This window comes from Drosophila nasuta, chromosome 2L (genome assembly GCF_023558535.2).
Source record: "Drosophila nasuta strain 15112-1781.00 chromosome 2L, ASM2355853v1, whole genome shotgun sequence".
Classification (NCBI taxonomy): domain Eukaryota; kingdom Metazoa; phylum Arthropoda; class Insecta; order Diptera; family Drosophilidae; genus Drosophila; species Drosophila nasuta.
In genome coordinates this window covers 21,935,745-22,007,833 of record NC_083455.1, presented here as the reverse complement: position 1 = coordinate 22,007,833, position 72,089 = coordinate 21,935,745, and the positions used below count along the sequence as shown (strand labels likewise).

At 36.6% G+C, this 72,089-nt stretch overlaps 1 protein-coding gene across 1 annotated transcript; it reads right to left on the bottom strand.

Moving 5' to 3' along the window:
• Positions 1 to 19,720: 19,720 nt before the first annotated feature.
• Positions 19,721 to 47,911, bottom strand: LOC132793320 (transcription factor hamlet). Its single transcript, XM_060803134.1, is given in 10 exon segments — positions 19,721 to 20,654; positions 20,711 to 20,940; positions 20,942 to 21,286; positions 21,353 to 22,426; positions 26,927 to 27,083; positions 29,864 to 29,987; positions 37,781 to 38,033; positions 38,105 to 38,239; positions 43,290 to 43,846; positions 47,665 to 47,911. Coding segments are annotated over 10 exon segments (3,612 nt in total). The 5' UTR covers positions 47,693 to 47,911; the 3' UTR covers positions 19,721 to 19,945.
• Positions 47,912 to 72,089: the final 24,178 nt, after the last annotated feature.

The window sequence follows — 72,089 nt, the reverse complement described above, 5'->3', positions numbered from 1 at the left end:
ATTTTAAGTAACATACTTTACTTTACTATTTTAATTTTTAATTAAATGTAGAGCTGAAAAGTACACTAAACTTAAACCATTTTATTAAGAATTAAGATGAAATATTAACTCAACAGTTAAGCTAAAAATAAACAAATCTAAGACTTTTTTATAATGCTTTGATTTGAAATTCTAATTTTAGCTATAAATAAATAAATGTATGAAAGTAAAGTCAAGTTCATTAACGATTTAATCAATTTTGTAATAAGTAAAACAATTAATACCACTTCATATAATCATTAGCTTGTTCTGAGCAGCTTTAGTTGCCAGACAATTTAAACCATCTAGCCATAAAACCCTCAGAGACAGACAGAAAAATGGAGAGAGAGGGAGATAAAAAGCTTCATACACTTGTTGGCACATATTAAAAGGCAATAACAACAATGGGCAATGTTAAAAAAAAAAACAACAAAAAATAGAAACCAAAGCAAAGCATTAAAAATACCGTCGGCGATTTCGAAGCAACTGGAGATCTTTACCGATGTTGTCGTTGTCGTTGTTGGGCCTCTTTTTTTTTGTGGGCGCTTTTTATGGGCGTACAAGATCTGCACTGTTTTTATGATGCGGCGCTGCGGAGATCGTCGAAGATCGCCGACGGTGGCTTTAGATGCGATTTTAACGACTACCGAATTCTGTCCAGACAGACGTTAAAGAGGAGGACGAGGGGGCAGAAGGGGGCAGACTTTTGGAGTGGGAGCAAGTCATAGAAGTCGCTTTGTGCCACGCCATGAATCATCCACAGTCGCAGCTGGTTTTTGGCCATGATTATTTGTGGCTCTTAACTTTGGCTCAGCATGAAGCTGTTAAAAATTTGTGCGAAAATTAAGTTGGCCTAATGACAGTCTCGTCGTCTGGCAATTGCATAATGCAACAACAGTGACAATTGGCCAACACACGTGTTTGTTGCCACTCGATAAGAATCGAGTCAAAGTCAATTTGCGTTACGTATACGACACGTGTGCACCACACCATTGTACTCGTATCTTTCTAAGCCGCTGTAAGGCAATGTGTAACGGACATATATCAAGAGCCAAAGCCCACGGATTACTCATTCATATCCGCAAATTGTGTAACAAACAGAGCCACAGAGCCTCAACCCAACGTTTTTCTGTCTCCATCTCCATCTCCTGTGCTGCAATCGCTGTCCGCTCTGGATGTGGACACCGAATGCAGCACGCAGGCAAACGCCATTAAAAAGTGAATCCAGTACCCAGCTGTCCCACAGCTAAAGTAAACCAATTTCTGCAAAATATTAGAGCAACAAATTAATGACAGTACAAAGCGGAGCAAGAAAAACACGCGGCTAAAGGATGTGTAGACGCATCCTGAATACTCTTTTAAATACGAAAGTGTTTTGTGAGTGTAAAATAAATAACCGAATGTATTTCAAAATCATCTATCATCATCATATCTTTAAAGCGCACTTAATGTTCATTCGTAAAATTTGTTTGAAATGTATGTAAAGCTCTAAACTTTATTATGCTATGATTTTTTATGTTCTTACTATAATTTGTTTACTACATTACTACTATTTAATCCTTTTAAATCTCATATTCTGCCGTAATTTTCAAAAAATCGCAACTTTTTTTTAAATTCATGTCAAAAATATTTATTTTTCCAAATATTATGACTTCTTATTTATCATTTTAAATATAATATTCTACTGTAATTTCCAAAAAAAATTAAGTTTTTTTTTAAATTTATTCAAACATGAATATAAATTAGCAAAAATATCATGATTTCTTATTTAACATTTTCTACTGTAAGTCATAGAATATGATATTTTAAATTTTAAATCATGATATTTCCAATTCCATTAAATGATTTATGAAATTTTCTGCCTTTATGGCATCCAACGAGTTCTAATATATTTCCATTTATATTCTTTTCATATCTATTATTTAAAAATTAGTTTATATTCTAGACTAAATTCACTAGCACTAGATGTTTTCAACTATAGCTAATAGTCCTTTATATATGTATATACATATATGTATGTTTTCTATTATAAAATGTACTTATTGTGACAAAATAAATAGTAAATAGAAAAATAGAATAGAATTTATAAATTTTAATTTATAATGCCTATAAAACCACATGATTGCGTAATCAGGTATATTAACAGCTTTATGCGAAGAGAAGAGAAGAGAAAAGACAAGTCACCAACAGATTAGCTTAGCTAGAACAGCCAGCTGGTGAGAGTATGAGCAACTACGCCTGGCGACTTTCAATTAAAAAAGAAGCAAAAAACAAGAATGACAATCTGATGTCGTCGTCGTCGTCGTCTTGCTTTGACTGTTGTTGTTGTTGTTGTTGGGGTCCAATGAAAAGCAAAAGCGGCTGGCCTGCAATGCAGTCCACGTAGCTCTGGTTGTCGACGTTGTTGTTGTTGTTGCTGTTATTGTTGTTGTTGCTGTCGCTAAAGCCAAAGCCAAGCCCGAGTCTCAGTTGAAGTTTGCAGTCAGAGTCGAAGTTGGAGTTGGAGTCCGAGCTTGAGTTTGCGTTTGAGGTCCAGCGCAATACAATTTACTAGCTTAGATGCTTGGCATGAATAAATAAAATAGCAAAGCACATTAACGCCCCGCTGCAGCTGCCAACTGTGGCAACTTGGCCGCCTTCGCTGCGGCAGAGCCAGAGCTAGAGACCCAAAGACCATCCGAAAAATCGCTTCGCGAAACTTGAATCACCCCAAAGAGTAGAAAAAAAAACAACAGACAAGTAAGTAAAATAAACCGGACCGATAGATAGCAGCGCAGCTCAGCCGATCAAAATAGCAAAGGCAGCGCCAACTGCGACGGCGACGTCGACAGCGCCGCACAATTACAAAAGGAGCAAAGCGCTGTCCAGCTGTCCAGTTGTCCAGGCGAGGCAGCGGGCGCGAAATGGCTTCAAGCAAATTGACGCCGCAGCCACCACAGCAATAGCAACAACAACAGCAACAGCAACAAAATGCCAAAGCAGCTGGAGGAAAACACAGAAAACCAACGCGAATGGACCACAGTTTGTCTCTCTCTCTTTTACTCTTTTATTATGATTATTTTGCTGTCTGTTTTTCTTCTTTTTTTTGCAATCCAGTCAAGGGTGTGGTGGCGTCGCTGCCGACGTCGCTGCTTGCAATGGTCGGTGGTCGGTGGTCGGCTGGTCTCGTGCAAACAACGACGACGACAACAACAACAAAACGAGTCACGCTCAATGCTAAAAACAAAAGACTTGGGCAACAAGCCTCTCTCTCTCTCTCTTCCCCTCTTGGCAGCGGCCTTTGATACAATTTTTTTTTTGCCTTGTTTTGCTTTGTGTTTTGCTTTTTGTTTTTGCGCTGTCTTTGCGCCTGACTAAGCGACTGTCTGTCAGCTGCAAGCGAGTGTATGTGTGTGTGTGTGTCTTTGTGTGTTTGTGTGTGACGTGGGCACCCGCCCAGGCAAAACTGACTTTGGCTGCATTGGCTACTGCCCATAACGGCGTTGTTAGTAAAGCAGCGTCGACGGCGACTGCGCTGCCGATTACCGTTAGCGCCAGTCAGTGTTACGCTCTCTCTCTCTCTCTCTTGCTCTCTCTGTGTATTGTATTCGCTGTGGACTCCATTTGACTTGGATCTCTGCTCCTGCTGCCGCTCTCTTTCTCTCTCTCCCTCTCTCCCACTCGATGTGTTCTGTGTTCTGCACGTTGTTGTTGCTGTGTCGCTATTAAAAGCAAAAGTTTGCAATTAACAAGCGAGCGAAAATTGTTTTGTGGCTTGAATATCACATGTTGCTTGCACTCGGCTTTTGGTTTGGGGCTGGCCTTTTTGTATTTATGCAACACGACACATAACATGAAATATTAGCAATAAATTTGTAAATGATTTCCATTTGTTGTTGTTGTTGTTGTTGCTGTTGCTGTTTTTCGCGCTCTGCACAAACGGAAAAGAAAAACGATATGTGGGCTGGCACTTGTTACAATTTAATCAAAATGGAAAATGAATTTAAAAAAAAAAGCCTGAAAAAATAGAAATCCGACACAGAAAATGTTGCAAACATTCGTTGTAGGCAGATTACGATTTGTTGAGATTGGCTTTTCAGATTAGATGATATATTTATGTACATGCCATATCCATATACATATGCGGGTCTCTTTTTTAAAGGTACTCGCTCTCCATAGAGTATTTCGACATTGAAGTTGATTCAGTTTCTTGGGTAAATTAAGACATTGACAATGTTTCAAAAAGTGAAAGACAACAAATCATTAATGACTTTTACTTTTTTTGACAAACGTTCGCCAAAAGAAAGAAATATCAATTATGTAATTTTTATACATTTTGAAATAGATAATTATTGCACTCGAAAGTTTATGACTCACAAGTAGGCAATTTATTTTGAAAGTCATTAGGTGTCAATATATTAAAATAACTATGACAATTTAAAACGTTTTAGTGCTTAAATATTGTGTCAAATTTATAACTAATTTTTAATCTTAAATAGAAAGATTTAATTAAATTTATTAGTTATGAAATTTTACTAACATTTATTTTGCAACTTATTTAATTAAAACTAATTTTTAAATATTGTATTAAATGGATACATCAAATCAATTGTTGATTTATGAAATTTCAAATTTTATGAATTATAAATTTTGAAATTTAAAAAAAAATTTTTTAAGGATTTTAAGGATTAGTCAAAATTTATTTTAAATTTCTCAAATATTTTAAATTTTACTGTAATATTTTAAAATTTAAATTTTTTAAATTTAAAAATTTTGTTTCAACGATTTAAAAGATTAGACAAAATTTGTTTTTAATTGATCAATATTTTTTAAATTTTACTTTAATATTTTAAAAATATTGTCATTGACAATTTATTTCTATTTTTTTTTTGTTCTATTAAATTTTTCTGATTTTTCTATATTAGCCTTTAGCCTTTCCTATATTTTTTTTTATTCAATTAGCTACTTAGTTTTTTATTACTTTAATTTAAATGACTGAAAGATTATTAAATAATGTAATAAATGTTTGTTCAATTTGCATTTATGGAAAAAATAAAATTTTTTGATATTTCTCTAACAAATTTTTTGATTTCTGTTTTTTTTTATTTATTTTGAAACAACTTGAAGTTTGTTATTAAATTTGTCAATTTGTTGTATCATTTTATGACATTACTGTAATTAAAATTTAATTTGATTATATTTTGACTTCATCTTAAGTTGAAAATACATTTTTTCTTTCAAGAATCAAAACAAGTTATCTGTGAGATGAATGTATTTCATGTATTTGATTTATCAGTCAATACTGCGCCTATGTTTGTTTATGGCATTTGACGAAAAGGCTTTTTATGCTTTTATAGCCCTGTTGCAGTCTAATTAAAAGTTGTTCTGTTTTGTTCTGTATTTTTGTTGCTTATGAATTGCCATCGGCAGGCAAATTGAATAAGATTCTAATTCTGAAGGCGTCTCTGTGGCAATTGCGATCCGTGCCACACAGCTGTGCGACTTGTTTGGGCGTGTTCCTTGGTGGTCTCGACTCTCGACTCTCGATTCTCGTAACTGCAACTTCAGCTGCAACACGGCAGCCGACAACAGCCACAACAAGGGGCAACTTGCAGCAATTGTTGAACTTGGGTGTTGCCTGTGGACAGGCTTTGTTTTTATGTGTCTGTCTTTTGCTGGGTTCTATCAAGTTTGCTTAGTCATCTAGTTAGTCGAACTTGTTAGCTGGATTAGTAATAGTTGCTTAATCGGTAATATGGAAGCTGTTCGAACTGTTATCGTCAAGTCAACTTGTTGACCAAACGCATCACATTCAAAGTTCTGGCCAAGGAAAAAAAGCAAAGCAAACACGACGTCGCATAAATAAATTAGAAAGTCAAAGTCGACCTCTAAACTTTATCTAAGTATATTGCGCGCCTCAGTGGTAGATTATTGCATATTTTATGAACAACAACAACATCAAACAGCAACAGCAACAACAACAGCAACAACAACTGGCAGTGCACAATGAGAGCTTTGAGTGCGGCCAAGCGACCACGCCTGTAATTTAAATTAAATTTGTTTTGCTATATTAGGTGCCGCCGCAATATGTTGCCAATACTCACACATACATATCAACAGTTACAGATACAGATATATATATTTATAGAAATATCCGTAACTAGGCGTTGTATTTGCCATTTGTTGCCGACTGACCGCTTCAATGATGAGTTGTTGTTTTTTCTCGCAATGAAAAAATATAAAAATAATACAAAATTACTATATCAATATACATTCTCATATATAGAGTTTTTCCGGCTTTCGGTATTTTTTTTTTGTTAGTTTCTATATACACTATATTTTTTTGCAATTTATTTATGACCCTCTCAATTTATGTAGAAATGCTATTTAATGGGTATTTCGACATGAAATCCGACAACGTACAAATGATTTATATCATTTTGCGTGCAGAGCGAAATGTGTCAGACTCGGACTCTGAATTTGAATCTGATTCGAATGGGGGAGTTGAAAATCCGTTGACATAGCCGGAAAGTGGCAAAAACAAAGTGAGCATTTGCAATTAACCAGGTTTTGTTAACTGGGCTTTTAGTGTGTGGGCGACCCCAGTCACTAAACGGATGCAGGAACTTGGTCAACTCCATTTGCATATTCGAATGTGTCTGCTGTTTGCTGTTTTGTTGTTTTGCTTGGCCCTATGACACTGATGAATTCCATACTCAAATCAGTTCACTTTCCAACAAGTTTTTCTTTAGAAATATATTTGCAATTTGTATTTTTAGCTCAAGTTGTTATAGGTGAGAAATAGTTGTAATAAATCCGTATTTATTTCCAGCACGGATTTTATGGCAAATGGGAAATTTTGAATGGGTCGAATCATCTTTATGGACTTTAATGTAACTAAAGAATATTACTGAAATATATATATTACTTTACAAAGTATAGAAAACAAACAAAGATTAAAATAATTTATATAAAAATTGCAATATTTTCAGTCCATATTTTATTAGTTTTTACGGAAGTGAGCAAAAATTCTGTAATTGGAAAGTTTTATTGGACCAATTATCTTATACTTTTAGAATTCAGTATAATATAATAATTTAGTATAACTTATAATAGATAATATCTTTATCAGAACATTATAATATAATAATTCAGTATAATGTATAAAAAATAATATCTTTATCAGAACATTTTTATGGACTACTTAAGTTAAACATTTGCATTTCATATTATATATAAAACTAGTTGTAATATATTCAACAAGATTTTTCTTAGGAAAAATGTTGTTGATTTAGAAAATTACTAAAAGAAAATTGCAATAAAATACTAAAATAAAATATTTGATACATTAAATGTTATATTCAATTCAATTTTATTTTACAGTGCCGAGCAGAAGTGGATACATGTTTCATACTTTTGACCTTAAGGTATTGTAAAATTCGTAAAAATAATCGGTAATCGATTTAATTTCTTTTTTCCACTAATCTTTAATTATTTCTACTATAAAACGAACAAATTTTCAACAAACAAGTTGTTTATATTTTAAATAATTTTTTAATTAAAAAAAGGACAAAAATACCTGTTTTTCACTTATGGACTATTTTATGTTCATGTATATTCTATATAGGTTATTCTATTATACTATTCATCTAAAGATGATTAAAGATTTTTGAGTAAAGATTAATCTTATAGCTCTTAATTAGCACTTCAATATGAGCTAAGAATGATTTTAAATAAACTTTTCTGTTTTAAAATAAGTGCAGAAATGAATAAATTTATACGCAAGCCAAAAAATGAGTAAATTTTATCAAAAGAAGTTCAAAAAATCAATCTAAAATCTAAATATAGTGCTGATCTAGAGCTATTAGAATAAGCTTTATTTATTGTTAAAATTGCTTCAGTTTACGTTTTTTTTTCACTGTAAATAATGTCGCAAACAATATAAGAAATACCTATACAAAAATATATATTATGTTATAGTTATATAATGCCAACTAGTCTAGTCTATAAAAACCACATGTTCAATCGACAATCGAATACAATTCTTTAATATTTATCTTTGGCCATAAGAGAACAAATGTAAACGAAATTCCTTGGCATTAATAAAAGTTTAATAAATAATGAAACAAGATTTGCAAAGTGAACTGCGAGATCAACCATAATTGCCCTTTTATCGACTTTTGAGTTTATTCGCAATCATTTGCGATTGCAATTGCAGCAATCGTTGAAGAGAGTTGCTAAAAGAGCTTCAAGAGCAACATCGAGAGATGTAGAAAGCAATTTCGAGTATCGTTTACAGCTATGTTCATTAGGTAAGTTAGTTAGTTCTCGGCATCGGTCCATAAAAGTAGTGGACAGACATATAACATGGAGTGCATATGATAAGTGCAGCAACCCAATTGCAATCGAAGAAGAAGCCTCCACAATCCGAACACTGGGCAATCATCGAAGACAGCGTTGGATAAGTACTCCAACTTCGAGTCGTAGTCGAAGTCGAAGTTGGGGCGCAACTTTAACTAACTAAATAAAGAAAGAACGAGGCCTTCGAGAGCACCACATTTTGGGTACTACATAAACAGGCAAAAGATACAAATGCATTGCTTGAGATACAAAGATACAAAGATACGCAGATACACAGATACACTTGGGCAGTCGGTTGGAAAGGAAAGCACAAATTGCCAATGCGATGCGATTTCAGGAATTTAGCATAGTTTGTGGCTTTCATTTGCATTCAATTTGGATTTGGCATTCGCCTATTTTTATTTTGCTTTTCTTTTTGTTGTTGTTGTTGCTGTTTTTCTGCCTGCATTTTATTGTCATTTTACGTTGTTGTTATATGTCTGGCAACAACAACAACAATAGCAACGACGACGACGACGACAACAATAATCGACAACAATAATAGTAACAACAACACACGAATGCCACGCGCCTACTTATGTTGCCATGTGGCATGTGAAGTGGAGCTCGCTACGATCCCGTTCCCATTCCCCTCCTCCCCACTCTCTGCGCTGCCTTCCCCCATCTTCCTTGCAAACCACACAGCGAAAGAAACGAGCCAAAGCTGGGTCTTAGATAGATCCACAACCACATCCCAGGCTGATGCATTTTGGGTGCTGCGGCGTTGCCAGTTAAATTGCAAAACACCTTTGCAGCGACAGCCAGAGAGCAGCCAAAGCAGCCAAGCAGCCAAGCGGAGATGCTGATGGAGTCGCAGATGGAGGCTAAGGTACACAGACAATCAGAGGGAGTTGCACCTTGGAGTTTCAGGGGGAGAGGCAACTAGAGCTCTCTTTGTGTGTATTTTTGATCCGTTTTCGTTTTGTTGTTCCCCAGATCTTGCACTACATAAGGCCACATGTTGATGATGATGATGATGATGACGATGATGATTATGATGATGATGATGATGCTGACGAATGGGGCGATTGAAACGTTTGCAGCTTGAGACAGCTTCTAATCAAATTGTCGAGTTAAGAATCAAAATACATGCCATAAGAAATTAATAAATAAATCACTACTTAACAAGAATCATCTAAGGCCTTCGCTGCCATTGCTTTAAAAATAGTGTTAGTATTAATTTTAATTATAACTAACCTTTTAACTAATAATAATAATAACAAGAGTCACTCTTCAATAGTAGTCAATAATCTATAAAAATTAGCTAGCTTATGTATTTACTCGATAGATGAACAGCTTAGCTGGAAATGATAAAATTCTATAGCTTCTTAATTTGCATTAAAAATTTAGTTAACGACTAACTAATTATCAAATTAGCTCCTACCAAATTTCAGTCTTAATTTCTAATATGCTGACGACTAAATGAATAAATATTTAATCACTAAATATGCACACAAATAAAATGAATGCCACATTATGAGATTTGAAAAATCATATTTTAAAATGTTTTGTTTAATTTGAATGCAACAGTTCTCTGAATAATTATTTATTATTATTACACAGACAGAAAAAAATCTCTATTCAAAAAAATAGATTGCAAATATTGATTTAAGAACATACTAATAAAAAAAATCTGAAATTAGGTTGAAAAAATCTTAAAGTAATATATAATAGAATATATGCGCAAGTTTACATCTTTACATTTTGAAAATCTTATTTTAAGTTTCAAATTTTGTTTCAAGAATGTTCTATCTGAAACAAAATTCTTAGGTTGAACAAAATCTAAAATATAGAAAACAATTTCAGATTAAAAGATCTTATTTTAAGATCGAATCGATTTTAAATTTAAATTTGCCAACTTGATATCAAATCTTGAAACAAGATGCTAAGGTTGAAAAATTTCTTAAATCAAGATTTTGTTTTCAGATTATAAAATCTCATTCACAATCGAAAAGTTATCAAATTCAAAGTTCCCTATTTGATATCAAAACTTGAAACAAGATTTTTCGGTTGAAATATCTTAAATCAAGATTTTGTTTTCAATAAAAAATCTGATTCAAGATCACATTCAAAGTTCCCAATTTGATATCATATTAACCAGCCTTAAGACTACATAAATTTTATATTAAATCCTTACTGCAACAACCAGTTTATTTTATTTATGTGAAGTCAAATAAATATGGAATGTAATCCAATTATTTTTTGCGCAGTCATTAATTCTAAATTACAAATAATAACAAATAAATAACTTTTACATATTCTATAGCAAATATTTCTTAACATGGAAAAGATTGAATAAATATAATATTATTTAATTATTTTATTTTATTAAATCTAGTATAGAGTAAATATAAACCAAAATATCATACTAAATTGAAAACAATTCCTTGGCTAGCTCCGCTTTCATTTCATATTTTATTTATTCAATTGCAAAAGTGAAAATGATCTCAAATATAGTAATAGTGACTCTATATTGAAACTGCAGCTGTTGCAAGCTTCAAGCGACCCTCCTGGGGCTGGTTGCCACATGCATATTCCTAGATATGCAACTGCCTTATGTCCCTCATCGGTGTCGTCGTCTTAGTTTGTTGTCGTCTTGGAGACCGCCTCCTCCTTTGGCTTTGGCTTTGGCGCGCAATCGCTGAGATCTCAACTGATAGAGCAATGATGTGTGTGGAGTTGAAGACGAAGACCGAGACAGAGATGGAGATGAAGCTGCACCGACTGGCAAACGGCACAAGCGGCACAACCTTAACTTGGCCAACATGCATACTCTAGTTTGGAAACAACAACAACAACAACAAAAGCGAGAGCGAGAGCTATTGCCATTTTTGGTGGCATGGATGCGAGTGTGGCGATGCAGTCGCGTCGCTCATGTGGCAACATGATGTTGGTGGAAATTTATGTCATCCCTTGTTGTCGTGTTGAATCTTACGATGACATTTCCAACATAATTTAAGCCCACGCATCCAGTTCCAGCGCAAGCTCGAAGACAACAGAGAAACCCAAAGCAAACAATTCAGGCTCTTGGTAATGGGTGTTGAATGGCGTGTGTTGGCCCCAAAAGACACATTCTGTTGCACATGTGTGTTCGTGTGTGTGTGGTGTCTTTTTTTGTGGCATGGCATTTTGGCAAAAGCTGCCACATTGACGATGACACCAGCAAAGAGACGACAACAACAACGACAACGACGACGTCTGGTGATAAATTTGTTGCATTGCGTGGACGGAGCTCAAAAGAGAAAAAACCAAAACAAAACCAGAACATCAACTTCTACAACAAATGCAACAATCACATGGAATAGCAATGAAAACATGAGGCGTGGAATCGTGAACAAATCGTCTGCATTGTAATTTAATGTATCAATTGCTTTGATTTGCCAATTTCAGTGATCACTCGACGCGTCTCGGGGGCGACGACAAGCGGCACGAGCAGCGCTTCAGTTTCAGCCTAAGCTTCAGCTACAGCTTCAGCTTCAACTGATAGCTGAGAGCTCCGACAGCTCCTATGAACTGTACTCGAACTACTCGGCAGCATCGACTTAAACACAAGCTCAAGCTCTCTAGCTGGAACTGCAACTGCAGCTAAAGCAAAAGCTGTAGCTGAAGCTGATGCTGAAACTGATGCTGGAGCAGCACTTGGGGCTTGATTAGTGTGATTTAGTTACAGGCCGTGTGCCAGGCGCATGACACGGACGGACAGACAGACAGACAGACAGACACAGCAGAGTCAACAGCTAGGCGACTAATGACTGTGATGAGCATGACTAAAAGATACCCTACACAGTCAAATGTAGTGAACTCAAATTGCATATTAATTTAGTAAGAATTTTGTATCTATACTTTAAAAAACTTGCTAAAAAGTAGTTAAAAAGAATACTTATAATATTATTATATATTAAAGTATATGTATATTAGAACTTTTTTTTATCTACTTTTTAGTAAGTTTTTAAAAGTACAGACAGTTTATACGAGAGAACTTATTATTTCTTATTATAATAAATTTTTCCTTGTTTTGACATAAATATATACAAACAAAAATTCCGATTAATTAAAAATGAAATATTGCAAATGAAGATTACTAATTGCCAAAAAAAAATATACTAAATATTTATTTTAATATTTAAAGAGAGACAATTTATATCTATTTTGTGGTAGTTTTAAATATTTTTAAAATATTTCCCAATGCTTAATTGTCCTTAACAAAAAGGCTTTTTTCATTTCAAAGCAAATTAATATTAAATATAAAATAAAAATAGACGCGACAAAGATATGATAATTATAATTCGAAATTTTCAAAATATATATATCTTTATATTCATTCTTATCTAGCACATAAAAAAGAAGAAAGAATTTTACAATATATAATATCATTCTGTTATTTATTTGTTGTTTGTTTTATATTATTGCGCAAGTTGTGGGCAATATATATATATAATATATTTAAAATATTTCCCACTCGAAACTAATATATTTGAGGTTCAATTGTCCTTTACAATATTGAAATTAGAAAATAGTAAAACTTTTAAGAATAAAAATTAGAATAATGCCAAAAATGGCTTTTTAATTTCAAATCAAATTAATATTAAATAAATATTGACAAAGCTATGATGATTATAATTCAAAATATTCGATGGAGTTTAGTTTTTTTTTAATTTCCTTATTGTTTAATTGAACTTAGAGTTGTGATGATTATAATTCGAAATATATCAAGATAATGTATAAAGAAACCTTAATCGATGGCTTTATAATCTTAAGTTTAGATGTTAGGATTTTATATTTTTTTTTTTAATTTTTTTAATAAAACTTAATGAGTAAACTATGTAAACTTGTGGATTATTTCAGCCAAAGATTTATGTAACTTTTTCTACTATGCGACTTATTATATTCGAGAATTTTAAAATAACAACGAGTGTGCTACTTTATCATACCTCACCGCTCACATTTACAGGGTATTTGCTTTGACTCGCTGATGCTCTGAAGAAGCAATGGGTCGGAAATCTGTTCCCCCTGCAGTTTGGACTTTAACGGCGACGACGACGTCGCTCTTGTTGTAGTTTGCACAATATTTGATTCCATCTGCAAAGCTGACAAAGGAAGCGATCCAACGAGGGACGGAGAAAGAGGGCCACAGAGAGGTGAGGATAGAGGGGCTGGGGAGGGGCGATCGCGAGTACTCAATACCAGGGGGACCCGGGGCCGGCCCACTGTGCGCAATTTGCTACACGAAACTGTGCCACAAATGCCGAGGTAAGCAGCAGCAAGCGGCAGCGTGCAACGTGCAACAGGCAACAACATCTGCGGCAGCGGCAGCGGCAGCCGAGCGTTTTGGTTTTGGTCGCTTGTGGTACCTTTGGGTGCTTTGGGTGCTCACTTAGTTCGTTTGTAGGAAATGAAAACATCTGCTGACTGATTGCCCCCTGGTTGCAGTTGCAGTTGCAACCACAACAACTAGAAGAGAAAAAACAACAACAACAGCAAAGAAACGGAAAAAAATGTGCAGCACTCTCTGCCCAATCACTCAGGCAAGTTATGAACAACAGTTAGACGCTGAACTGAACTGTGTCTGCCACTGCTGCAACATCAGCATCAACAACATCAGCTCTGCGCTCCGATTGTTGCCGCCAAGAGGGCTATATATACTATATAGAGCCATAGTAGGTCTCTTCATGGATCAATGGGATACGCGTGATATCCTTCGGCTAGATTCCATGGCAGTTCGCAATTCACGTCTTCCGTTGCCAACATTGATTTGGTTGCCATAATTGTGCCATTAGCTTGCAGCCAAAGCAGCGGACAGACAGCGGACGGACAGACAGACGGATGGGCCGACTCGACACAGTCCAGACAGCAACAGTCTCCACACTCTCCACACACACACACATTGAGAGTCTCCAACAATCTACAATCGACAGTCAACACAGTCTTCTCTCTGTCTCTCTGCTTAGACTTTGGGCCACCTTTGGGCGCCTTTGGCTTGTGTCTACATTTGCATCCGTTTACAAGCGTGACAAAGGAGGGGAAGTGGTTGGGGGGAACCTTTCGAAAGTCACCACAAGATACAAGTTTCAGTCTGGCAGCGTTTAACGGTTCTCGCTACACTCGCCTAATGTGCCTTCGCATTGATGCGCAGTTTGCAGTTTTGTTGGCCCTGCTTCGACTTTGCTTCGCTTTGACTCAGATGTTGCCACATTTGGGGCTGCAGCTGCTGTTCCTGCTGGGGCGTGTAACTGGGCCATTTGTGTAAGCGGCACATAATCAACAGTTGCTTAGTCTCAGTCCATCTATAAACTGGGCAAGGGCCAGAAGACTTCGACTTAGATGCTTAAAGTCAGCTCGTTATCATAAAGTGCATTTTTGATTTTGGGGCTGTGGCACATTTATACGATGTGCAGCACATGCCCCACATCCCAACCCAGCAGCAAATGGCAGCAGGAGCTGTAACAGCTTGTGGCATCCACTCTATAATCAGCCATAGAGAGGTGTGAGTGACCTGAATAGAGACTCAATTATAGATGGAAGCAAAACTGAAAAGTATTAGTGCTAGTAAATCGCAATTGCAAAACATTCCTTCTTCGTTCTTTGCCTGGTGCTCAATAAAAAAAACCACGAGAAATTGGAATAAAGGTTACGATCTGCGAGGATCATCAATTGCCATCCATTTGTGGAAGCTTTAGGGCTATTTAATGATGCCCCAAAGCATCGATTTAATGATGGGAATGAGAGCAACAACATTTTTATGAAAGCTTCAAGAAAATATAAATATTTTAAAACTCATTTGTAAGACACGTTATGAGCACTAAATAAGTTTACTCAAGGCGGAGTATAGACACTAATATTATTAATGGATATTCAATTTTAAATAGGATTCGTTTAACTTTGGATTAAGGTAAATTTGTCATTTTTAACTTGAATATTAACTGCATGTGTAAAATGCATTGAACATAATAAGGTTTAAAAATATAAAATATCAACATAAGGTTTATTAATGGTACTTATCAGTATATCATCAGTAATAGATTCGAGCTATAAATCATTTTTCTGAGTTCAATACTATGATTAAAGCAGCAAGAAGATGCTAAATTTTAATTCAATTTCGCATAGACTCAAGATCGTTTCTTAAACTCTACAAAAAATAAAATGCAATAGAAAACTTACCTAGTACATATTTCCAACAGCTAAAAATCCTTCATTGTTACTGTGCAACATGTTTATGCTTTCATTCCTTTACGCAACATTTAGTATATGTTGCCAGCAACATGTTGCTGTAACAAATTCACTAAACACCAGCACAAAAATTTGTCACAAGAAAAAAAACGGATAAAGACGTAATATGCATTTTACTGTGGAGTTGTCGTACTCTTTACTCTACTCTTTCGCACACATACACATACGCGAGCATAAATGAAGACGCAAAAGATGAACGCACGCTTTTACCGTTTGTCGAAACATGAAAAAATGCTTTTGCATTTGCACTTACTTTCCTTGTAATACTCGTAGTTTACACATTTCGCTCAACAGTTATAATATTTTAGAACACTAACTACAACTTTACTTTATTATTGCATATTTAAATGTTCTTCCCTGAGTTATTGCTCATTTTTGGTTCCTTTACCATTCCGATCATCAAGCACGTGTCCACATTATCGAGTTGAAGTTAGAACTGACGACAAACGAAAAGTGCAAGTGGAAACAAAGCGCGAAAAGAGCTTTTGAGTGCCTACTTCCTGGGCCACCTATTGTTGTTTTGTTGTACTATGTATGATTGAATATCAGGAACTGTCGTATACAGCGATGAATTCTTACTTCTGACTTGCTAATTAATAGGGGTGAAAGTACGATAACCGTGAAATAGAGCATGAAAGCTAGGAAAGAACTTTTAATTTGTCTTGTAAAATTAAAATTCTCGTCGATAGATGTCGGTTTATTAGCTTAGCTTAATGGAAGCCAGGCATTGTAAATATAATATCAAATAAAGTTTAAATTATGTGAATAAAGGAAGGAATAATAAAAGGAACGTTTTTGCATAGTATATTACCACATATATAAACATAAAGCAAATATCAATAGATCTAAAATTACTGAAGACTTAATTACATCTTCTTTAGACCACCCAAAAATTTACGACCTTCTCTTTGTTTGCCAATTAAATAAAAATTCGCCCAATTCAATTTGAACTCATCAATTATTTGAACAAATTTTTTGACCAACCTATCAAATAACTATTTATAGTTTATAATTTCGCAATATTTCAGACCAAAATGCCATTGACCAAGTCATCAAGCAGCCCAACTAATTGACCAACATATTGTGGGTAATATGTTGGTAAATTAGTTCGAATGCTTGAATATTTTGTGTGGCTCAAATTATGCCTTCTTCAATTAACGCCTAAAGGCCACAAAAAAGCGAGTAACTAATCCAACATCTAGATTCTATGCCTTCGCAAAAACTAATGAGAATCGCAGAGAAGGGGAGAAGGGGAGGGCATAGCCACATTGTGGAATGAAGGCAATTACCAATTATCTACTGTTTTCTACACAAATTTAACATAATTTGGCCAGTTTTGCGTTCGAATTGTGCCACAATTGTGGAAGTTGGCTGTGGTCAGGGCCAACCACGCGCCAATAAGAAAGGAAGGGTGGAGAAGGTGGAAGGGGAGCAGGACTGAGTTGGCCCGAAGATTATTATTTTGGCTACCGACTGCCAAATGTATTTCGCATAATCGAAAGTGACCGAACCGCAGCTATTTCGACTGATCTTTTGTCTGAGTCTGACTCTTGAGGTGGTGCCTTGTGCACAGGTTGAAAAAAGAAACAAGTAAAAAAGCTACAGTCGAGTGTGCTCGACTTTGAGATACCCGCTATCCACTACCCATTTTAAATAAAAGTTAAATATTGTGGTATTATTCTCGAAATGTACACAAAAATACCATAAAATGTTAGAAATATACCAAGTGGTATATTCGGTATATCGAGTACCACATTCAAAATATACCATAGACGGCACAATATACCAGATTGGCAGCCAAAGTAACTAAGACACCTAGTAAGTAGGCGTTTTTGCCCATACAAAAGTTTTTCTTTAAGAACTTCGACAATTTTTATCTGATTGCTACCAAATTTTAAGGAATCACAAAGATATAGTTATATTTACTGTAGAAAAAAAATATAGCTCTATGTCTTATAGTCTCTGAGATTCAGTGTTTCATACGGACGGACGGACAGACGGACATGGCTGAATCGTCTCGTCTGTTGACGCTGATCAAGAATATTTATACTTTATAGTGTTGGAGATGCCTCCTTCTACCGGTTTCATACATTTTCTGTCGACACAAAGTTATAATACCCTTCTAGCCTATGGGTAGCGGGTATAAATACAAAAAATAATGATTGATGCCAATGCGGCGTTTGGCTAATACAACTTAAAATTCAGTTTAGGAAAAAACAAAGAAATAGAAACAAAAAGCAAAAAACTGAACGAAAAGTATTGGTAACACAGGTAAATGTTATTGGTATTGGAATTGCTATATACATATAGATATTGGTATTGGTAGTTCATAGTCTTAACCGCATTTCGCCGAAGGCGTAACACACTCTAAACCGGAAGGGTAATTAACTCGCATTGCCGATCACGCCTTTGCATTCAGAGCAGATGGATGGCTTGGCTTAGATGACTAGCTGCCTGCTGGATGGATAGATGGATGGATGGTTGGTTGCTGGGTTGGGTGGCTAGATACACAGATATATATTGAGATACGCAGACCAGATAGATAGCTGAATAGATGAATGAATAGCGCTCTGGGTTCGGTATATTAAAAACCTATAAGTTTCAACTTATTTCTTTTCTTCGTTTCCTTCTCGTTTTTTTTTATTATCTTATTCTCTTTTTTCACTCGTTTCTTTCTTTTTTTTGGCGCTTTGATGCGAATGATTAATAATAAAGCCAGTTTCAGTTTTGAGTTGAGGTTCGTAGGCAAATGCGTTTGGAAATGATGTTTTGGGCGCTGCCAGGATTGATGGCTGTATAAAGTCTTCTTTTATGCGCTCATTTACAGTCGATGAGCGTTTTAATGGCTTTATTAAGTGCTCAGAGAAATGTGGTTTTGTTGCCAAATAAATGATGATATTATGAAACAACCTCAATTAAGTTATTTGTTACAGTTTAACAACTATATCTCTGGACAGCTGCAGAATTGAGGAGATCTTAAAAGAGAGCACTAAAAGTATAGGTATTTATGTAGAGATTTTAAATACCTCATCTGAAAATTATTGTCTTAGAAAATGCGCAATGATTTTCTGATTTGAATGACATAAAATATAAATAATTGCTCCATATGGTATAAAATATGTTAAGTAGCATAAATAGTACTTTGAAATATACTATGATGTATAAATAGTATATAATATATACTAAGAAGTATAAATAGTATATATAGTATGTACCATACATAGTATATTTACAGTATATTTAGTATAACCCTCAAATAGTCAGTAGCATAAATAGTACTTTGAAATATACTACGTTGTATAAGTACTATAAAATATACTATGTAGTATAAATAGTATGTGCCATATAAAATATACTAAGTGGCATAAATAGTACTTTAAAATATAGTATGTTGTATAAATACTATTAAATATACTATGTAGTATAAATGGTATGTACCATACACAGTATATTTACAGTATATTTAGTATAACCCTCAATTAGCCACCATTCTGTTTGACTAAAAGGAAAAACGCTTCTATTTTTAATGTGATTGTTTTATTTATTGATTTTTTTAAATGTTCCATAACGATCTCTCATTTGCCTTCGCATACATGTACAGACATATACATATATAATAATTATTTATATATATAGTTAAACGTTAAGTAAATGTTATAAAATGTTGTAAGTTTTGTATTGAGAATTGCAATAATTAGCACTAAAAAATATTGAAACTTATTCGCATAGCCTACAGATTGAAGTGAATGACGACTTGCGCTCAACACTCAAAATATCCAATCGAATACCCGATTTATATTCTGTATTCCTCTGCCCCCCTGATGCCTTATATATAATTTTTACATACGCTCCACAATTTACAGCACAACTTATTTGGTAATAATAATAACTATGTATATAATATAAGATCATATCGAGTGTATATCGAGGCTAGTCTACAATTTAATTATATATGATCCAGTTGTGTACAGAGTTTATAAAGTTTATCGAAACGTGATTTGATTAAGTTTTAGTTTTTGTATACGTTTATATATATATATTTTTTTTTTTAGTTTTTCTTGTGTTTACTTCACCGTCTTTTTCCATTGATTGCATAGCTACGAGTAGTTAAATTGTTTTTTTTTTTAGATTTTTTTTAGTACGTTTTTTTGTTGAATTTATGTTAGTTACATTGATAAATAAGTATCTAGAAGGAAAATGCGAACTACTTAACGATTAGTTTTTCCCTCTTGGAGGCACACGCTTAAGTAAAAGTTTAAAGTAAGTTTTTTAGTAGCAGGGAAATTCCCTGTTTGATTTTTTTTTTTTCTTTCTGACTTTCTTAGGTGCTCACTGCGATCGTTTCGCTAAGAGCTGTGGGATTATTGTTGTTGTTGTTGCTGGTGCTGTTGTGGTTGCTGCTGCTGCTGCTGTTGCTATTGTGGTTGTTGTCAGTGTTGTTGTTGTTATTGTTGACCAGCAATTCCTTGTCGAAATTAGCCGATTGTCGCGTCGACACCGACAACTGATCATCACTGCCCGCATATTCCTCCGTATCGCCATCGGCACCCCCTAGACTTGTGGGCGTGTACACGCCCTTCATGAACGAACGAATATCGTCGAAGCAGGCCTCATCGCGCTCCTTGGCCTCATTGGAACTGGGCGAATCGTGATACTCGAAGCCAGCGGCATCCGCTTCGTGTTTCTTCACATGCCGATCGAGATTCGTCTGCTGGCCAAAGCTGCGATCACAGATCTCGCACTTGAAGGGTCGCTCCTTGTTGTGGATGTTGCGCACATGACGCTGCAGATTCGACGAGATGCTGAACGAGCGATCGCAGTACTCACACTTGTATGGTTGCTCTCCCGTGTGTGTGCGCAGATGTCGCGTGAGGTTCGCGGAACGCGGAAACACTTTCCCACAAAACCTGCACGTGTAGCGATCCTTTAAGCGTCCTCCTCCACCTCCACCTCCTCCACCACCTCCGCTGCTGCTGTGGCTGGCGGCGATGGGGGGGGACAAGCGGCTGAGAGGCCGGCGGCACGCAACGCTTTGCGGAAAGTGTGCTCGGGCGGACACGACAGATGACGTGAGACGCTGCTGCACGGAGCAAATGCTCCAGCAAGTGGCGACTCAATACCTGGCCGTCCGCCCATTTGGCCTAAAAAAGGAAACGGTGGCGTTGAGAAACGATTGCGATACAGCTCCTCCAACAGCAGATGCGGATGCATCTGAGGACGTGGACAAGCCAAGGCGGAGACTGCAGCGGCTGCAGCTGCGGTTGCGGATGCTGTGGCCGCTGCCGCACTCTCCGACATGCTGCTCAGCTCACCCCCCGGTGCTGATCGGTGGCGAGGGAGTGCTGTGCGGTGCTGGCGACGCGCTGGCACTGTGCGTTGGACTGCTGCCCTTGTAGGAGAGCCGTGAGGTGGACGAGGATTCCGCCGAACTGTTGTTGTTGCTGTTGTTGTGCTTGGCCAGCTTCGCCGGAGGCGGTTGCTCTAACTCGGGCGTGGGCGTGCGACTCGTCAGGGGCATATAGTTGAGGCTGGCGGAGCTGCGACGCTTACGACTGGCGATGGACAAGTCCAGGGGCAACTCAGCGCTGCTTTTCTCCGGCTCAGCTTCTGGCTCGGAGTCGCCATCGACGGGTGGCGGAGTGCTGACAATGTCAATGGATTTCTGTAGGAAATAAGTTAGGAATTTAGTATTTATCTCAAAGGGAATCTCTTCTAAGTTAAAACCTACTCTATCATTGTCGGGATCATTCTCTTCCTCCTCCTCATCCGCTTGCAATGTTCCTTCCCTTTTGATCTTGCTCGAATCGAGCTTCAGGTTGGCTGCCGCCTTCAGCTGTAGCTCCGCATCCTGTTCCACTTCATGCTCCAGCAGCTCGTCTTCAACTTCCTCCTCCTCTTCTTCCTCGTCGCTGACCTGCGTTTCGGACTTGATCAGTTTCCGCTGCTCCGGTGAACTTGAATCGCGTTTGAGCCGCGATGGGGAATCCTCCGCCTTGATGTTCATCGCAGCCTGCAGTTGCTGCTGGAAGGCGGCATTGGGGAACATGAGCGGTCCTATACCGCGACCCATTTCCGCCAGCTGCGGATGATTGGGAAACATGTGCGGCAGCGGAAAGTTGCCCGCCTGCTGCAGGCCGGGTGTAAAGAAGTTGGGCAGGCCGTAGTGTGGAAAGCTGGCAAAGAACGAGGAGCTCGGACGCATCATAAACAGATGATTTGGTGGCGTGGCCATGTTTGCTGAACTTGCGGAATCGCTGCTCGAGTTTGGGTTGGGATTAGAGTTGTTGTTGCTGCTGTTAGTGTTGCTGCTGCTGTTAGAGGCGGCGGCAGCGGCTGCGGCAAGACGCTGATGAGCACCAGGTGGCAAGATCAAAGGTGGCGGTTGTTGTTGTTGCTGCTGTTGCTGCTGCTGCTGCTGGTGATGATGATGATGATGGTGATGAGAATGATGCAGACGCGACTGTGAATGATGATGACTCCGGAAAGTTTCGGTGGTGTCGCAGAATTTCTTGTGCTTGGACAGCGAGGTGACCGAATTGAAGCTGGTGTTGCACTTCTTGCAATTGATTTGAACACGGCAATCGGCGTGCATGCGACGATGGCGACACAAGTTCGAGAATTGCGTGTACGCCTTGAAGCAGACTTCGCAGACAAAGGGCTTGACCGATGAGTGGATGTGCTGATGTTGCTTCAGCCCCGACGAGGTGGCAAATGTCTTGCCGCACTCCGGACACGGATGACTGCGAGCTCCAACGTGATAGGCGCGAATATGACGCTGTAGATTCGATGGGTCACAGAATACCTGCAAAAGACAAAGTCGGAGAGAGAGAGAGAGAGAGAGAGAGAAGTAAATAACAATGATCAATAATCTATGAGTGTGTGTGAGGTTGAGATTTAAGACTGACTTTGCTCTCGTTACGCTGCCAAATGAAATGAAACTGAAATTAATCAATCATCTGCTGCTGCCGCTAAACGGATCTGTAGCGAGTGCTCGGTTCAACTCTAGGTAGACAATGCTCCCCCCTTCTATAAGATTACGCAAAGGCAGCAGCAATAACAACAACTACAACTCCACCCACTAGCAGCAGCAGCAGCAGAGCAAAGACGACGGCGACGGCAGCAACACCTTCGTCAATTATTAACATCAATTGCTACAATTGTCGTAGCCTGACCATCCCTCCCCCCTCAAAAACCTCTCCCCACCCCTCTTCGATTCACAGCCAAAAGCGTGAACAGCGCTGCTCTAGAAATATTGTGATTTGTTCACCAACCACAACAAAAAAAAACTGTAATTACAAAGATAGAAAAAACTAACTTCTAAGAACAGAATAAATTACTTGAATTTAAAAATGATATATTTAAATAGTTTCCTTCTCGATGTAGTAAGTATTTTAATTCTTTCAACAACAATTTATAAATGCCAATATAGCAAATGAGATCAATATTTGCTGCAGGTTACAATAAAGTAAAAATGCAATTAATTTGCTTTTAAACTCACAGCTGCAATAAGAATATAGTAAGAAATTTGAGCTCACTTAGCAAGCACTTAAATGTAATATGTATTTAAATAAAGCCCCCAAGAAATATTAAGCAAATTAACATTTGCTACATTTACCATACCAGATAATAAAGAGAGTAATAATAAATAGAGCTTCTAGCCTTAAAGGAAATATAATAAAATAAATTACAAGAAAAATACAGAAAGCTTTTAAAGCAATTTACATACAATTATTTCTATGAGAAAATATGAAAGCTCTCCCGAACTAAAATCACAGTTTTGATCACAGTGACTGCGACTGCAGGCAAATTCACAGCTAAAGCGCTTTTTTGTATACCTTTTGGGGGGTTAACGCAATGACAGATCGAGCCGTTCATTTGGCCCAGACACAGACACAGAAACAGAAACAGAAACAGAGACGCAGGCACAGGCCCAAGACAAGTTAAGCCCAGCCAAGGCATGGACAGTGATGGGTACGTAAGAGAGAGAGAGAGGGAGGGAGGGAAGAGAGGGGTGCATTAGGCACAGCCAGTTTTTCAGTATCCACTTCAAACTTGATTTTCGGTCAGAGCCTCCACCCGCGCTGCGCTGTGTTGATCCGAGCTGCGCTGCCTTTTACGAAACTGTTATGCCTAATCATGCTGTCATAATGCGCTACGAATTCATATCAAACGATGATCGAGTCAGCCTCTGTCTCTCTTTTGTTGTTTGAGCACGAGAGAAGAGTGGAGAGAGAAGAGTGGAGAGTGAGCGAGGCGGCGACTGAGGACTGAAGACAAACGGCGACACACACAAGAATAGCTCGTGCTATAACTACATCAAATGGATTAGATTCAACTACTCTCCAAAAAGGCGAAAAACGCCACAAAAGACAACGGCAACAACAACAACGTCGACGACGACGATGGTGTTACAGCAACAATAACAACAACAACGACAACAACAACGGTAACAGCAATAGTTGAAGACTCATGGATAAAGTGTAGGTGTTTTGGCATGCAGGCAGCAAAGGCAGCCGAGGCAACGAAGGCGACAGAGTGAGCAACGAGAGCAACAGGCAGAGGAAGCGAGAGAGCAATAGAGACGAGCTCTGGGTGCTTGAAGCTCGCAAAGGTTGGCCTTTGGAATGCGATTGTCTGCGAAGTGCTGTGATGTTGTTGTCGTTGTTGTTGCTGTACTTGGAGTTGTTGCTGCTATTTTAGTTGATGCTGTTGTGTGTGGCGTTAGGATCGTACGTGGGGTCAGACCAAGGCGTCTGCAGTAGGGCAATGAAAGGAGATCTAGAGCTTGGCAGAAGACCAAACTGGTTAAAAGCCAACAACCAGTTGGCAAACTGTCCAACTAAAACATGTTACGACTCTATACAAAATACACACACAATGTCTGCAAAGTAATTAAAAATGTTTAAAAACTGTAGCTAAATTATTTGCGCTCCTTGTTAATAGGCACTTTTATTTGCTAATACAGTAGCAAATATTCGTTTGCAAAAACAAAAGAAAACATGCAAAACAGCCAACAACAAAATTACTATCGCATTAGCGCGACAACAACAACGCATAAGCAATTGTTTTTGCAAAGCTTTGGGACATAAGAAGTCGGAAGCTCAAATTTGTTTTTGTATGCATGTCTTAGAAGCTCTAATTTGTTTTTTTTTTCATTTTCTCTTTGCTGTCGTATTTGTTTTTGTAGTTAGCAGGGAGAGCTTGCATTTGGTGTGTTTGACTTAGTATATTACAAAAACAAAGCTACCAGGAGAGCACTGAGCAGAAGTTGCTCTCTTTACCTATAGAAAAATCAAAAGAGCATAAATTCTACAATCGCCATATTGTTTTTGCATTTTACATTGACCTATTTTTAAGAGCATGTGTAATTGTTTTTGCGGGATACAGATCTTACAAAAACAAAGCTGCGCAGAGAGCACTGTTAAGAGAATAAGTTGAACATACGTATATCGCCTTTACTCCTCCTAGCAGTAATGGATCATGACGAATTTACTTGAGTATTAGCTACTTTACAGCCTCGCACTGAAGAGAGAGAAGAGTTAAGCTCACTTAGCCCCGCCAAACGAGGTGCGATGTGGAGTGAAGTGAAGTGCAGCTAAGCCGAAATCCGAAATGGAAAACATGCTAGATCCGTGGCAAATCCCTTTTGAAACGCTTTAAACTTGGACTGCTGCTTGAAAACAAACAAAGCTGACAGCTGAGCTCAGACCCCGTTTTCGATTTTTTTTCCGCCGTATTTGATTTTATTTGGTCTTTATTTTTTTTTTGTTTTGGACCTCAGCGAAAGTATTGCCCTTTTATGTAGGCAGGCAGGCAAGATCGATCATCATTTGTTTGTAGCCTCGGCCAGCTCCCGTTTATGTCGCTGTCCGAGTAGTGGGAGTGAGAAGGGGGGGAGGTGTGTGGCATGCCCCACCACAATGCGTGCTACTTACATGCCACCGAAACAATTACAGAGCGCTAAGTAAACTAACTGTAATGCAACGAGACGTTGAATCGATTGAAATACCGTTTGAAATGCAACAGAAAAGGGAAAATCGAATATCAAAAAAAAAGACGAGAAAAGAAAAGCCTCTAGAGGAGGAAAAAAGAGACAGACCACAAGATTGTAATCAACATGCCATTAAAACATCTTTGCAACATGTCCAACTCGTCGATGACAATGACGAAGTGCCGAAGACGCAGACGAAGACGAAGAGAGGCCTGTAACGAATCGATCTATTGCTATCTATCTATAAGACTTTCAAGCTCTCTGTCTCTTCTGTGGCCCTTTAATTTAACATTGGCATTCAAATGCAGCGCGAAGATGAACAACAACAACAACAGCTACAGCTACAACAACAACTGCAACAGCAGCTGCTGCTGCTTGAACGAGTTGGTAACAAAGTTTCTTCATTACGGCCGAAATGGTCTCTTAAGTGTTTTGGATGAGTACACGCCCTAATTTCGTATTAACCCAGCGCGTGCGGCACCATCCAAAAAACGAAGGGGGGCTGGCAAAAGACAAGTAACCAAAGAGGTTTCTTCGATACGTTTTTTTTTTTATTTTATATTTACTTAATGCCATGTTGAAGCGCCTGCGGCTATTGATCTGCTTGAAATCAAAAGTCAAAAATACCACAACGACCTGATACAATAATTAATGATACGATCATTTCATTTAAGGTAATGCCGCTGCCTCTCTAAGCACCTCACTCTAATCCTAACACGATCTTAAGAGCTTCGGATATTCTTCGCAAAGTTTGTTCTAAATGTAGACAACAATTCATTGTTGAGTTTCAAGTTCAAGAGTTTTAAAAGGTCGAAAACAGCTTTCAATGAATTTGCTAACTTTTATAAAAATTGCGAAGAAATGAAAACGGAAACTATGCGAAATAATAATATTAAATCAATGGGAAAGTTTCAGTATTGATGAATATAGAATTTAATTCTTCCAAACAGAAATATTTTTAAAATAATATGAATTTTTAGAAATGCGTAAATATTTTCTACTAATTTTTAAAGATTTGTATATTTAGCATCCATTCTCAGCGTCCTTAAATTCCTTCTCTTAAAATTTTTAAACATTTTTTATTTACCGTTTCCCATTCTGAATCCCAAACATTTGTTTGCATTCTCAATAATATTATATTAACTTATTCCCAATCTAAAAAACACTGTTTAAACCTTCCTTTGATCTTAATATAAAATTCACTTAAATTATATTCTATTCTTCTTGTATGCTTCTCCTATATTAACTTTCTTTCTAATCCCATTTCGATAATCATTTAAACATAAAAATAGCAGTTTTCATTTGTCTTACCTTGGAACAATTTTCGCAGGAATATTTCCGGATATTGTTGTGGGCGATAGCTCCGTGTTTGATTAGCAAAGGACGATGGCAGAATCGTTGGCCACAAAGTTCACAGGCAAATTCTCCACGCTTGAAATGATGTGCGCCAACCAAATGATCATCCAGACTGAAAGAAAAGAAAATATATAGAATAAACGAAATGAAAGCCAATTCAAATTATGGTTAAGGACATAATGGTTTTTATGGTTTATTGCTTTTTGTTTTGTTTATCGCAGTGGCTGTCATCAGTAAAAAAAAAAAAATGAAATTAGCAGTTGCGACAGTCGGACAAACTCACAGACGGACAATCGACAGCCTCAATCAGAGCGTCAAGTGCGTCAGTTCACACGCCTTCTATACCAGGCGCTTTGTTTGTTGTCCAACTGCGGGTGACGCCCAAAAGGCAAAAGCAAAAGCAAAATCAAAGGCAAACACAAAGCAAAAGCAAAAGCAAAGAGCTCGCTGGCGTCAATTAGTCAAATGATGTTCAATATTTAATATGCGCCTGACAGATAAGCGATCTCTCAACGCTCTCTCACTCTCTTTTTTCAACAGCTGCGGCCAATGAGTGTCCTCCACACACGCACACACTCCCCAACTCTCCACTCTACACGCGCGCTCTCTTCACTCTCTTGCTGTTGTCCTTGATTGTGCGATGATTATCGCATGGAACGTGTGGGAGGAGCAACGTCGACAAAAGGCGGCCACATTTTTAACATTTTCCCTTTTTTTTTCCACTCGCATTTCGTTGTTGTTTGTGATTTTGTTTTTGTTGTCATCGACATGGAAGAGTTGACGGCACCCAGAGACAGCATTTGAAGTGTGGGCGTTTGTTTGCTTACAATAACAACAACAACAACAAGAGCACAAGCTATGCATGTTCAACATCAGATAAAATTGCAAAAGCCTGATGGACAGCAGAGCCAGAGAGGGAGAGAGAAAAGAGACACGCAGGCAGGTCCGTTATAGCTTCTCCTTTCACTCGAGTGAGTTTCTCATCTAAAATTCAATAAATCACACACTAACACACACACACACACGCAGTTGACCGATAACTGTCGCCGTATTGACCACCCACACCTCTCTCCTGCTCCTCTTCTTCTTTTTACTTTCCACTCCTTCTCCTCTACACAACACTCGAAATCAAATTCAAATCAAAAGCGCACTTTAGCACTTGGAACGCAAATAGAAACAAAACTCGCGTGTTGTTCTTGTTCTTGTTGTTGTAGTAATATTTGTTGTTGGTGTAAAATATTTGTAAATATTGTACAAAACTTTTGCATTAACTGCAGCAATTGTGTCTTGATTAAAGATCTCGAAATCCCCCTATGGAAAGTGGAATAATAATAGTTTTTCGTGTAACAGATGCAACTGATGATTTCCCTTGAAAGGCGGCAAATTAAATCAATTTGATATGTAGAGAACCTCTACTAGAACTTGAGTCTAGCAAACTACTTTATAAAGAACTAGATTCACAACTTTAATATTACCACATATTTATGTATCTTATTCTTTTCCTGAATTTATTTTAAATGTACTAAACGTAACATTAAATATTTATTAAACTGAATGAATTTCTTGATATGTCAAAATTTTAATTAGGATTATAAAGAATGTTTTAAATTGAATATAAAGATTTCTATTGTCACTATCTTCTTTATAAAGAGCTAATCTCAATCAATCAATCAATCAATCAATCTTTTAAATGTCTTTTCTATCCAAATCATAATATTTGTTTGAGATCTTCAAATTATAGCAAACTACTTTATAAAGAACTAGATTCACTAGTTTAATGTTTCCACATATTTCGTTTTTTTGCCTTTTCCTGAATTTATTCTAAATTTAGCACTATATCCTTATACTAAAAAAAAAATAGTTTAATAAATGGTTTTCGTTAAATTTCTGAATTTTACTTAAGATTATAAAGAAAGTTTTAAATTGGATAAAAAGAATTCGATTGTCACAATCTTCTTTATAAAGAGCTAATCTCAATCAATCAATCAATTTCCTTACTATCTCTGTTCTCCACATTATTTAAGATTTTTAAGATCTTCAGTAAACATCTAAAATATGCATATTTTAAAATTCTATTAATCGATATTTATTATGCAATATGGTGATGATTCGTTTATGAACTAAAATTTAATATATAGTTGCATTCAATTAACTATTTTCAAAAAAAAAATGCTTCTGAACTTCTTGTTCTAAAAAAATCAACAACATTAGCAACACCTTAAAAGACAACTTACTATATTGTTAGCAACTAAATCTAAAATTTTACGATCTGGCAAAAAAAACCGCTTTTAATTACATTTATAGAAACTCCATCAAAGAAATCGACGCTACTGGAAGTGTCTCAAAGACTCCGACTTTTGACTTGAACTTGAGTGAATAAAATGATAAAAATAAAAAAATCAATAAGAGACTCGTTCGTATCTTGGAATTAGCCAGTTCAAATGATGGCTAACTCTCACTTTCAACTGGTTAACTTGATTCGTTGAGCTGGAGTTTTGGCCAATTTAATGGGGCACTTTATTGGCCACACTAAATATTGTATTATCGCTATCAACTTTTAATTAAGATCGCCGACGACGAGCAGCATTTAGCCACAATTGGGAATAGTTGCCTCCCCCTCCTCCCCTCACTACTTGCTGCCCCGCCCCCACGGCCATCAGCTTGAGAGAAGCACACCCATAATTCTATGGGTAAGTTGGAAGCTAATTGGCAGCTTGTTTTCGACCATTTATTGTTGTTTTTTGTGTTTTTTTTTTTTTGGTTTGTGCTACGAAATTTGATTGCGATTATTGTTGAAATGCCAAAGCAATTTTCAAGACATTCTCTTCTATAGAGTTTATCGAATAGTTATCTCTATAAGCTATAAGTAGTTTAATCGATTCACTAACTTACCGTTCTAAATCCGTATAGACATTATCACAGACCTCACAGCGTATATCGAAACCGTTTTCGTCGTCTGTGAAATCGTTATCGCCCTTCTTCTCCTTGCTGTACTCGTCACCGCTATAATGGGAACCTGCAATACACAATATCGAGAGTTCTATTTAGAATATTGTAATGCTATAATAAGAATAATTAGAGGAGACTTTATGAATAGGTATTTGAAGATTATTAAAGTGGGAATCTTCAATAGAATTTTATCGATATACAAGTAGAACCAAAAATATAATGTTTTTTATATAATTCTGTTTAAAATAAAAAAAAACTTCAAAATTTCTTTTCTTCTTTGGTGTTTTTCCTTTTTCTATTTCTTTTCTAAAATTACAAATTCTTAAAGATTTCTTTACGAAATTTTTTCTCGTTGAAATTAGAATTCCTCTGAGAAATTTCGATTTTTTACAAGCTGAACTCCATTTAAGAATTGAATATTCCATAAAAAATTGTGTCTTTTAAGTCCAGAAATATTGAAATAGAGAATCTAGAAATAATACAATTTGAAGACTGTTCTTTGCAACGAATATAGAAGAAGAATTTTAATAACATTTTAAATTAAATAGAGAACTGATCTTTATAATGATTCAAAAAGTATTTTAAGATGATCGTAACAACATGAAAAATAATTCAGCCTTAGTTTAAAACTTCATTTTGAAATCTCAGTTTTATCTTTATTGAAATAATGCAGTCTTTTATTTTGAATTCACTGATTTCTTTATATTATGAAAAATAATTCAGTCTTAATTCAAAACAATATTTTTGAAATTGGATGTTCCTTTTTTTTTTAAATGGGAAAATATTAAAATACTTGATCAAACACATTTAACTTTGGATTAAAGACAACTCTTTGCGTTGAAGATATGATGGTTTCAAATTAACTATCTCAAAAACTTTAAATTAAACTGAAATCTTCATTCTTCATCCTTAATTTAAAATAAAATTGGCTTCAATTGAAGATTCTACTTTTAAGTGGATTAAAGACTACCTTTTAATCTAAAGATATGAAGATTTAAGATAAGCTATCTAAAATGCTTTTAATTCAACTGAAATCTTCTTTCTTCTTCCTTGATTTCAAATAAAATTGACTTCAAATGAAAATTTCACTTTGAGGTGGATTAAAGAGTACTGAAGATATGAAGATTTCAAATTAGCTATCTAAAATACTGAAATCTTAATTCTTCTTTCCTTGATTAAAAATAAAATTGGTTTCAATTGAAGACTACACTTAGAGGTGAATCCTCATCAGCTTTACACAGCACTCACACTAGCAAATGTTGCTTCACTTGACACAGCACAGAGTTGATGTTCACTTTTTGTTCGAGATGATATATATGAGATGATTGTTGGAAGAGTTCAAAGAGGATAGATAGTTGAGAACTTGAGCACTTGACACAACCGTTCGGTTTCGCGTTTGAGGAACAAGTGTGTTGCTCTGTTCGCATTATGCCGCCGAGCTAATGTTTTGTTTGCTCGCTAACAATCTGCAGCGGGCCAAAGGACTCGACTCGGACACAGGACGCACTGGCATATGACCAGCTAACACACACACACACACACACACACACACACACACAGACATAGATACACTTGCATAGATAGTGGTAAGCACGCAAACACTTAACACAAAATTGGTAGCAGCAACCAAATCGTGTGCATTCATATCGCAGTATCGTAGTCTGGCTTGACGTTGAATAGATAATTGTTTCGAAATGAAAGTAAAGCACACACACACACCCCTCTCCCCCCTCTCTACCACTGTGCTGTAGGGGTCGCGGGGGTGCCAAGTACACAAGCCCAATGACAATTCCGAGGGGAAATGACTATCGAGAAACGAGAAACGTCGTCGTCGTTGTTGTCTCTTGGCACTTGGCACTTGGACAACCACCAGGTGACACACACTCACACACACACACACACTCACACACACACACACACACACACACACACACTCGCCTCCGCTCACACAGGTGTGCGCCCTTAACCCGCTGCTGGCCAAGAATGCAACCTAAGGGATGACAATGACCAAAGATTATGCATGCAAACACATCCATTCATCGCTGCAAAGAGTGAGGGAAGGGAGAGGAGTGCCAGGAGGGGGACGTCAGTGCACAAGGGTCGAGCTCTTGGCTCGCGGTTAGCTTCGGTTCCGTTGGACTGATTTCCATTCCGAAAAAGTCATATAGCACCTTACCAAACACACACACAAAACATAAAACACAAAACACAACACACAGGTGTTGCCTCTCAAGGCAGCCCACACTCCTCTCCCTTCTCCTCTCCTCTTCACCCTCTCTCCTTAGGGGTGACTCTTGATGATGAATATGGTTTATGCTCTGCTTCTGTCTGCATAATTGCGGGTCAAAAGTTAATTTTCAGCGTGTGCAATATGCTCGAAAATGAGAAGCAGAAAAGCGAGCAGGGACAACAAAGAAAGATTCCCACGTAAGGAAACAGCGTGGGATATGGAAACTCTAAAGAGGGAGGATCTAGGAGGCTCTGGGAGGGTCAAAGAGGTTCTCTAGCAGACAACTTTGCTGCCCTAAGCAGGCGTCAGCTGGCCCACTGATAAGCATAATAGCCTGAGAAAGTTTTCAAAAGACAACTCAAAATAGTTTCGACTTGAAATTTATGCAGTTGAAAGAATTTGAACTAAAAGAAATGAAATTTTAATTCAAATAAGTAAATTTCCAATACAACTAATCAAATGTTCAGAAAAAGAAAGAAAGTTGCTAAAAACTGAAAAAGTTGAATCTAAACTTAATTCCCTGGTTATATTATAATTGAACTAAAAGCATTGAAATTTATACTAAAATTATTAAATTTGAAATATAACTCAAAATAGCTTATGCTACAAATTTATGCAACTAAAAGAATTTGAACTAAAGGTAATAACATTTTTTTTTAATATTGTATAAGTGAATTTAAAATTCAACTAATCAAATTTTCAGAGACTTGAGAAAGTTGCTAAGAACTGAAAAAATGTAATCTAACCTTAATTGTCTGTTTAAATTTGAACTAAAAGCATTGAAATTTATTTCTAAATTGAAATTTGTGAATTTAAAAAATAAGATTCATTCATTCATTCATAAAAACAAGTTAAGAAAGAACTCTTTAGCCTGAAGGCCTTAGATGCTTTGGCTAATCTTATTACAATAGGGAATTGTATTCGTTATTTCAATAAAATAATAATAATAATGAGAAGGATGAAATCAAATAGCTTCTACTTTAAACTGTACTAACTGATATAATTTTAAAAGCCAAAGAATCGAAAATAATGACTTTTTAATTTAATAAAATTGAAAAAAGTACAAAAATACTATTATTTTTAATGCAATAAAAATGAATTTAAAATATACAAAGATATTTATCCGAAATCTTTGCCTTTCATTTTAATTTTAATTTCATTTCCTAGAACAAAAGTCAATAAAAAACTTTCATTCATTTTGATGCAAATATTTTGTACATGATCAGTTATATTTTTTTGATACAAAAATAAAATCGAAATAGCATTCAAACTATTTGAACATATTATTGAAATAAGATTACTACTTCTACATTCCTTTTGTTCAATCTACACCTTTGACCAACTGATTAAATAAAAGTTATATATATTTATTTAACTCTAGCCATAACCTTCTCATTAAATGGGTAACTGCAAATATTTCAAATTCTTGTCTTACTTTCCATTTAGTTATTTATTTACGTGTTTAATTACTATACAAAATAAAATAATATCTAAAAGAAGGGAATGCTAGCTACTAAGGCCATCGAATCTCTTTCTTTCCAAGTACTTCGTTTTCTATTGCCCTAGTCTCGTAAAACTAATTGTAAATAGGAATCAATTGAGTATTTTCCAAGGTTGTAAATGTTAACTAACTTAAATTAACTGCTTCAATTATGTCGAAGTTAATTTGAATAATCTGAAGACTGTTTTCCTATTCGCTAATTGCAACTAAAATGCAATTTAAACTATTTGAAACTCTTTTCTTTTATATGCTGCAATAAAGAAGCATTGCTGAAATTCCTCGCAATATTTTCAAGCGATACATCAAGTTGGAAATCACACTTGCCACCTTATCAACGTTGTCCCAGAGGGGCCAACAATAACAACAACAACAACTGCAACTGAATTCTCAATCCTTTCACGCTTTTCACCAATCGATGCTGCTGTTGCAGCTGTCGATGTTGCAACTTGTAGATTGATTTACTGAAATTCAATGGACATTTCAGAGTTTTGCAATCAGGATTGTAGATGGTAGCTCAAGTATGTCTCTCTCACTCTCTCTGACTATTATTTGCTGACCCTGAAAATTCGACAAACGGAAGCCGAAAACTGTTGACAAATGATTGATTGAATTATTTACACCTTACAACTGCTGCTGCTGCTGCTGGTTAAAATCAAAGTTAGATCCGCCTGCTAATCGATTTGGCAGCAGCTCGTAAAAAAAAAGGGTTCGGCTTCGGCTTTATCTATCTATAAAAAACTAGAAACACACTCCTAATGATGCCCAAATTGACACCACGATGATCATTTAGCCAGAAGACGCAACGTGAACGCGACTTGGCAAAGTTTCAATTTCAGCTTCAGTTTCGGTTTTCGTTTTTTACGATTCGTTTTTTGTAGTTTGTTAGTTTGGTAACTCTGGGCATAACATGCCAGCTCATTAATCATCTATCAGCTTTGTTGGCGACAATGTGTCACTGTGTGTGTGTGTGTGTATCTTTTCGTATTTTGGGCTTGGTCGTGCTTTTTTGTTGGTAACTCTTTTAGCTCTTGGCGTGTGCTCCCTCGAATTCGAATTGAATCAAACACACTCGAATCGTCGTCGTCGTCGTCTGAATTCAATTGTTTTGCTGGCTTTGATTGGTCCATTGAAGTCACACCGCACTAAGCTGAAAGCCATCTCAAAAGTGCTTTCTGGCTTTAGCCTTACGACTCTTTTGTTTCTTCTGAGCTCTGATCTATGCTCTGCTCTTTGCTGTGGCTGTGGCTGTGGCTGTGCTGTGATCAATGCTGTGGTGGCTGTGTGCTATGCTCTGTTTTGTCATTTCTGTTCCAAATGGCCACATAAACTAAGCCTTCAAGTTGAACAAGTCATAAAAGTTTTGCTACTGTCGCTGATCAAATTGAATATATTTCTGTGTTACTTAATAATTCGAAAATAAACTCATCATATTATTAGTTAAACGTCCTTGAGACCTAATACGTTTTTTTCCCTGAATATAAAACTAGATTAAGTTGCCCCAAAGGTAACAGAAAACTTGTTAAACAAAAATAAAAAAAAGTATTCTCAGACCCGCTGCAATTGTTAGTTTCTTTGGCTGACAATCTGGTATATTTTGTACTCTATAGTATATTGTAGTACTAAATCGACGTATATTTCTTAATAAAATAAATATTCCTTAATAAATTTTAGTATTTATTGAAATAAATGAGGAATACTACCGTACTATTTCGCATTTACTCAAAATACAAAAATACCTTTCGGTATATTTGTATAGTATATTTTTGGTATATTGATTTTGTATAATTTAAGAATAATACCGCACTGTTTCTCTTTTACTCGAAATACACAAAAAAAACTTTCGGTATATGTATAGTATTTTTTTCGGTATATTGATTTGGTATGATTTTAGAATACTACCGAACTGTTTCGCTTTTACACGAAATACAAAAATAGCTTTCGGTATATTTATAGTATTTTGATAATGGTATAATTTATGAAAATACCGCACTGTTTCGCTTTTACTCAAAATACCAAAATAGCTTTCGGTATATTTGTAGTACTTTCTTTGGTATATTGATTTGTTATAATTTAAGAATAATACCGCACTCAAATTTGGAAGCGGGTATCTCACAGTCAAGCACACTCGATTGCAACTTTCTCACTTGTTTTTGAAACATATCTAATTGCATAAATATTAACATTTTTGGTTTTACTATTTCTCAACCTTTATAATTTTTTTAATTACTTTTTAATCAATAAAATTAATTTGTTCATTTTTTTAATAATGATGAAGTACAATTTGTTCTTGTAGCTACTCTTAGCTCAAATATTTTTAATTTAAGAATTACTTGAAAAAATTTTATTATTGGTTGGTCAGTTTGTAAATATGAGAATAATACTGTCATAATGCCATAAATTGAATTTTGCTGCATTTTTAAAAAATTTGCAAGAAAAATCTGCTTATTTAAAGCGTGGTGTTTTTTGCTTTTTAAATAATTTTTCAATTATTTATATTAAAGTATCGTTATCTATTAATTTTTTAACATGTATTCAATGTCCTATATTTGAACTGCTAAATATATACATATATGATGTATAAAATATATGTAAAGTCATTTTTAATTTTAACAAAATATATTCTAGACACCTTCATTGAAATCTTGTAAAATTATATCATTGTTTAATTTTATGAAATATTTATTAAGATTTTTCCAAATTATTGAATTGGACTTAAATAGAATTTATGCCGTTGAACTCATGCTTTATTAAAATAAATGCATAAATTCAAATTTTGAATATTTGGTTATATATTTTGTCCTTTTTAGCCAGCAAATTTACTTGTTTATACATATCTTCTTAACTTCTCAAAATAAATATATTTAGTTCCCTTTCAATGTTATATGAAATGTGCCTCTTTTAGTTATTTTTCTTATCCGTTACTTTTTGACTTCCCTGAGAGATAATTTTATTCAGTTTATGTGGAAATTGTAACGGTCAGAACTCATGCTTAACAATTTACCAAGTCGTTTGTTACCAATTCAACCACACACACACATATATACAGAGCATACTTGGCCCCTTTAGCTACCCTCTTAACAGGGCCAGGACCCTGAAGGTTGAAGGTCCTGTGTCTTACCGAACTTCGACGCATTCGTGTGTGGCCAACAGGCCGTGACTTGGCTGAGTGAAAACTTGGCCAGAAATACGTTACGAACGAAAGAACGAAACGCTGAAAGTCAACTCTCAAGAGTTGCAGAGTTGTGGGAAATTGCGCCAGATGCGATTCCAAATAAAAACTATGCTATATAAATATGGTTTTAATTGAGAAATTGTAACGTTTGAGTGAAGGATCAATTACGTATTCAAATTTTAAAGCTGGCATTAAAAGCAAAATAAAAAATTATTAAAAGTCCTTCGCTCAAATATGATTTGACGCGTGATAAAAAGCTGAAAAGCCAAACACAAAAGGCAGGACGAGAAGGGAAAGGGGAAGGGAAAGAGGAAGGGGGAAGCAGCGTATAGAAAAATAGTTAAATCCTTGGCTGGAAATGGCTAAATGAGACGTGCATAAATCCCACATGTTTATAATCAAACACGATCGTTTGCTTGCTTGCAACATGCGGCAACCCTCTCAAAATGGATTAGGCTTAAATGAAGCGTGTGCCATTTTACAACGAATGAGAGAGAGAGAGGGGGGAGAAGGGAAGGCAGCCCGCTTGATGGATCTCTAATGAAATTATCAAACATTTTAATAACAAATGAAAACATGTGCGGTGTTGCCACAGATTGGTGCAAGGCGCATGCGTCACACACACAAATTGCCCTGCCACACACACACACAAGGGTGTGAATTAACCCCTAAACAAAAGGCTGCCCCCTACCCCTGCCGCTGTCCCTTCTCCTTGCTCTCCCTTATGATCCTGCGATGCTGTTGACACTTCCAAAGCTGATGCTGATGATGTTGTTGTTGTTGCTGTGTTGTTGTTGTTGTTGATGATGATATCATGTTGCAAGGCTCGTGCCAGCTTCATTGTCACGCGCATCATAGCCGTGCCCCTTTCCCACTGCTGACCGTGCCACAAATTGCAGCATGCCACAGCTGTCTGCCACCAGCATATATACTTTATATTAATATTTCTGGACTTACCATTATCTCGATCGCTGCGATCATCGTTGCTTAATAAGCTATTGTTGTTGTTGTTGTTGTTGTTGCTACTGCTATTGTTGTTGTTGTTGTTGGCTACTGTTGCCACCGCTGCTGCTGCTGCGGCAGCCGCCGCCGCACCTCCCCCCACTCCGGCGCCAGGAAAACTGTCACTGATATCGTAGGGACTTTTGGGACGTGCATCGACCACAATTTCAGCGCCTGCATTCACATCCCGCTTCGTCTCGTACCACAGCTATTAAAAAATGACATTTTTAATTATAAAAGTAAAAAAAAAAACAGAAATTATATTAATGTTGCACTCACATAGCCGGCAATGATAAAGTTCCTTAAATTAGCCTCTTCGATTTCATCGATTTGCACGGCGCGTATTTTTTTCAGCCATGTGGCCACATCCGCTGAGGGCTCGAGCCAGCCATGAAACAGCGGTCCAGCAATTACCTAAAACGAATTAAAATTAAACATTTGTTAATTGATAAATTCCATTTTTTTAATTAAAGTTCAATTGGGAGCTGTTTTATGCGACTACTGGCGCCATCTATGGACAAGCTGATGCGCATAACTGTGCTAACTGTACTAAACGGCGTGCCTTAGCTGAGACACAAACCTCTTAGCACCGACAACTGCGCGCAAGAGCGCTGCTATTTGTAAAAGTGGAGTAAGAGTTGAAAACTACAGTTGTCAAAAGGTAGTAGAATTGTAAAAAGGTAGCAATAAATTTTGTTATTATTATTTTTAGTATTGCCATTTGTTATTATTATTTATTAGTATTGCCAAAGACAACAAAGTGTTAATACATGAAAGGAAATTTAATTTGGGAATTTTTTGAGCTGAATAACTGCATTATTGCTGCATATTTTTCTAGACTACTTATTCACTCAATAGTAATTCACAAAGAAACTATTTCATTCAAAGAAAATACTCTTTCTATCCCTTTTGCACTTAGCGTGCGTCTGCCCTAGTCAAGGTCAAAAACAAAGCAATATGAATTGCGAGCAGCCGCCTACAGATTTTGTATGCAAAATAAAAGCAGCGCCGTTACAACAACAACAGCAAGAACAACAACAACAACATGGCGGGCGCAACTAAATACGCATAATTTACACAAATCGCCGACTGCGGTTTGGCAACCCAACAACAACAACAGCAACAACAGCGAAATGAGCAATACGCCTTAGACTCTGTGACGCCAACGGAAGCAGCGGCAGCCACCTCAATAATTACAACTACAACAAGAGCAACAACTCGTAACTGGGCAAAGCAATAACGAAAGCAACAACAACAACACCAACAACAGCTGAATGACTTTGCGTATGCCGTTGCGGCGTCGCAGTCGACGTCGCCGTCGCCGTTGTCAGCCTCTTGTCTGTCAAGTCATATGGAAAAACGGCGTTTTACAGTTGGTTTTTTTTTTTTGTTGTGTGCTTCTTCTATTTTTTCAGTTTCATTAAGTGGCGTGCGTCTGCACATATGTATGTATGTGTGTGTGTGTGTGTGTGTAAGTGTGTTTGAGTGGGAGAGTCTGCAGAGTCTGGGCAGAGGGGGAGGCGCAGAGGCGGCGGGATGAGAGCATATGTTTGTGCACGCTCCAAAAATTAAGTTAACAACGCTTCGAGTGCTCGGCGCCGTGGCGTATGCAAAGAATTATATGAGAGCAACACACACACACACACACACAATCGCATGCAAATATGCAAGTATATTTTATAAAATTAAACTCAAGTTGCGGTTTACACATGACTGCAAACTGCATGTTTGCAAATGTGTGTAAGAGGATGTGTGTGTGTGAGTGGTCAAGTGTGTGTATGTGGAGCGACTGATGATTCAAGTGGAAGCGAAGAGAAAGCCGCAAGCAATTATACGAGTAGTAGTAGTACACTTGTATAAGAGTGAACGCAAATTAATTGTAGTATAAGATGGAGATCGTTATACTGAAGGCTTGTAAAGGGCTGATCATAAAGGAAAATTCATTATTTCTTTACTTTTCAAAAGTTTTAAACTTGTTAAAATACGAATTTAAAAAAATTTAAATATATATTATATATATATGACACTTTTAATATAAATAGAAATATTTTTAACAAAAAATTATGTCTACAAAAAAAGGCATATTTAATTTTCATCTAAAAACTGCAATACTAATACTATTTTGTTGTAAATATTACAAATTTGTTGCTAGAAAACTATACTAAAAATCTTTTTTCATTTGCTCAATCAATTGCACAACTTTAAATCACCTCAAAACTGCAAATAATCCTTCCCGAAAAAAAAACAACTCAATAAAAGACTGTCATGTTTTATGACAGAACTACAAACATGACGCACAAATCTGCAGAGGAACCGGAGAAGCGAGGAGATTAGCTGAGACTGAGACTGAGATGACTGGATAACGGAAATATCTGTGCAATATGAGGCAGCCACTAAAGATAAGATCATAAGGATATCCAATAGATACATAACAAGACTACTTACTGGCGGGGGGAATAATAAAAACATATGCATGGAGAGAGAGAGAGTGTGTGAAGCTAATCTTCGAATTGTAAGGAACACACATGTGACAAGACAAACATGTCCAGGTTGTCCTCGCCATTCATATGTTTTTATTATTGTTATTAAAAAAAAAAGATGAAAAAAGAGGCCACAGCAGCAGGAGCAAAAACATGACACAGTCAATGGGCAAGAAAAATATTTACGCGCCAGAGATAATCTCGAAAAGTGTTGGGTTCACACCTAGAGAACGGGCTTCAAATTGCGGCAGACACAGATACAGATGCAGACACGAGATACAGATACAGCAACAGTGAGAGTTGAAGATACAGATACAGAGCTATAGGGCCAATGTATCTGTCAAAACGGAAATGTGAATGGGAAAAGTGCGCTTGATTTGAGGATCATCCAGAGCAGCAAAAAAAAAGGAAAGAAATAAGGAAGGGATCAGCCAAGGACTGAGGACTGACACATTGGCAAAAATTCAGTTGGCTCGAGTGGCAAATCAAATAGCAGCAGTAACAATGTTGTTGCAATACCTGAATGCCACAACAGATAGAAGAAGGGACAACGATCTGCAGGACTAGGTAGAATCAGCTATCCTGTGACAATTGTCAACAGAACTAGGCGCGATAATTTGATTGGATTGTCTGTCAGTCTGTCTGCCTCTGTCCTCTCTCTTTGGACCTTCTGCCTGAACGAAAAGTGTCAGTTGACTGACTGACTGACAATCAATCGAAGGGTTTCCCCTAAACTAATTGGAATCATCTCGCTGCGAACGGAGCCGAGTTTTTGGGCCTCAACTTAAGCCTCATTTAGGGTGCACTTTGTGGATGTGACCAGGAAATTAGCTCTGGCCAAGGATTAGGCACATTTGACTGACAATTGTGCGTAGCGAGCCGCAAATATCCCCGTGCTCTAATCAAATCCATTTCCAATCGTTTGATTTTCCTACCCATTCTCCTACCGAAAAACCTCCCGGAAAAATTGCATTTCATTTTCATTGCAAAAACGCAATTTTCGTGCAATTTTCGCGCGCAGCTTTGATAGGATTAAATTTCCCAAAATCGAAATGAAATCAGAGACGAAAAATAGCAGGCAAAAATATATAAAAATGTGGACATATGGGAAAGGATAATGTCGCGGCTAGCATAATTGAATTGGCAATTATTCGAGGTATCAGTGAGAACTCTTTAATTGAGCAACGAAGTGTGATGCAATTTTACCACCAGAGTAAAGCAAACAATATACAATTTAATCAAAGATAGTTACTAGCACTTATGCAATTAAAGATCTCTCTGAAAAAAGCCAGTACTTTACAAATTAAGAAAAACATCAATGCCGAATAAAATTCCATTTTAATACTACCAATTCAAATAAAGAATCAATACATTTTTTAACTCCTTTGCTTTGAAACAGAAATTGCTTTTGAATTATCTGGCGTCTAGATTCTAGTCTATTGAAAACCAAATGCATTGCACAAGCATGGTAGAGATAGTATTATCAATTGTTTTGCACATATTTTTTAGAAGATAAGCTACGGGATTCTTAGAATTAGACATAGCGTGATTAACACTCTGTAAAAGATTCATCGACAGTTATGGACATTTATAAAACATTGAAATACATTACTTCATAAATTCACATTTGAAGCTGTTCTTGGAAAAGATGGCATTAAAGTATTAAAGATACAAATTTTAGCAAAGCCATTAAGAACTCTTTAATCAATAAAGAGATAAACATTTCAACAAATTAAGATTAGGACATGCTAAAACATTTTGAAATTAATAGAAAGTATTCTATCAATGAATACACATTTGCAAATGATCTTCAACAGGGTGTAAACATGAAAGATAGATTATAATTCTAAGAACTAGATTTAGCTAGAATACACAGCAACATTTGGAAGTTGATATTTTAACTTAACTTGGAGAAATACTTCACTCAATAAATACGCATTTGAATATGTGCTTCGAGAATGCACAAATATGTGAAATATAAAAAAATATTAGGATAAGATAAACTGTTAAATTTGGTAGCGAAAGACTTTTCAATTATTAAGCCAATATTTGGAATTGTCTTTTGACAAAGCAAATCAGTCTAAGATACATTATATTTCTATCAATATTCTTTAGTAATAACTGATAAATGAAAGTGGTATTATACACTGAATTTATATAAAAGATAAAGGATACTAATTCAATTGTTAAATTGTAGGCAAAGAAAATCCATTAAAGATACAGTTTCTAACAGAATGTAGAAATGTTATAATTGATAAATGCACATGGAATTTAGCACTTAATTAAAATAAATGATACAGGAACTGCTAATTCAATACTTTAATATACATTTTGGCCAAGCAAACCCATTAAAGATACAGTAGTATCAGTATCATAAAGAATGTAAGAATGTAATGTTTTAAGTGATAAATGAATATGGAATTATAATCTCAAAATAAATATAAAAGATGCTAGATACTAATTGAATTGCATATGCAATACTTTAATAAACCTTTTGGCAAAGTAAACCCATTAAAGATACAGTATCTTAGTGTCAGTATCTTACAGAATGTAAGAATGTAATAATTGATAAATGAATATGCATTACTTGAATACACCTTTTGGCAACGTAAAGATACAATATATAAGTATCTTACAGTAGGTGAAATTACGCACTCAATTAAAGCAAACCTACAGAATTCAAATTCATAAGCAATATTTAAAGATACGCTTGAGCAAATCAAATCACTAATAACTAATAGTGTGAGTTCTTTAGAATTTCAATTCAATTGCAATTCAGATACCTCTCAGCAAATCAAACTCATTAAAGATACAGTATCTTAGTACTTAGTATCTTAGTATAAAGTGGAATCTACAGAATTGCAATTCAATTGCAATCTTTGTAGATAACCTTCAAAGATACAGTATCTAAGGTATCTTAGACATAAATATAATATATCTTATATATATTATATTACAGTATAAAGGATAAACTTTGAACTCACCTCCCAGGCCAAATGTCGTTCGCTGGGCTGCTGGCAGAGATGCATGGGAAAGGGTCCGTAGCGGGTGCCGCGGGGCAGATAAGTCTTGGCAAAGACGCCATTATCACGAATATCGAGATTGGAGACGGGCTCGCGGAGTCGCGCCATATCGATCAGCAGACGCTCCGCATGCTCATCGCTCAGCAGATGTTCGAGTCCCGCTCTGGAGGCCGAAAGCGAGGCAGCAGCCGAGGCGGCGACGGCAGCAGCGGCTGATGAATTGGGACGCAAGTGACGCTGTTGTTGTTGCTGGCGTTGCATGTTGTTGCTGCTGGTCGACGATGTGGGCGAGGGAGGCGATATCGTCGGTGGCAGGTTGCGAGCAACAAATGAATCCGAATCGGGGCGACCACCCGATGAACTTGGGCTGCCAAGTGTGGCAGCTAAATGCGCCGGCGGCAATCCGGAGAATCCTGTTGAACCGTGATGCGTCGTTGCACTCAGATCCAAATGATGATGATGGTGATGATGATGCCGCACCACGCTCGGATCGTAGTCGCCGTTGTCACCGTTGGAGCCTACGAATAAAAGAATTTTCGATTAGTAGTTTTCGATTTTCGACTTTGAACTTAATCCTAATCGCAACAAAAATAGAAAGTGCTTCCCGTTAACAGTTCACAGCTGTCAGCTATCTCATGACAACAACAACAACAGTATAAACCTATATATATATATATATAGATATAGTATAGTGCTTTGATATCTGTGTTGTCATCACAATGTTTAATTTGCTGTTTCAGTCTCTATCTCTGCGATTTTGCACTTGAAATTGTCATTCACACACAACACTCATTCAACACTCATTCAACACTCGTCACACTGCTATCAAAACGATCATCTATCTCTTCAATGGGAGTGTCCACTGTACTCAGGTATGTGAGTGTGTGCTAAAGCTCACCTGTAGATCGCATTACCTGCGCAGCCTGTGCAAACAATGTCTTGTTGTATTGAATTGATTTCAAATTCAAATTCCTTGTCTCTTTCTCTTATTGTAACTATTTGAAATATTTGATTGTTTATTCACTCGCTATATACAAATGTATTTATACGAGTATATACATATCGCATTTGTTTTCTATTTATTTTGAAAGATGTGACTTGCTCAGCTGTTGCTTATCAAATAAATAGACACGCCAAATGGATTCCCCCGAAACCAGACTAGACATTCATTCCAACCTGACATTTAACACCACGATAGATATATCAGATATACCAGATCAGCTTCCCATTAAGTTATTCGAATTTCGGATTTCAAAATTTCATTAATTTCAATTGAATAACACAATAAAATCATATTCGTCTCATAGAACACGTAAAATAAAATAAAATAAAATATTGCTTCACTTTTTTAATTTATGTGAATGGTAATATTTCTATTAAAAATTATTTTAAATTTGAATTTTTAAATTTTATAATTTCGATCTTTTTTTGAATTTTCAATTGAAAAATATCAATTATTTCTAAATAAAATAAAATCAAATTTCTTGTGACCTTCTTGAACCTCTATTTGAACAAATGGTAATTTTTTTATTATCTATTATAAGAATTTACTTTTTTAAGTATTGATTGTTAAGGCGAAATTGTAACATTTAAAACTTAATTATTTTGTTTTTAAATATAAAATCAACTAATTAAAGGAAACTGATTTTGTTGCAAAACTTTCGTTTGTATTACAGAAAAACAAATGAATTTTTTTAAATCCTCTCCAATTGTGTGTTGAAATGAAATATTTCTTAAAAATTGAACCCTTTTAGGAATACTTTTATTATCTTGTAAATATTTAATAGAATATTATAATCATATAATATGCTAATCCAAACAAGTTCTATATTTGTGTTTCTTAGTAAAAACCAATACAAAATATAACGTAATATTTTTTAAATCTTGTAATAAGATTTAATATTATTAATAAAAACTTGGTCTAATATCAAATTTGCTTGAAAACAAGATGAGATTTAAAATTTTCATTCTTGACGCACTTTTTAGACCAAAGTACTTCGACCAAAATCTTGATTTTAGAACTTTTTTTCAATTATTTCTATTTTCTTGTAATTATTTAGTACAATATCATAATCATATATCTCTTAACATTTGTGCAATTATTTAAAATGAAATCGTATTAAAATAAAGTAGTATACTCGTATTCATATTTCTTTGTACTGACTTATTACGAATTAAGTTATGAATTTAAAATAAAAATAACATTTTCGAATTCTTCATTGAAATTCTTAACCATTTAATTCCGTATAAAATTGCTCAACAATACGAAACTGTTGCCTCTCTATTTACCCTTCTAAAGACCCGGCACTACGATGACTAGACCCTAAATTCAAGTGAAGGAGATAAACAAGAAAACACTTGTCCCGAATACTAAAAGAGATACAAAACCGAAAAAAAAGTTGCAACAAATTACGCGTCGATTATTTATTTATATTTGTCTATTCTTGTTGTTGTTGTTGTGATTGCGATTGTTGTCTAAGGCTTGTACCTACCGCCTTCTTTAAACACTTGAAACTAAATCGTAATTTGAGCTGTTAGACAAAATATGACAACTTACAAACTACACACATATATACATATATATATATATAGTCTCTGGCAGAAGTATTTGCCGATAAGCGGCGCAAACGAAAACGAAAACGAAACCGAGTAAACGGAAAAATAGACGAAAAACCCGAAAAAGATATCGAGCAGTCAACACTCAACACTCATGAGTGTGAGTATGAGTGTGTGTGAGTGTGAGTGTGTGACTACTCAGCAACAGTTAATAGTTAAATAGGCAGTAACAAAAACCCTGATGATGTTCGTGATAAGTATCTGACCATAGAAATGCGCCGCACTCAACACAAACAATGGAAGGTGGTCGAGTAACCAAATAGCCAAATAACCAAATAGCCAAATAACCAAACACAAATCCTCAACAACCTGACAACTTTCGCACTTCCTTGGCACACGCTATTTGCCCATCAAATCTGTATCTTTAGTTCCTCTAGTTCAACTTGTGATCCTCCGACGGCGTCTTTCGCAACCATTCGAGAATTTGTTTTCCTTTTTTTTAGAAGTGTTCTCAAGAGCCGCCCTCAACAATTTCAATTAAGTTGCTTCCACACTTTTGAATTCTTCATGACTATTCACTTTTAGTTTTATTTATGCACTCATTTAATCATACACATGTTTCTTTCTTTGTGATTCTATTCTATTAATTAGCTTAGTTAATTATATTTAAGGAATTTGTTGGGAAGCTGCGCTTTGCCATGATAAGTTTTGCTTACTGACTTGTGACTCATTTTTGGCATTAAAGGTGTTTGTAGAAAAGGCAAATCAAAAGTTTTCAAAGGCAACTTTTGGTGATAACAACTTTGTGTGTGATAAATCTAAAAGGATTGAAGGCAAAATCAAATAGTTCCAAGAATTAGATAATGCCTTCGAATAAAGTGAATTGCTGTCTAACTATTATGTTTAATCGGTGCTTATAAATTCTATAAAATCAATTTTGAACTCAATAAAAAGCTAAAAAAGAAACTTCTAATAAAGCAATGATAATAATAAAATGAATTGCTGTAACACATTTACTTTTAGCTGTTGATGTCTTGTTTATAAATTGTATAAAACCAATTTGGTAGACAATATAAAGCTAAATTAAATTGTATCTATTGCAATATATATATAGTATACATTAATTTTAAAGATTTTGTCATATGTTTCACCCCTTGTTATTTTTGCAATTGGTGATATAAATAAACCATTAGTGTTCATTATCAATTCAATTGCTTTTAGTTGTTAAAGTATAATAAAGTAATGATGTCTTCTTTATAAATTATATACAAATCATTGTGAAGTCCATATGAAACAAAAATGAACTGTATCTATTGTATATTGAATATATCTATTAAATATTGAATATAGAATTGATTTATGACAATTATGACAAACACAAATATGAATTAATCAAATTTTGTAGTGCACTTTAATTGGCAGCTTATATTGCAGAGTATTGATGAAGTAATCTTTATCTTTATTAAATAGTTTTTATATGCAGACATCACTGAGTTTGTAAGTCATTTCTGCATGTCTCATTTTAATTCTTCAATGGTTTTTTCACAATCTTCACCACAAGTTTGATTTTAAACACTTTCATACGTCTGCACTCACACACAAGAATCAATTTACTGAAACAGTTGTGTTGCAATCTATGTTAGACAAGTCAAGTCAGGTGTCTGCTGCAACTATTTGTGGCAACATCCACAACTGGTAACACAAAACTGCAACTGATAACAGCGACAATACACAAACACACACACACAGAAAGAGATTATCCATTTAGAGAGTAACCAACCTGATATAACATAACGATCGAATATCATTTTGAAGCCGTTCAATTTTTACAAAGTTAACAAACGTCTTCGTTTCACGTTTCTTCTCTTCCAAAGTTATCACAATGCAGAAAGTGTTTCAAGTAAATAAAAATAATAAAAAACAGGCAAATCATATGCAACACAAGAGCGAGACAACAACGCGACGCGACATGGCAGAAAGAGAGCGTAAAAGCGATTTGATGAGATCAATGTCTTTTTTTTTATTTGTGGCACACGTTGCGTATGCGTAATACTTTAGAGCAGTTATTCCTTGGTTAGATGATTTTCGAATTCGGTTTTATTTGTGATTTGATTTGGTTTGATTTGGTGTCGTCTCTATCTGCCGGTTGTCTTCACAAGACTGAGTACCGAACGGATACGTGACGCTGACAGCGCTGTTCACAGCGATAGCGCAAAAACCTCGACAGCGACTGCGACGACGACTGCGACGTCAGCGCAGGCAGCGACAGACGGACGACGACAACACGAAGAAAAAAAAGAAATGAAATGAAACCAAAACTGTGATTCCGATTGCGAGCGAACGAACAACTGACTGAAGTGAAGTGATGATGATTCTGACTGCAACTGAAATGTGAAATGTGTGTAAGTGGAACTGGCAACTGAGAGGCGTCTCTTTGGTTGGTTGCTGTTGCTGCTGTTGCTGCTGTTGCTTCAGTTGGTGGTGGTGTTGGTCGCAAGGATGCCACAGAAAATAATGATGTTGATGTTGATGATGATGATCGAGCTGCTGACAGTGCTTAAGCGCAGCAGGGGATGAAAATAATGAGAGCGAGAGCGTGCGGCATTGACAGACTCAGTATCTGTAGCTGTAAATGTATCTGTATCTGTATCTGAAGCAGTTGCTGTATCTGACTACCCTGCATTTGTGCAGCGTGCGCTCTCTCGCTGCTCTCTCTCTCTCGCTGCTCTCGCTCTCTGCTTCGCTCTTTGAATCTGTGTCAGCTCTGTAAGCAGCACCAACATCATCATCATCAACGTCTTCATCATCGTTTTCATCAGCTGCCGAATTGCTTCTGATTCGAATTGCGCCCGAGGCGCAAGTTGAAGTCCTGCTGTTTGTTGTTACCCTTGTTGTCGTTGCTGTTGTTGTCTGCCTGGCCACAAAAGGATAGCAAACACACACACACACAGATATAAGTGTATATACAAGTGTGTATATTATATATTTGTTATTTACCTATACACTGTTTTCCTATCAGAATGCAGCAGCAGCAGCAGCAGCGACAGCGACAGTTCTGTGTTCTCTATGTATCTCACAGATACACGTGATGAGAAGCAGCAGCAGCCAAGCTATATTTGGCTGAGAGGGAGGAGCCAGCGCAGGATAATAGGGCGTGCACATCTTCGCATTCATTATGCACACACACACGCACACACACACTTAGCTGTAGATACACAAACTGAGAGATACTCAGATACTCTGCTGTTGGCTGCTGCTCTGCTAGCTCGCTCTCATTCTCTCTCTCTCTTCGTCTCTCTTTCTAGCACACAGCTTGTTTGCGGTTTCGCTGCGACTATTATGGGGCCACAAGCAATACGCCCCCTCTCCCTCTCCCCTTTGCCCTCTTCTTCCCTCCAAGTTGCTTGCCCCAAACTCGTGTCACCTTTTGCAGTCAGACAGTGGCAAGTTTCTGGCTTGCGGTTGCCCTTCCTTGTGTGTGTGTGCGGGGTTGGTTTGCCACCTGCCACTTGCCTCTTGCCACTTGCCTCTTGCCACCTGCGTCTCTGTTGCGTCTCCTGCTCTTCCAAAGCGTGCGCAATAAGCGCACATTAGCCTAATGGCTCTGTGTGTGTGTGTGTGCGGGTGTGTGTGTGTGTGTGTGTGTGTGTATTGGCCACAAAAACTCATGGCAATAATTGAAAGCGACTGCGTTGCTTTTTGCCTTTTTGGCCTGCGGCGCCTTTTCACTTTGCTCGCATTTTCTGTTGCGCTTTTTTTCCCACTCCCCCAACAAACAAATATTCCTGCTGTGTAAGAGAGAGAAGGAGAATGAAAGCGAGAGAGAGCGAGTTTGTGTGACTGTGGTTAGGCTATGTACAAGGTTGATTTTTGGCTGTTGGCTTTTGTTTGCAACTTAATTTTGTATCTGTCGACAAAGTTTCCGACACAAACACACACACATACATCGCACACACACATATATATACAACACACACACACTGAACACACAAACTGTGCGGTTTTCAACGTGCTGCAGCATTAAAGAGGAAAGGAAGTGTTTGCAAACTGATTTGTTGGGCTGGCTTAAACAATTAACAACTCGTTAAGGATTTCTACACGTAATAAATTTAATTAAACAGAGTTGGAAATGTGTAGACATTATTTTTAAATATTTCTTCGAATATATGAAATGAATTTTTAAGTCAATAAATAAATTTATTTAAAATTTTAAAGAAAATAATAAAAACAAGTAAGAACGCTAAAGTCGAACAATCTCGATTGAAAGATACACTAAATTAATTTAAAATTTACCGAATTAATATAACGCAAAATACTAAAAATACTACATTTTATATTTGGTATATTGCCATAATACTACATTCAAAATATACCATAGATTGCAAAATAAATAATAAGAATAAATAATTCCCGCTACTTATTTAAAAAAAAAACAATTCCGTACGGTATTAATTTTAAAAAATATACCAAATTAATATAACTCAAAATACTACACAAATATACCAAAGGTTATGTTTGGTATATTGCTGTAGTATGACATTCAAAATATACCACAGATTGCAAAATAAATAATAAGAAATTTTTTGTGCTTTTCCAAAAAAAAATTGTTGTTTTTTTTAAATTTTTTTGTTTAATAAATATTTAGTAAGAAAATGATTGTTTCGTAATGATCAATTTTATAAAGATTTGTCAATAGATCTCGAAAAATTATTTCCAATAAAAAATTAGAAGAGATTTCATATTTTTACTACAATATTAATAATGAAATAAGTTTTTTTTTGTTAATTCTTATACAACTTTAGCGTTTAAAATTTAAAAATTGAATCTCTTAATGAATTACACGAAATATTGAAAGTATTGAGCTATTTATTTCATACTAATAATGAAAATATATTGTCCTGATATATACATATATATAAAATAAAATTATATTTGGTACTAGAAACTTTAGGTTTATAATAAATGAAATTCATATAAAACTAAAATTTTATTATATATATATATATATTTATTATATCAGGACAATATACATATATTAAAAACTTAAATTTTGTAGTACCAACTAAAATTTTATTTTATATTATTCTGCAGCTAATTAATAACTGTGTTGACCTCTGTATGACATTTCAGTAAAGACTTTTAGTCACATCATCATTAGTTTCCTGAATATTTTTGCTGGCCCCAACTGGACTTCACTATCGCCGGACTTTAATAGCTTCCTGAGCTTTATGAGGGTGCCTAATGGCAGCGCAAAGCAAAAAAAAAAAATTAATGTTCTGATTCTGATACTGATTCGGTTTCGGATTCTGATTCCCCCAAGTGCTCAATGACGTGATCCCTTTTCGCATTATTATTAACACGCGCTGATAATTGTTATGGAATTTCTTCTCTTTTTTTTTTTTGTTTTTAATAAAATTTATTTGCACTAAACCCGCATAAAATAATTATTGCAAAAAAAACCAAGCTGATAAAATTATCTCGAGTATTAATTAAATTTGTTTTCTTTTTTTAGATTTCTTTTGAAATGCGCTGAATCTAGAATCCTTTGGCATTCCCAAACAAATTTAATTCGATTAGCAATAAATTTATGAACTTGTTATTTATTTGCATGAGGAATACGCCACTTAAGGGCAAGCCCCCTCATAACTTACGCAAAAGTGATAAAATATAAAAAGGGGACATGAAATATGAATGCGACAAAAGGTGTCAAAAGGTATCTGTATCTCTAACCAACTCCAAAAGGTATCTCTATCTGTATTTGTATCTGTATCTCTATCTATTTGCGTTTGCCAAACAGCAGCAGTCAATTAGGCGCACGTCGCAACTTTGGTAATATCATTATCATGAGGGCACAAACACACACACACGCATATATACACACACACATAAGGGTTGCAGGGTTGCAAGGGTCATGAACAGACCCTTTTCTGGCGCTTCTGAGGTTCTAATAGCGTTAAATTAAAACAACATAATCAACAACGTTGCGCCCTTGTCACATAATTTAACACGCAGTGACTCTTTTTTCCTATATAGATAGATAGATAGAAAGGATTGTTAGTCCTTTATTTGCATTTCGCTTTGGTCTGGGGTCGTCGCTTTCGCACTCATACATGTTAGATAGACTCACATAATTCATCAGCAAACACGCCTCAAAAGTCAAATTTGTATGTTACATGCATTCAAATGAAATTATTGAATATGTTGAATATATCAAATATATTTCTAGGCAATTGCATTGCTTTGATTGTTTTTTTTTTACCCAGGGCCATAAATTTGTTGATGATAACTGGCCATGAGAAGATAGCTGTGCATTAGTGGAAAATAGTTAAGTTATTATAGGGAGCGTCTTGCCATTGTCGAAAAATATTTATGATGTCTAGAAATTGGTGTGCTCATAACATAACGATGTAGCTAAATATATTTTCCGATCTATTTTCTGGTATTTATTTAAATTTACAAATGTACTTTATAGTAATTCAATTTGTTGAAGAGTCATATTTACAATGTTGTGCTACATATTCAAAAATTAAAGATCAGATTATTAATATTTGGTAATTAACGATGAACATTTTGAGAGGAATGTTTTGTGATCTAAATTGATTAATAACAGAAATATTTTGTGATACATCTAAAACATCTTAAGAAAATGTTGGTACTCAAAATGGCATAATCGAAATCCAAAAAGATTTTGGAATAGAAAATAGAAATCTCTTTCTCACCCAAAAACTGGAAATTGATTGTAAAATCTTTAAAGTTGAACTCTTTATCTTAAATATTATCTGTCTAATTAATTTTAATACAATATCGATAAAAGCAAAACAGTGAGGTATAATTCTTAAAATATACTAAACAATATACCGCAAATATGTAAATATACCGAAATCCATATTTGGTATATCGATGTGGTACTACATTCCAAATATACCATAAAGGTCAATATATACTAGATTTTCAGCGGGTATAAATAGTTTGCTAAAGTGAAAAATTAGACAACCAGAAAAAGCTTATTTGCCTCGTCTTTATGTAACTTCAATTGGCACCTTTATATCATAATATTAACCTTCTATGGTTTTAACATCCTTGAACCCTCAAATGTGATACTCAATTGTCTAGGTTAACTGCTGTTAGTTTAATAGAATACGCATTACTTTTGTGTTTTGATTTTTACGCGCCAAATGTCCAACTGTGCGGCCTACAAATGTCCTCGGGCATCAAGCCACTTGCCCCCTTCATCTCGGAAACTTCTTCGGAATGAACTTGAACACTTCCTTGACTCAAGAGAGAAGAACAAGAACAGAAGCAGTGAATTCTGTGCTCTGTCTCAGACTGGGACTTTGGCTGTCGTCTATAATTAACTCAGCTGGATGGCTGATCTTTGACTTTAACTGTCTGCACAAGGACAATGGTTCTTCAGAGCACAAAAGCTGTGATTTTAGCATACACTCATGCTCAGTACTCAAAACTCATGCCCCCTTTTTGCGAAAGACGAATAACCAAAAAAAAAAAAAATAAGAAAAGTTCTTGAAGAAATCAAAAGTCGTCGTTGGTTTATTGTTCGAATGGAACTACAACTGGCAGTGTTATAGAGTGGTGATATCTGCCTTGACTGATCTTGTAAACCTTACGTTATATTTTTCAATTGTTGTGTGTCTTATTGACATGCCACGACTTCAACTTCAACTTCGACGGCTGCTCCTGCTCCTGCTCCTGTTTCTGCTATTTCCATTCTCTTTTGTTATTTGCGGAACGGAAGTTGTCCCTTCTTTTGCCCAAAAAAAAAAAAGTAAAATACGAAGAGAGAAGCAAAAATGTTGAACTCACAACTCAAGTCAAACTGAAGTAGTCTGCTCACTATAATTATAACGAGGTCAAAGCGAATGAGAGAGGCAGAGCGAACGAAGGAGAGATGTGCAGCCTGGGCAGATGATGCGATTGCATTTGCTGAGAGTAGGCGTGGAGCACGTAACTTAATACGTAGCTCAAAGCTGCAATCTCACTCTCATTCGCGCTCTCTCACTGTCTCTCCCCCTTTTTTTTGTTCTTGTTTAGACGGCACGCGTCCCTCACACAGGAAGAAGATGCATTTGCTCTGCAGTTGTCTCTTCGGCACATCTGCTTCGCACCCTGTCCGCTTTGAGGTTGCGCAAAATAATTAAAAATGTCACTCACTTGTAACCCTTTCTTTGCAATATTTTACTGCATTTTCTTTTCCTTTTTTTTTGGGTGAATTTTTATTGATTTTTGCTTGTGTTTTTAATTGGCGTGAGAAAACCGCTTTAAATTATGATTTTCGTTTACTTTGCGAATTTAGCTCATTTATCACACACACAAATACACACACCGTACTGATCACATATTATTTTTTACGAGTCTTCGATTCACTGGCTCCACGACTATTAAACTTTGCTCTTACAGAGGTCGCTTAAGTGAGCCGCCGGCGCTTCGATACTCACACACACATACAAACACAACGATAGAGTCACACGCGCACCCACTCGAAATTAGAGGAGCAAAGATCTGGCAAGTGCAAGTGAGTGAATGGGAGTGGAAGAGTGCTACGCGGTGACAAACTTCTTTTTATTTCTTTTGTATAATCATAGAGTGAAATAAAATATATTTACTGAAGCCTCCAAAACTCAACTAAATACACATTGCTCTAGTGAAGTGCCTATGATATCGACAAATACTCGAAGCTGCGCTGCCTTTCGTGCTCAGCAACGGCGACAGCAAATGTTCTTTTTAAATTGGGAGCACCGGCAACAACAACAACAACTAGAAGAAAACACAAAAACAAAATAATGCGAGTTGGCAGCACGTCGTCCACAGGCTGTGCGAGCGATGGAGCGAGACAGCGGCTGAGCTGGCAGGCAGGCGGTGGGTGTTAAACGGGGACAACACATAAAATATGAGCACTTGACTCTCCCACTCTCTCTCTCTCGTTCTCTCGTACAATTTCTTGCACTCACTCATTAACTCCCACCACCCTGACGACGCGTTTGTTCCTTTTGTGCTCTCTATTTCACGCTGATCGCTTTTTCTGTACTTATGAAGTGTACTATGCACTCGGCAATTAATGTTGCTGTTGTTGTTGTTATTGTTGTCGTTGTCATCGAAGTTGTTATCGTTGTTGTTGTTGCTTTATAGGCAGCTAGTTGACTCGACGTCGTTGTCGTTGTCGTGCATGCAAGCAATCCACTTACTATCTATTTTCTAATATGAAAATAAACACATTAACGATTAAACAGCAAAACCAAATACAGTGGAACGACTTTGAATTACCCTGCAGGCAAGCCATATGTATAAATACTATACATTAAAATATATCAATATGTGAGCGTTAATTAAAAAGCAGATTACTTTAAATGAGATTATTAATAAATTTTTGTAGAGAACGAAAAAAATTGAAACGTCTATAATTTTTAATTATTTACTTGTCTGAACTTCACTACCCTCTAGATGAATACCCTGTAAACTCTGTCGCAGACAAATGACAATGTATCTGATTATGAGACACCATTGTAAACAATTTGTAAATCGATAACCATCAACAACACTATAATAATTCAGAAATATATATGTATATAGAAGACACTGAAATACCCTGCAATTAGTAAGAAAGTTGGCAAGTTATATTGGCAAATTTGTTGCCAATTACAAACCAATAAATTGCACTTATCAATGTCTTACTAGTTTATGAATGAATATGATTTTACGACTTCCTAGTCTCCAAGATAAGGGGGAAGTTCCCCAAATACAGACATTCTTCAGAGACATCAAAAAACTTGTGCTAGGATGCAACGAAACTCTTTGCATCCACTTGCTATGACAGACCTTACTCAAGATTGGATCGTGCTATATATCAATATGCGGGTCGTATCAGAGTCGAGTATCTGTCGTGTAATGTGTAACTGTAAATAAAGACAAAAGTCCCACACTCATAAACAATGGTCCAATGACAAGAGAGTGACAGTAGCGTCGATAAAGCAAAGCCCCATATATGATAGTTATATTTATGCGTATACAATAACAAACATTTCCCAGTAAGTCACACACACAAACACAAACGCGATGCGATCTTGTCGGAGGGCCACGCAATTATCTTAGTGAACTACTCACCACACAAACGATATATTTATACTATAATACGATATATATATACGCGTACTAGGTCGAAAGATAAAAGAAGACGAAGAAAACCCCCCACGAGGTCGCGTTACAAGTGTATGTATTATATATTTAACATCAGCGAACTCTGACTTGGAATATCTGACTGACTGACCGAGTTGAAGACTCGGGAGTGACAGAATGGTCGATGACAGAAAGCCGATTGATTATGGCCAGTTTAGAAGGTGCTTAACTTTATGGCCATCCATATAATTGATGGTGGTTGTGGTGGTGGTCGTATATATAACGCATACGCAGGGTCTGCCTCGTGGCTATCTTTTCTTCTATCAAGACAATGTTTTTCAATTTTTATCTGCCACACTCGCACACACACACTAAGGAAAACACTTTTGCTTTTGACAGTAAAAGGTCTCTGTGTTGCCTCTTTTTTTTTACTTCTACTTTTTTGGAGTGCGAGTTGAATCGGGCAAATAAATGTTCAATGTATTTCGGTAATAAATTGTCGAAATTGGAAGAATAATTCGGCTATTGTAAATTCATAAATATATCAGGTGCCGGAGCTGGTCTAGCGATGGGGCAACAATACAATAAAAAAAAAAATTGAAACAAAACTGAACCGAGACGATATCATCTAGCAGAGGAAATACGAGTGCTCCAAACAACCTCCAATTGTTGATTGCTTAACCCAGTTTCAGTTTCAGTTCCATCGCCAAGCACAGACATTGTCAGCTTTTAAGGGTCCCACCCCCCCTCAATAAGGTAGCCAAGCTTCGAGACAGGAAAAAACGAACTAAAAGAAACTAACACACTAACACGTGCTCACACTTGAAGGATCTAATCAAGTTTATGGAGCATCCATGCTTTTTGATAGCAGTGGCTATAAAAATAGGCGTCTATATAAAAGCATAGCACTGACTGATAAGTTGCGAGTACGCAACCGTAATCTTGATCCGCAGCTTATCTGGCGTTTATCTCTATGCCAGGGTGCCAAAAAATGTTCAAGAAGAGAGAGAGAGAGAGAGTGAGAGAGTAAAAAGAATTGTGGCATTGTCTACTGCGAATATACATATGTCGGGGTCTATCAGGTCTATCTGGCTCTTGGCGTCTTCTAATCATTATCTGCACTCGAGTTGTAAATATTATGAAGGCGACACTTTTATTTTGATATATTTATGGGGCCCTCTAATGTGCGTTGGGCAACAACAAACGCATTGAATACTACAACGAATACTTGTTAGGTGTAAATGTAGTACTCAGACTCATAGTTTAAACTCGAAACTCATTTGCTGTCTTCACACTCACACATTATCAGCCACGAAATGTTTTATGTTTTATGATGCTATATATATAGAGCTATTTCTTGCCTAATTGAATGATATGATAGCGGGTTTTAGAAAATATTTTAATAGCTCTTAATACAATCGATTCACAGGCAATAAAACCGCTGATACCAAATGCCCCGAAGTATCGCTCTAATTGATATAACGATACGGTGCGATGACAAGGAATACATAGGTTCAAAATCATTTGGGGACTTTTTACCTTGCGATTGTTAAGTGGTCAAAATCGGGTATAGTAAACTTTAGCCTGAGGTACTACAATTGCGAAGTTTCGCTCTACATCCCCTATTATCGTTTGGTTAGCAAATGAAAAAATCTTTTAAATTACATTTTTAAAATTTTATAAATTTTTTTTTGGCAGACTTCTATATTTTTAAGTTTTATTCAAACGCTGATGGTTTCATGAAGATCGTATGTAAGTTAAGGGTTGATACAAGATATAATGGGGTTTCTTTGATCTTAAGGAAATATTTAGTACTTTTCTCAGTTGCGTATATTTCTCTCTCTTAGTCAACCGCATGGATGTCAAGTTATACTTAAGATAAATATATTGTATTTTAAATTCTTAGTTATAGTTGCTAAATTTTTAAGGAATATTGACTTGAACAAATACTGACTAATTTCAAGCCCGCAGTTGAGTGCGCTTAGAATAATGTGGTACCGCATGATCTGCATGTATAAATATAAATATATATATTAACATATTAGATTATTTATCTGGACATTATGGAATATGGAATATGTTATTAGCCCGCATTAAGAACTTTAACAAATAGCCATTAAATGCCATCACATGCCCCAAGGGAATCGGGCAAATTTTTTATTGGGGACTGGGTATTTATTGAATCATTTCCAGAATATCGAAAGGAAGCGGGCTCTACAAGTTTATACTTAGCTTGTGCCGGAAACCTTGTATCCCATATGAGAACATAAAACAGTTCTAGTCTCTGGATTTCATTCTGGCACATGACATAATAAAAAGATAAATGCCGCTATACTAAAATATTATTCATGAGTCTGTCGTTAAGTAAGTGCGATATATACTGTATAATGTATTATAATTATTATAAGACTGTTTCGCAACTTTTCACAGTCGCAGACTTATCGGGTCAGAAACGTTTTCAATGTCAGTTGATTGCAGACACTTTGTCATCAGTATCCGATCCAAAAGCAGAGCACCAAGTTATCACCACAGAGCAGTATTCAAATGAATTCATCTCGTTTCGTTCCGTTATATGAATAAGTATTGCGAAATGGCTTTCGGAAGTTTCCACTGATAAACTGAGAGAGTCGATTAGGGAGACTTGGCAATGGATCTGTTGGAGTGCTTAAAATAAAAACCCTAAATGATTTTGTCACAGCTTTTGAGAATTAACATGTGCAATGTGTCGCAACATTTTTGTTGCTTGTTTGTTATCTGAAAACAACGAACAACGAACAACAAAACCAAATTTTAACTCGAACAAAAATAAAATGTCCCGAATCAAGTAAAATTAACTTTGCTAGTACATGAAACAGATGTCGCAGACTTATCTAGATTAACTTCAACTCCAAGTCGAACCTGCACAAAACAAGTCTGAGACTCTCTGGAATATTGGCTATACAAAAATAATCTAACTCAACGCCCGCATCACATATATTGAAGTATTTCTCAACACTATCTCAAGGGATTTCAACGCTTTAAAAATTTGATTAAAATGGTAGAAATATTACAGTTCTGTTCTGATTCTGATTCATTTTGTATGCAAAATACTTTCTGTACAAAAATAGAAATCTTTAAAGTAACAAAATATTCTGGGTAATTTACTTTGATGATAGTAAATAATTTCCCATTAAATTTCTGGGAAAGTTTTCTTTTTCTATTAATTTTATTTGAGATAAGGTGTTCTTAAATTGAAAAAAAAAAAATTTATAATAAGAGCATCAACATATTACATATAAAGTAACAAATTCCCTGGAATTTATGTGTATTGCTTTAACTACTTATTATATCAAAAAGTTTAATGTAATTTATCAATAATAATGAAATGATCAAAATATACAATGATCAAATATTCATAAAATATTAAAAAAGTCATATTACATTAATTATATTTGTATGAATATTGAAAATTAAAATTTAACAGAATTTAGATATAAACTAAATACATTTAAAGTTTGGATTGGAGTTTGCTTAACAATATATAATTTGATATTATGAAAATGCGATTTACTGAGAATTAATAATGGGATATTTGGCAATTTTCGATTTTTGAATATTCAGCCTAATTTATATGATACTAAAAAATATAAGCCAATTAAAATGTTATTATTATTTTTTAATTATTGCTATTTGTATAATTGACATTTTGTATTCCAGTATTAATTTTATATATATTTGTTTAATTGTAATATTCTGTTCTATTTATCTATATTTTATTTTATAGATCTTACCTTGACTTAGCTTTTTTGGCAATCGCTTTGGATCGCATGATAATCTCGAGCAGTGACGTCATTAATGCTGACAAACTTAAGAGAAGCACATAGCAAAAACCGTTAAGAAGAGTTCAAGAGTTCAGGCCACTGACATTGAAAATAACACTAAAAGGATCCCACTGAGTGTTTTATGTGTGTGAGTGTATATGTGTATGTGTATGTGTGTGGAAAACACACACACAATTAGAAATCACAGCTTAAATCAAGCGCACCACGTTAAACCGACTGAAGCGACACAATTTAAATTTGCATACCACAAATGGAGGCGGAGGGGGGACGAACACTTCTCATTGCTGTTTGAGGGGAGGGACGACTTTAAACTCTCACACACACACACACACATGTATGCATCTAGTATTCTTGGCAATGTTTTTGTTCTTTAAGCACACGCGTCGCGAGCAGAGGGCGGGAAAGGGCGTGTGCCCCGACAGAGGTGGTGAGGTGGGGGGCGTGTGTGATTGGAAATACTCTACGATATATATATATGTTTGTGTGTATATGTATATTGACGAACTAGCGCAACAACAAGTGAAGACCGACGGCAAAAAAAAAAAAGGTGCTGCCAAAGCGGTGCTGAGTTGAAGCGCGTTTGCCGCAAAAGTCGCAAGTTGCAAGTTGCAAGTCGAACTTAAGGCACACCGATAACAACAATAATAACAACAACAACGATAGCGATGGCGAGAGAGACAAACGATAACACAACAATAACAACGAGAGCGCGACTCCGACTGTGTGCCACACACACCTGCCCATTGAAGCTCCTCAGACGCGACTGACGACCACAACGTCGACGGCGACGACGGTGGCGGCGACGATGGCGACGATGGCGATGGCAACGACGTCGACGAAGCCGCCGACTACGAGAACTAAGACTACGAGTATTTCGTCTATGCGGTGTGCTGCTGCTGCAAATAGTTGTTTTTGTTTTGTGTGTTTCTTTCTTTCGCTTTTTGTGCTATTTTTTGCTGCTGCTCGTATTCAAAACTTTGCTTTTTTTTTTAGTGAGCAGGCGGCGCTTGTGGCCGCTGATTGCGACTGACTACGCGACGACTAAAACGACAACGACAACCGCAATAGAGCGACAGCAGCGACTACGATAGCAATTATGGCGGGGCAGCGGGAAGGGGGGCAGAGGGAAGGGGGGGCAGTCAAACTGAGTCCAGCGAAAGCTAACCCAACCACCAACCACATAAAACACAGCACAAGCCAAGGCACGCGTAGGTGTTGTAAGTGTGTATGTGAGTGAGTATGTGTGTGTGTGTGTGGAAGGACACTAATGCTGATGAGAACGCCAAGCACGACACGGCATAGCTCTAGAGTTCCTAAGCTTTGCTTGGAGCTGTAAGAAAGGCAACGCAATTCATGCAAATCAAGTCACGCAACAAAGAGACAGGCAGGCAGTCAGGTAGGACTCCAGGACTCGCTCCAGTGATTGGCCATTGGTCAGCAGCGTGTGGCTAGCAGAGACAGAGAGCGCAACAAAGCAGCGCAGCGTCAGTGGGGCAACTGTGTCAGCGAACTGTTGCTTGGTGAGTGAACTGCGACTAAATACTGAATAATCCACCACAAGCTCTATCTAAAACAAGGAAGAAAACTACTCGACTGTGAGATACCCGCTACCCATTCTGAGTAAAAACCAAATATTGCAGTATTATTATCAAAATATACCGAAAATACTACAAAAATACTAAAAATATACCAAATAGTATGTTTGGTATATCGATATAGTACCCCATTCACAATATACCATAGACAACACAATATACCAAATTGGTAGCCAAAGCAACTAAGATTCCTTGTAAGTAGAAATTTTTGCCAAACAAAAGTATTTCTTTAATAACTTCGACAATTTTTATATGATCGCAAAATTTCATCATCAAATCATAATACCTATAGTTGTTATTGTACAAACTAAAATTCGTGACTCTAGCTTTAAAACTACGCTTGTTATTCAATTTTTGTTGACTTTCGGGGGCGGAAGTGGGCGTGGCAAAATTTTGAAACAAATTTGATCTGCGTTCGATGCTATCGAAAAATAATATAACTCTATCTCTTATAGTCTCTGAGATCCAGTCTTTTATACGGACAGACGGACAGACAGACAGACGGACATGGCTTGATCGTTTGGGCTGTTGACGCTGATAAAGAATATATATACTTTATGGGGTTGGAGATGCTTCCTTCTACCTGTTACATACATTTCCTGCCGACACAAAGTTATAATACCCTTCTACCCTATGGGTACCGGGTATAAAAACTTTTCTCTTTTACTAATATTATCCATCTTATAAGCAAAGAAAACCCTATATAAAGTATATTTAAATACACCCACAAAATCAATCTACTTTTACAAACATAATCTGTCTCTTAGTGAAATATATCAAATTATATAAATGTCAAAATACAAGCATATACTTAATATAAACTTATAATATGTATGAACTCAAATAATCTTTAAAAATTCCTAAAATTCCTATTAATTTTCAAAAAATAACTTTTCTTACTTGTTCTCTTTTCTCCTTCACTATGAATGCCATATCTCTAAGGAATGTAAATCTGTAGATCTGTATATTGAATAAATTATCATGTTGGAGAACATTTTTTTATTAAATATGAATTATAATACATTTTTTAATGAATAAAAATAAAAACATAATATTTAAATACGTTAGTATTTATGACAAATTCTTATAGATTATTTATCATGTATACCAACTATTTATCCACTTTTCACTATATTAAGAGATACTGTTCATTATTAAACTTTTTTTCTAATGTATTTTACCTGCTTTTATGTCAAATTTTAGAATATTCGCTGAGTTACGACCGCGAAGCAATAAGTGATCCGATTTAGCACTTTAAAACTGACGAATTTCCTCAAGAACATGGACAATGTTTGCCATTAAATTTACATACTGAAGTTGCTCAACTTTTTCTACAGTTCTACAGCGAATGTAAGTACTTTTCTTTGCCATTTGACCGCCAAGGAGGCAAGCCTCAAGTGCTGGCGCCCCTCGCTTAACCTTGCTATCTTTGCCATCTATCTATATGCCTATGGCACTTAGTAAAGCCCGACAAGCCATGCACATGCCCACAACAGGCCCAACGGCTAATGAACAGCCCTCGAGACAGCCCGCTGACCATTTGGCATTGGGCCAATGGGCTGGCAAATGGTCAACACGGACCACCCCTCCCCAGCGGGGTGTGGGGGTGGCAATAGGAATGGGAGTTGACTTTTGCCTGCTGCATTTGTCGCTTGCGCAGGCCGCGTGTCAGTCGTTTGTCATAAGTACAAAAGTTGTGGCCCCCTTTTTAGCTCAGCTTTGCTTTTCAAGTGCTATGCAATCAATAGAACATCCCCCACATACTAGAGGGTGGGAGGGGAGTGGTGGAGGTGGAGTTGGTTTCTTTCTATCACCTGCCCTGATGCAGTCTGCGCTCCAATTTCAGCGCATTGCTCGCATTTTTTTCGTATTACGAGAAAACTCATAATAAAACCAACTCAGCCGAGGGAAAAACATTTGTTTTGCCATGTCGTAAAATATGCAAAGATTTCAACGCTCAACTCTTGCCAATTGTTTGTGTTGTTGTTTTGTATTTATAGCCAGCATTGTTGTTGTTGTTGTTTGTGCTATTCTCTTTTTTTTTTTGGGCAAATTTATGGTACGTTTAATTGTTGTAAATGACTCGCTATCCAAATGTGTTGCGCCCTATTAATATTCACAATTTCTATGTGTTTTATTAGTGTTTATCTAAGCTTTCGTGTATAATTCTCAGGGCGCCACAGCGCGTATACGTAATATTGCACCACTCAAAAAAAAAAAAGAATACTCGAAGTGAATTGGTGTGGTGTGAAGTCCATTGTTCTAATTATAAATGCACTTGATCTTGCCTTACAGTCCACGTACTATTTTGCCAATTTCAAGGTGACCTATAATACTTACAAGCACTCTCGTACCTACTACACACTACTACACACATACATATATACTAAATACTTGGTATATCATTCAGTTGGCATCATTCAGGGCATGTCGACGGCGAATGAAATCATTTTCCTGCTAATTATGGCAGAAATCAGAATCAGACGGCACACATGCTTAATACATATCTGTTCAACAGCTATAGAACGGAAATCGAATAAAGCATTCAACTGCTTGCAAAAGGAAATGATTAAGAACCATTTAAAGAACCATTTATAGAATACGAAAAGTATTTGCTACTTTGCAAGTCTATTTGACATCAATTCTAAATAAGTCTGTTTAATTTGAGATTTATTTAAAGAAATATTTTTGAAATTTTGTTATTATATACCAAATTATATTATGGAATTCATCAAAAAAAATAAATCAGTATAAAAAACATTTGTTATATTGTTTCTATTTTTTCAATTTGTAAATATATGTACATAGATTGTATTATAAATATATTAGAAAGGATTATTATTATATAATTTTCCATTAATGTATTATATTATATTACATTAATTTTATATTTTATTTTATTTATTTTATTTTATTTTAAACACCAAACTTTTTCGAATTAAAAAATGTATAAAAAATGTTGATTTAATTATATACACATGTAATTATTTAAATAGAAATATTTACGTACTATTTCCTTAATAAGTTTATGGGCTTGCATTCTGAGTATAATTGTGCTGAAGGCTTCATAAACATTTACTAAGCCAAATCTTCAGCACAGTCGCAACGTATTGACCTCAAACATTTTGCCTTAATTAAGACCCAAGCACACAAGCATGACTACACACATACACACACATAAAACACACCCACGCATACACATACACATACTTATACACATAGCCATTGCAACGTAGATTGAATGAAGGCCTCTTTCATTAAGATTACGAGCCATAAGAAAATTCTCATTAATTTCAGAGCTGGGGCAGCAGACAGCGCTAAAATGGCATCGACTGAAGTTTGATACGGAGTTGATGAAGAGAGGGAAGGAGGGAGAGAGAGAGCTGCATTGCATCGGTAAAATGAAATAATTTAGCGAACATTTAATTATCAGGGAAAACAGTCTGACATTACATAAAGCACATGCACATAGAAACACACACACACATGCTGTGCTTGTCTGTACGAAACATACAGACATAACATATATACAGAGAGAGAGATGCAATTGCCAGAATGAGGTAATCGTAAATTGCAGCACCGCAAAAGTTTCAGCAAGCGCGCTTCCTCTGCTCCCCCCTCAGCAGCAGCAGCAGCGCAGCTAACATCTGCCCAGCTCATGTATAGAGTCAGAGACACACGCACACAATCACAAACACGCTTAGCCACAAACACACACATACAGACTCATCGAGTCATTGCTACTCACACACGCGCACAAAAACGAAAAACGAACGTTTCTGACTGGCGGGCATTCAGATGGTTGTAGTAGTAGTTGTTGTTGTTGTTATAGAGCCATCGCCATCGCTGGTTGTGTGTGCTCACTGCCTGTCGTCTCTTATCTCTTGTTCATTATCTCTCTCAAAAAACAAGAGCAACAACAACAGCAGCAACAGCAACAACAGAAGCAGTGCGAAGCGAAGCGATGAGAGTGTCTGTCATTCGTTTGTCATCGTCATCGACTGGCAGCCAGCGCAGTTGGCAGCCGCAGAGCTCCCAGACCCGAGACCCGAAGTTGCCTCTCTCGCTCTCTCACATGCTGGCTGGCTGAGTGCGCGCGTGTGCTTTGCGCGTCTGCGCTTTACGACGGTAGGTGGAGCTTTGCGATGGACAACCGTGAGCGAGAGAGCAAGCGAGTGAGTGTGAGAGAGAGTTTTTGTCAGTTATTCATTGCACGCAATTCGCCGTTATGCGGCGAATTTAGAATTGCTTACGAGCTTGCAGGCACTTTTTTGCTGGCCCTTTGGTGTTTTTTGATTAATGAAGTGTGTTAAGAGGCCAAACGACGACGCAAACTGTTGCAATGCCAACGCAGACGACGACGACGACGATGGCGACGACGATGACGATGACGGTGACTGTGACTGTGTTGGCCTCACCAAGGACAATGCTTGCGGCCAAACGAGTCCTTGATAGGGGTTTAGGTTAGCCGCAAGTTAATCAAATGTCTATGTCCCGTTTTACCGACGGCACCCGCAGCAAACAGCGCAGATAGGCGTGGCATATACTCGCCTGCTGTCTGCTGTTATCATATCTCTCTATCTCTGTGTCGCCGCAAAACGCTGACGCTCTGCTGCTGCTGTCGCTGCTGCTGGTGCTGCTGCTGGTGCTGCTCATTTTGCAAGTGCGCTCTCTTTTATCTGTTCACTATGCAGCCATCCCACTCGCACAGCGCTGTCTGTGCTGCTCGCACACTTTGACCAGCGCGTAATGTGCTCCAAAATGTCGCCACTGTCGTTGGTCCATTGATGTGCGCTGATAGCGACAGCCGAGCAAGGCAGCGACGTCGGCAGAGACAGAGACAGCGGCAGAAGCAGCGACACTGGCAGCGTTGCTTCAAAATGGCGTGTTTCAGTATAGGTAAAAGGTATGTGCACATAAGAGGGATACACATACATATACATACATATATATATAGATGTATACGTATCAGCAGCCTCCTCGCTCTCTTCGCTTGCTCGCTTTATCTCACTCGGCAGATACATAACAGATACCAACAAATATATACCATACATAACATATATAGCAAAGCATTGACATAACGCCAGACACTGAGTATCTTGCTTGCACAGTGCTCTGCAACTTTCTTGTGACTGCCAACAGCAAACAAACAAACAAGCAAACACACACACATACACACAACAATAGCACAAACCTCAGGCAAGTTCGTTTCTGCTGTCGCTTTATTGCCACAGCAGCAGCAACAACAGCAGCAGCAGCAGCTTCCAATGCTGAGTTTTATGTCTTCATTAACTGAAAAGTTATGAGCCATAAGAGCGAGTGCTTCAGGCATAGACATTTTACCAGGGGCAGCAGCAGCAGCTAGGGGAAAGGAGCTAGAGGGATAGGGACCAAGCGACCACAGCATCTGTGTGCGGTAATTGGGGACTGTCGGGTGACAATGGCAACCAGAAATCACAGCAGCAACAACGACAACAACAACAACGTCGACAGTTCTCCATTCTCGTGGTCAGAGCGTGCAAAAAATGTTTAAAAATGGAAACAATAACAAGAGTAACAGCAATAACAGTAAACGTAACGACAACAGTCAGTGAATATTTCTGATCTGCGTCATGGTAATCAGTTTTAATACCCCTTACAAGGAACGTCTCGCTAAAAGAGTGACTTTAGTTAATTTTCAATCATCTTTTATTTATTTATTTACTTACATGTTAATTATTATACCAAATAATTTAATAACTAAATGAAGGGAGTGCTAGCTGCTAAGGCCATTGACTCCTCACTCATCTTTTATTGTTCAATATTTAACTATGTAATAAGGGAAAATATCCAAATTTGCACTCTAAAATAAATTCTGTAAATGAAATTTCCAATATTTGTTCCAGATATAAAATGCCCCTATTTAAATTTGCAAATAATTTATTGATATATATTTATTTTATTTTTCGAATTTAAACATATTTTATATAGACAGACTATTAGACTTTATAATTGACTTTCATAATCAATATTATAATATTTATTATTAGATATAGGGTATCTCTCAACCGACTACTCACAACATTGCGATGCACATAAATCTGGAGTATAGCTGTGGGTAGCAGTAGCTTTCTTGACAACGCACAGTGGTCACCATCAACATAAAGAGCTCGCTTGAAAACATCATATTTTTAGATTCGGAGACCACATTCCATGCACATATTTGTACAAGAATATCAATATCATACGAGTATATACAACCTGCATAAAGCGTAATCTTAATCCTGCGGTTCTAACGCTGCGGTTCTAAACTCAAGATTTGTCATTCGACAGTTAATATTAAGCAGCGATTATTCGATTTTATAATGTATAGCCCGCATTGTGTCATCATAGTTTCAATGTCGAATGTTGAAATGTGTTAAGAAGATATTGAAATTACTTGTATTAAAGTAATAATGTAGAGCGCAACTTCTAAACTTAGTTTCAATTCTGCAGAAATTGTTTCGCAGCAAATCATTTTGTCACCACTGTTGAAACGAGAGTTTTGCACGTTGCGTTGATAACTCATTTCACGTGTCTAGATAGTATTACTTACAACACTCAGAGCTGCTGTCGCTGACCATGGGACATTGACGTTGCAACAGCACGACTTGCTGACATCAGTTCGAGATGCGAGATGCGGGAGTCTGGCTCAGAGACTCAGAGACTTTACTAAATGGCTGCTCGCTGCTCATATACCTATTGAAAAAACAACAAAATATAAAAAGGGTATAATGGAATGAATGCATCAAGCTATCAACTCTTTTTTTTTGTCGATGTTTATCGTTCAATAGACATTCATCGAATTATACTACTACAAGAGAAGGTATGGAATTTTTAGATTTGATGGGTATAAGACGTACATCAATTTTACCATTAATGTCCTAAATAATGGTAATTAAGGAAGTGTTAGATTTAAGATGATTAATTTATCTAGAAATTAATAAAAATGTTAAAAGAAGTTGATTTCAAAACTTCTCTTCAATCTACTAGAAAGATTATAACATTACATTTTAATAACCATTCAAATTTATTAAACATACGAAAGTTTCTATTCAAACATGTGCCAGAGTATCTGCAAGTCGTACATTCCCGTTCGCACCCTTTTCAACTTACTTGTTTTTTACTGACTCTCGTAAAAGTGAGCAGCATTTGCAGTAGCATTGTTATTGTTGCGCTGGTTTTAGTGGCTGTCGTAGGAAGTCATCAACAACAACAACACAAAAAATGAAGAGAAAACACAACACAAAAAACTGTCGTTCCAAGTCGTCCAATATTCTATGCTTGATTCCACACAGGTCTCACTAGTTAACTTCGCTTCACTGATGCGCTTTTTTCAATTTGTCACGTACGGTAGATTTTGAGTTCGATATTCGCTTGCTCATTACATCAACGTTGAACATGGAAGACTAGTGAAATATGTTATGTTGTAAGGGGTGGGGGGAAAGGGGAGGCACACTTAATAACAAATTAGTATTTATGAAATTCATAGAATTATTCGTTTGTCCCGCTAATCTATAAAAATCGCCTTGGGCTTGCATGTGACGGGTCTATCTAATTATGCAAGATTTGCCGGGTCTTAGCCTCGAAAGTCTCGAAAGTCTGAAGTTGGTTTTCAGTTTCTAGGCCAATACACAGCTAAGGTATATATATAATATACGATATATATATATATTGTGCCATAGACTCGTCTATGATGTAATGTTGACTAAATTATGACGTTGGTCAAAACGTGCTCTGGACACATTTATCATTTTGGGGCTGGAATCCAAGAGAACTCCGACTCCCAACTCTGACTTCCAAATGCTAAAAGCAATAATAACTTTATGTCTTTTGCGGCGAGGCAAATAGCGAACACACGAGTCCAACGAGTCCAGCGAGTCCTTCGAGTCCTTGAGTTCGCTATGATAGAAAATTGTGTCACGACAGGAAGCGAGATAAGAGCGTAATTTTCTTTCAACGTACATTGGGCGACAGGTAAAAGCTTTACAAGCTGACCCCTATCAACCACCCCCGCACTCTCTGCTCTGCTCTGCCCCCCTCTTTGGCCACTACATTGCTACGGCGGTCCGGATGTGGACTATCGTGGTTACCGTTAGTCATTTTCAGTGATTGTTCAACCGACGAAGGCACCAACGTTGACTTGACTTTTAATGATTGTCACGCTCCCTAACCCTCCACCTTCACCCTCTACATATACTTTGCACCCTCCCACTTGAGTACAACAGACAGGCGAATGAGGTGCTGCCCCTCCTCCAGTCTGCTTCTTCTTCTTCTTCTTGCTCGAACTGTGCCTAATTTGCATTTATATTCATAATCTTGGGCATTGCGTCATGAAATATTGCATGTCCCGAACTTGTGACACTTTAATTGCTCACTGGATTACACTCGGCCAAACACAGGTACACACACACATTTCAAGTACAGTGGTCACACACTACAGTGGGCAGACCTCAGACCTTTTAAGAAACGATCAAATCGCAATTTGAGAGTTTAAAAAGAGCTCTTCTCCGCTCTTCGCTGCTCTTCGCTGCGCTGCGCTGCATAAATCTCACGTTGGACCCATTAACGTTGTCTATATGGCTTCTATATGGTTATTAGACTCTTGTCTGTTCTGTTTCGCTGACTACGTGACTTTTGCGCGATTTCCATGTCTGCAGATCGATTTTCAGACACCAACAACAGATACAGATACAGATACAGACAGCAACAGATACAGATACAACTGCAGTCGCAACAACAGATGCAGATAAAGCTATGGAAGAGGGGCAGAACTGGGTAAAGGGAGTAAAGTTAGTGGCGAATGTTTTCAGCTGACCAGCAGACAAAACAAAGTCAAGATCCTAAGTTGTTATTCTCCAGCCAGATAAATGTCTAAAAATACAAACAAAAGATACACGAGCTCGCTCACAGCTTACTTCTACAATGTGAGTTCCCTACTCTCCCTACACTCCCTCATTTTCCCCTTATTCTCTTGTCTGCACTTTGTCTGCCTGACTATATCTCAGTATGTCAGACCTTCTTCAGAATTTCTTATTATCGGCTCAGGCATAATTGAATTCAAACTTTACTCTGTGGACTTTACGAGTACTTGGGCTCTGTTTAGTCTTAAGACGAACATGTGTTCTGTGATTTTATTCTGATAATATATGGTGTGTGTTCTGTTGTCTTCACCTGATATGATTTTGGAAGAAACAAGCAAATGTCATCATCTTCTTGACTTTCTGAGCACTTAAAAAGGATCTCAATTGTAAGTTTGCGCATTCGGAGGTTTAACTTAAATGTTCACAGGTTTTCTATCTGAATTGTGTTCCGATAATTACAATGATTTCATAATAATAATAATAATAATAATATTATTATTTAGTTAGTTTAAATCATAATTATGACTCTTACTGTAGATCTTAGAAATATATTTTATATACTAAGACACGGTACTTACAATTTATCTATATTTCTTTTTATATTATATCATTTATAATTTAATTTTTGTTTTTGGCTTATGCGTAAACTATACATTTCATAAATAATGAATACTATAATTTTCTATCCCTCTGTTTTACTTCTTCCACGTTTCAAATACCCTAGACATCTCTTCAATCTCGTACTCTACCCCCTCTCTGTACCCTGTACCCCACCCTGAAAGAGGCTGCCATTTTGTATCCAGATTCACCCACCGCAAGTGGAGCACTTTGAGCTATAGCCAAGCGTAAAGAGATGTAAAGACATGCTCAAGTATGCCACTCGATGCTGGGGCAGGTAAAAGGTGCAAAGGCGAATGGGAGGGTGGCAAAGAAGGCTGGGGAGGAATGTGTGTGGGGGTGAAGAGAAAAGGAGGCATGCAGTCGATGGCAGCAGCGTTGCCACAAAATGCCAAACAAGCGTAAACTGCCATTTTGCTATTTCGAGGCACAACGAAAGCAGCAGTGAAAGTAGTATGGCAAAAGGCAGACTATAGATACCCTGTAAAATACGGAAATTTAAGTAAATTAGTTAAGGTGGAAGTTGACACTTATTATTATTAGTTTGCTATTTATCTTAAATGAAAAATTCAAATAAATAAAATAACATTTATACATAACCATTTTATAAATATTATATAATATTTCTTAAAAATATACATATATTAAAACTATTATCCAGCAATTATACAAAGCGGCTTTAGTTCCAAAATTTTAATATTTTTATAAAGAAACATATGAATTTAAAGTGCTTCTCTAACCAGCTAACCCCATTTACAGGGTATTTTAATTAAAAACTGCAATTGTATATGAAATAAAGTATTTCACATTGTGCACATAATTTTATTGTATTTACATCACCAGGGCCAGCAAATTTGCACGCATTTTAGTCGCATTCTCTGGCGGCTTTAAGAGGCTTCCACATCCACTTTGACTGCATCTCCACCCTGTTGGATGATAGACCTTTAGTTGCTCTCCAGTTGGCCAGTTGCTGGTGGATGGCCTGGCAAATTGGCTTAGTTAAAATTGTATTAGTTCTGCATCAGAAAGCTCGCGCAGACTGAGCAAAGGACATTATTTTTGTAATGCTCTTCAAGCTTTCGATTGGTAAGCTCATTATTAAGCTATCGTTGCGCGAAATTGCATTGTACGAGAATTACTAATTAGCTTGGCGGATTACAA